We start from the raw sequence: 72,089 nt of genomic DNA on the forward strand, positions 1-72,089 counted from the left end.
TCCTTATCTGTGCTGAAGGTCTTTCTGCTCTCATATCAGATTTTGATAAACAAGGCAAACTCAGAGGGTGCAAAGTGGCAAAAACAGCTCCGGTGATTTCTCATATGTTTTTCGCAGATGACGTTTACTTGTACTGTCGGGCTACAATAGAAGAGGCTACTAATGTCATGGAAGTGTTGAGATTATTTCAGAGGGCCTCGGGTCAGCAGGTAAACTTACACAAGTCATCAGTATTTTTTAGTGCCAATACAGGGGAGGACAGTAGAAGCGCAATATGCTCCATTTTAAGTATGCAAGAAGCTAATGAAACAAGTATGTATCTGGGTTTACCAAATATCCTAGGCAGGAGAAAGAATGCCATTTTGGGATTCCTAAAAGAGAGGATGCGTGCAAAAATACAAGGTTGGGAGAGTAAGTTTTTGTCCAAAGCAGGTAAAGAGCTCCTTATCAAGTCAGTTGCCCAATCGTTACCATCTTATGCCATGAGTGTTTTTCTTATCCCTATGGGTATGTGTAAGGAGATGGAGCAACTAATGTGTAAATTCTGGTGGAAAACAAGTTCAAGGAATAACAGAGGCATCCATTGGCAAAATTGGGAAAAGCTATATGTTCATAAAACAAAAGGTGGAATGGGTTTTAGGAGCCTCCATGACTTCAATTTGGCTCTTCTAAGCAAGCAAGGGTGGAGGTTAGTTTGTAGACCCCAATCTTTGGTGGGCCGACTATTTAAATCTCGTTACTATGCCAATGGGACCTTCATGTCAGCTGAGCTCGGCAGGAATCCAAGTTTCATGTGGAGGAGCATATTTGAAGCGATTTCTCTGGTCAAAGAAGGAGCCCGAATGAAAGTGGGTAATGGGGCATTGATTCGATTGGGTATTGACCCCTGGTTGCCGTGTGAAACTCACTATACACCTAGAGGGGTTCACGAGTCAATGAAGAATACTCTGGTTCAATCTCTTTTGGTTCCCGACAAGATGGAATGGGACAAAGATTTGATTATGGATTTGTTCAATGAAGAAGATGCCCATATAATTTTGAGTATTCCCCTTAGCAACAGCCGAATGGAGGATTCATGGTATTGGTCCCTAGAAAAATCTGGGCACTTCACGGTCAAGAGCATCTATCGCATCTTGCAAGAGAGGAAGGAGGCTTCAGCAATGGCTTCTCAAGCAGATCTCTGGATGAAGCTGTGGAAAATTCGAGGTCCCCCCAAGGTAAAAGACCTTCTCTGGCATGCGGCATCAGGATGCCTCCCCACTAGGATGCAATTGCATCTGAAGCATGTCAATGTTGAGCCCAACTGCCCTTATTGCCCCTCTGAATCTGAAACAATTATACACTGCATTGTTAATTGCCCATTTGCACTATCTTGCTGGAGGAGATCGGGTCTGAACGTTGCATACCCATTTCATGGGTCATTTGCCAGCTGATTGGAGCAAAGCCTAAACCGTAATGATGATGAGAGTAGGCAGCATATTGCAATGTTGTGCTGGGGTATTTGGAAGGCTCGTAACGATCTTGTGTGGCAAAACAGAAAAGGGTCTTCGGCTTCTGTGCTTATGGTGACTAATTCCATGCTTAATCAATGGGTTCGGGCTCAAAATAAGGTAGAGGTGCCACTTGCTGCCTTCTTATCTAACGCAGATGGTGCAGACAATTGGCAGAAACCACATCATGGAGTTATTAAGGTAAACGTGGATGCAGCTATTTTCTCTGAGATGGGCATGTACAGTTTCGCTTGTATTGCCAGAAATGAATATGGGCATCCTATTGAGGCAATTACTAGTTGTAAACAGGGATCAAAGACCCCAGAATTGGCTGAGATAATGGGGGTTCGGGAGGCTTTAAGTTGGATTAAAAAGAAAAACTGGTCGAAAGCCACAATTGAAACAGATTGCCTCTTGGTGGTTCAAGCTCTCCGATGTAGTACTCCCATGATCTCTTACTTTGGAGATATTGTTCTAGAATGTAAATCCATGTGGCAAATGAGTAGTGATATTTCTATTTTGTTTGTTAAACGGTCCGCGAATAAGGTTGCTCATGCCTTAGCTAGAGCATCTTGTTCCCCCGCTGATCGTACGTTTAAGGATGGGGAGATCCCAACCTTTATCATGGATGTAATTTTGAATGATGTTATTTAATAAAGCTTATTTTTTCTTTCAAAAAAAAAATAAATAAAATACAATCTTTGGAGATGATTTCCTTATTTATGAACATTAAGTGATCAGATCACACTTCCAAAATTTGATTCGATTAAACCACACCATTCAGTATATAGAATAAATATTTAGTAATTATATTAATATAAATTCAAATAGTATAAAATTTTATTATTATAATAATATTTAATATAAGTCTTTATATTTAATAAATAATCCTAATTTATATAAAAAATATATATTATTCATATTTAAAAAGAAAACATGTTACTTTTTTTTAATATATATTGATATTAAATAATAATAAATATTATACATTATATATAAGTGTCGTGTCTGTATAAATAGTATGATTATGTAACTACATAAGAAATTAGAATAACATTTATCTTCTATAAATAATAAACAAGTTTATTCTTCAATCATTGAGGTGTGTTTTGAATAATATCATGAATGTTTTGTATATTGAATATAGTAATTTGTGATCTAAAAAATTATCATTTAAAAAAAACCATAAATAATATTTTGGTTTAATTTTTCTTTTAATATATTTATGTCACTTTTTATATATAATATTGTTTATTTTTTAAAATTTTATATTACAATCATAAATATATAATAAAAATAATTAATAAAACTTTAAAATAAAACTAACCAAACGTACAAATTATATATTACATGATAAAAAAATGTGTTTTTTTTAAATTATTTGAACAATAGAATATTAAAACAATGATATTTTTAATAATTTGTGTTACAAATTTAAAAATGAAGTTTTACTACATTCTATAAATGTCTCTTCTATATAAAAAGTGTGTAGATAAAAGAAATTATTAGTTTTGTCAATTTTTTTTCTTTGTTTAACGAAATATTCTATATATTTACTGAAATATACTTTTAAAAGTTATTAAAAATAGTTATTTACTAATTATATTAATATAAATTTAAATATTATAAAATATCATTATTATAATAATATTTAATATAATACTACATATTTAATAATTATATTAATATAAATTCAAATGTTATAAAATACTATTATGATATATAATCCTAATTTTTTACTAATTATATTAATATGAATTCAAATATTATAAATATAATAATATTTAATACAAGATATTTAATACTTATATTAATATAAATTTAAATATTATTATAACAATAATATTTAATACATAATCTTAATTTTTAGGGAAAATACTAGTTTGGCTCAAGTATTTTTTTCCAAATACGCGATCGACCCCTGTGTTTTGTTAAATGATAATTCGGATCCTATGTGTTTACAAAATTGATCAAAATAATGTCTTATGCCAAATTTTGGTAAAAAAAAAAATATTCAAATATAATCTTTCATTCTCAACTTCTCGACCACTTTCTTTACTTCTCCGAACTTATCGCATTACTAACGAACCGAGAATTAGTCTTATAATTGAAAATATTTTGACAAAAATTGGGTCTAGGGTACTATTTTGATCAATTTTGTAAAACACAAGGTCCGAATTATCATTTAACAAAACACAGAAGTCATTCACGTATTCAGAAAAAACACATAGCCAAAATAGTATTTTTCCTATTTTTTATTAAAAAATTATCATTTATATTTAAAAAGAAAACATATTATTTTTTTATTTGATCCAACTTAGATAAATATATATATATATATTCATTTTGAATAACAATAAATATATTATATATATAAGTATTTTGTGTAACTACATAAGAAATTATAATAACATTTATCTTCTATCAAGAATAAAGAAGCTTAGGGCCTGTTTGGCTCATTAACTCAAAAACAGTTTTCTGTTCTAAAAAATAGAAAATTGTTTTTGGAAAATGTTATACCCAGATTTCGAGCCATGGTAAATGTGACCTCGAAAGTTGGATTCGCAACAAATGGTCTCGTAAGGATTGGAGTATGCTCCAGGATTGTATATCGAGCCTGCAAAGTACGATATATGACCTCGAGTATGGTGACCTCGAAACGATCGCGATCTCGAAAGGTAGCTCCGAGAACACACTCATCTTCAGGGACGACTTTGGATCAGGGGTCTCGAGCTCGATGTGCGTACGATCTCGAAAGCCACGTGAACTCGGGAGATGTCATTAGCTCGGACGACGACGGGACACCTGGAGGATTAAAGCCTTAGAGATGCGCAATAACCATCTTGAATATCTATAAGTATTATAAATATGAGATGTAATCCTCATTTATTAATGTAAATCCCCTAGAATCGTGGGATATTATTTGATCAGTTATACGTTTCCTGGTCTTCAGGGACGTTTCCTTTTATATCTGATTATGGGCATTTAAAGCCATTTATTTAATTTACACAAAAAGAGTAACTACCCAAAATATGTGGGATAGTATTCTGCATCATTCTCTATAAATAGAGAGGCCATGCATCATTGTAAAGGACCGAAATTCTGATCCTTGAGAGAAAACTCTAAAGAATTCATGCTAAAGAATTTTCAGAGAAAATCTTAAGATTAATAACAGAGACTCGTAGACTAGGCAGATTTAACTGCTGAACCACGTAAAAATCGTGTGTTTGATTTGTTTTATTTCATTTGGCCATTGTCATTCATTGATTATGTGCTCTTCTTTTATTGTTTGACGAAAAACGGCGTCAACAGAAAACAAATGATGTGTTTGGCTTTGTTTTTTCAGAACAGTTTTTAAAAAACTGAGTTAAAAAAGACAGGAATTTAGAAAACACCTTATCTATGTTTTCAAAAGTTGTTCTCAGTTCTCTCTCGACGAAAATAGAAGAAGCAATAATGGAGCTCTGAGCTCCTTCTCCTCCATCTCTCCGCCTCTGAGGACATTCTCCAATTGTTCTCAGCTGACTGAAACTTCTCTCAACATTTTAATTGTGTGTTCTTCTTATCTTACACACTTTTGTGCCCTAATTTTTTTTTCTCTTCTAATTTAACATCTCCTCACATAGAAAGGTCTTTGATCCTCTCTTGCAGATCATAATGTTGCAGCTAGAGCTTCACTCTGCCATTCGCCTGGTTTTTTAAGGTATCTCCTTCTATATATTTATATATACATAAATATAGAGTTCTTCCTTGGCGTTTTGCCATTTAACAGCTGGGCATGAGTGTCTGATATGTATAGTCATGGATTTCATGTTTTTTGAGCTTGACCAAGTTTTGAATATTCACATATTAGCTGGTTTGTGATTAATTTATCAAATAATAACATATATCTTTGTGATTGTGGCTATATATAGCTAGCTACTCTATAAATATATATACATATATATATGTGGTCAAATCTTTTAACAATGTTGATTGATGAAAGACCCTTTGAGTGTGTTTATGGGTATTGTTGTATTTGGATGATTACATGTGGAAGTTTGTTATATAGAACGTGTATAGATTGTTTTGGTACTGCAACTCTTGCATATATATATCTGTTTCATATATATGGATCCGTACCCGACAATCCTGTTGGAGTTATATATATATTTGTTTCATATATATGGATTCGTTAAAATCTTTTGTCCTATTGTCTTTTATCAAATATGGTACTAAATACTATCTCTCTTTTGCAATTTTATTGCACCACTTGTTTCTAATGTGCAAAAACATTGTGCTCTACTCCATGTTCTTTCAAATTGTTGTTGTGACTATCCCTTGTGAAAGTATGAAGCAAAATTGAATTGAAAATCTCCTACTCTTCATGATTCAAGTAGGGAGATAGAATCGAGATTCTATAATAATTGAAAGTGATTTGAGGTTTATTTACGAATTCATGGTGTTTCTTTTTTCAACTTAACATTTTGTTTTAAAAATTCGAATGCTACTTGGCATTTTAGGCCGAATCTATGACAGGTTTGGAGTGATTGAACACACTTTCAATCAATGAAACTGTCCTTGTTAGCTCAGCTATCATAAATAAACCAAACAAATAAAAGATAGAACAGATTGTCAAAAATTTAATTGTGATCACTAACTGATCTGTTCTTACTGTATTTGTAACTTGTTAAGTAGTGTATACATTTCCATTTGTGGACCATGTAACATATACAACAACAAATATTAAATGCTCATAGTTTTGTTTGTTAATGTTTACATGATAGAAGCCAAAATTTAGATTTGTGATCAATTAGACTAATATAATCCTTGAATTCCTAGCATGGTATGTTATATTTAAAATGCTGTGAGGCTATAAAGTGCTTTAATAAGTGAGTACAGTACGGTTGTTGTGGCCTTGTTAATCTTCAGTGGTTTCCAGTACCTCCTAGTCATATTGGTCACTATTATAGACTTTACCTTATTGACATCAGAATCCCATGTTATATTATGCAAGGGTGAAAAATGATCTCATGAGCCGAGAAATCGACAAACCCATCTTTGAATCTGGTTCAACAAAAGGCACAGATTATATCAAGATCAAATCTTCTATATAAGAATGATGAAAACAAATAAAGGGTAGAGCTTTTTGACCTTGTTTCAAGGATTGAACACAGGGGAGCAAAGTAGTAGAGTTTTGCTCTTTTTTTATGTATTGAATGTTTAGATAGGGAAATTGTTCTTCTAAGGCATAAAGGTGCCTCAGAATAGGATTCTGATTAGAAGTTGGAGAAGAATAAAAGATTAAAAGACAATAAAGAATAATGAAGTAAGACTGTAAGAAGTGTGCTTATCACGATAAGATCCATAGCCAGCTGACTTCATTCAGAGTTTTCTATCTTCACAAAAAAAACAATCTGAAGGATAGTTTCATTAAACCTCTACAACTTCAAGTTCCTTATGTTACTAATCATTGTTTCGTTGTTGTGTTTCAAATTCACTTCCAGTTCTAGGTTCAGGATGCAACCCCCGAAAGTACTTGTCTGGCAAATGTGGAACATTGAGTAAAGTGGGTGTTCTTATTACAGGTAAAATTTGTAATTATTTCATTATTTTTCTCTAATTTTTCAATTGAATTGATTATTTTATCAATGTATTGCTTGACAATCTTATTTTAATTTATGTTATTCTTTTGGTATTGCTATGTGTTTGTCTCAACTTGAAGTTCATAAGTTCACCGTTACACTAAAATATAAACTACTTTGATCACATTTATTAATCCTATGTTACATAAAATTTTACTGTGATATATATTAGGGTATATATATGCAATGGATTTTCTTGGAATAGATTTTGGAAAGAGAAGACATAACAATGTTGATTTTCTAGGTTGACATGCTAGATTGCTCTTCTATATGGCATTAGGCATTGGGCAATGTGCAATGGCTAAAGTTGAAGTGTTTTGTTTGACTATTGCCTCATTAGAGACCTTTCCTTTATCATATGATTGTGTAGGCAATGACAGGGGCTGATCTCAAGGAGTGGGGTTATAAGCTAATAGGAAATAAATAGGATTTATTGATTATAATATTTGTGTTTAGTGTCTTATATTGGCTATGCTCTAAGATAATTTATGGTATGGAATATTGCTAGATTTGAAATATGGCCATTGAGATCACAGATGTTGATGATGCATGTTTATGGGGACCAACTGTAGAGAAGATTTTCATCGATATCATGGTTGATGAAGTGAATAAAGGAAATATGGCAAGTGGTCAATTTGGCTCAAAAACATGGGCGAAAATTCTTGAGGAGTTGCAAATTAAAAGTAAGCGGAAATACTTAATTAAACAAATTAAGCAAAAGTTCAATAGGTTGCGCACTAAGTATCGCGAGTTTGCTGAGTTGTTGAAACAAACTGGATTTGGATGGGATCGTGAAACCAATACTGTGGTTGCTTCTGAGGAAATATGGCAGAATTATCTAAGGGTAAGAACAAACCAAGTCTATTATTTATATAAAAAATTAGTCTTGAATCAAATTAAGTGATGAAACTAGTTTTCTTTTTTATTTTAGGCACACCTAAAGGCAACACAATATCGCAAGAAAGGATGTGATCATTTTGTATTGTTGGAACTAATTTTTAGTAAGTCAACTGCCACTGGTCAGCTCCATCGTTCTGTTGCTTCAGGTCCGCCCAACACTGATGATGAAAAGGAAATGGAGAATGAATTTGATCGCATAGACGCCCATGATATTGATGAGAATGATTCTACTAGTTGCTCTCGGCTTGTTGATGATGTTTTTAAACGTTCAACAAAAAATTCAACAACTACAAGTACAGAGCGAAGAGCTAAGAGACAAAGATCACAACAAATGAGTGATGCAATTGTTGCATGGACTGAGGTAGCTAAAGTAAGAGCAGAAGCCACTTTAGCTAAAGCTGAAAAATACAAGAGTACAACCGAAGGAGGAGGAAGCCAAAATCATGAGTTTTCTCTCACAAATTGTATGCAAATCCTCGAAGGAATGGAAGAAGTCAGTGATGATGCCTACATGAAAGCTGTTGAGAAATTTAAGGATCCAGATTGGAGAGAGATTTTTATTAATATGTCTACTATTAGAAAGAGAGCTTGGTTAGATAGGCTTTGACTATACTGTGATATGTTTGATTGTGTAGGCTTTGAGTTTTACTTTATGTGTGCTTGACATTATTATAGTATGTTATGTTAAGATAATCTAGTGGAGACTTTGTTATTGGTTTCAAATACGTATTGTTTTTTTCTAAGTTTATTATGCTTGTCAAATAATTTGCAGGATTCAGAGTAATCAAATGGATGATTCTAGTTCATCTTCTGCAGATAGTGATTTTGATGATTTTTCAGATTTTTTGATGCTAAACTTTTTAAGTGATTACAATGAAAAGTTTATCGAGAAAATCCCTCAAAGAACATCTTCTTTATGTGGAGAAGATTTTGTGAGAGAGTTATTAGGTGGTCATGAGAGAACATGCTATGAATTATTGCGAATGGATAAAAATGTATTCATCGAGCTATGTACTTGTTTAAAACAAAAGGAATACATTAAGGACACACGAGAGATTAAAGTTGAAGAAGCAGTTGCCATTTTCCTTATAATTGTTGGTCAAAATGTGGGAATGAGACTTATAGCTGACCGATTTCAACATTTGCTTGAAACTATTGATAGGCACTTCCATTTAACATTAAAGGCAATATGTAAATTAGGACAGGATATCATTCGACCAACTCAATCTCCGTTACCTTCTCATATTGTCAACTCCTCAAAATACTACCCATGGTTTCAGGTACTTAATATACATCCAATGTATTATAACTTTATATATAAATTATATTTTCACATATTTTTAGTTTACATTTTTCTTCGATAAATGTTTATAATGGTTTTGGATTTTTGTACTATCAAAATTGCATTGGTGCCATTGATGGAACACATGTGAGTGCATGTGTCCCTACAGATAAGCAAGTCAGTTACAGAGGCCGAAAAAATGTGGTAACACAAAATGTCTTGTGTGCTTGTAACTTTGAAATGTTCTTTACTTTTGTATCTGCTGGTTGGGAGGGCACCGCAAATGATTCCAGGGTGTTTATAGATGCAATTATGCAACCTAAATATAAGTTTCCATTGCCTAAAGAAGGTATTGAAAGCCTAGGATTGAATTATTATTTTATAATTTATGTGATGGTGCATATAGAAAACTAATTTTTCTTTTTGACATGTTTTATTATGTAGGTGAATACTATGTTTTGGATTCTGGGTTTCCATGCACAAAAGGTTTTCTCCCACCATATCGTGGTGAAAGATATCATTTGCAAGAATACAATAGTGGACGTAATCGACCACGTGGTATGAAAGAATTATTCAATTATAGGCATTCTTCTCTTAGGAATGTCATTGAACGATGCTTTGGTGTACTAAAAGCACGTTTTCCTATATTGAAGATGATGCCACCTTACAAATTGAGTAGACAACCTTTGATAGTTATTGCTTGCTGCACTCTTCATAATTTTATTCGTCAACGCACACAGTATGATCATATGTTTAGAGAATGGGAAGAGAAAGAACTTGAGGGTGAAGACAACTTAGAAGAAGCTAACACTAGTGTGTCAAGATGTGAAGTCAATTTATCTGATGAATCTGCTGCAGCAATGGCAAGATGTCAAGATCGTATTGCTCAAGCTATGTGGACAGCTTATAATAATATAAATTAGTCAACTATATTTTATTACTATAAAAAAATTTTAGTATTCAAATTGTGTTTATGGGGACATATCGTAGATTAATGGTGATTTTCTATATACTTTAGATTAAATATTTTATTTAAAATTTAAAATTTTTCATATTTTTTAAGCATTATAATATTTTATTGATATTTTACTTGTAAAAATTATTTAGATATTTTTTAGATTCTATATTTTTTCAAACAATATGATATATTGTTAATTTATATGAAAATTAGCAATATTATAACTAAGTTAGATTAAATATGTATGTGACATATTGCATTTTTATTAAAAAAAATCATAATAATAAGTATTAAAATAATTATTGTAAAACAAATATGTTTTCTAAAAACTGCTTGTTTTTTTATCATCCAAACATGTTTTTGGTTTTTTAGTTTTTGAAAACTGTTTTTAGAAAACAATAGTCAAACACCATTATATTTTGAAAACTACAAAAATTATTTTCTATTCTCATTTTTGAAAACACAATTTTGAAAACAGAAAACATAAAACAATGCCAAACACCCTCTTAGTCTCCAATTATTAATGTGTAATTTGAATAATATCATGAATGTTTTATACTTAAGTATGGTAGTTTGTCATCTAAAATATTACCATATTATATATATTTTAAAAAACAATAAATAATATTTTGGTTTAATTTTTCTTTTTAATATGTTTATGTCATTCTTTTATATATAATATATTTTATTTATTTAAAATTTATATAACAATCATACAAATTTAATAAAAATAATTAATAAATTTTATAAATAAAACTAAAGTAAACATGCATTACACAAATATTGCTTGTATAAATATACATTTAAAAAAATAATAATAAAAAAACTCTATTTTTTTTCCTTAAAATATAAAAATTTACTGTATTTTTCAATTAACTTTTAAAAAAAATTATATTTGAGATTATACTATATCTTTTAAGTTTAATTAGAAGTAAATATATGTATATATGTTTTTTTATTTATAAAATAAGTTATGTGGAAAAAGGGCATTTACGTAATTGCGAAGTAGATGGCATATTCCTCCCGGGGTTCAAGCAGCACTAGGGCTCTTCTGTGATTTACAGTAAATACCAAGGTTGTTCTGCAAACGAGGTCTCAAACTCTCAAGCTCTCTCTCTCTCTTTCTCTAGAATAGGGGTATTTGGCGTTTCAATTACTACTCATCGATAGCGACTGACCCAGACCCATTCTTCTCCAACAATTGCGATTCTCCAAGAGCTTTCGATGCCGTACGCCACCGCCTAACCCTCACGGGCGAGACGATTTTAGCTAAGTATATCGCTCTACTCCATGGCTCTCTCCCTTGGGAAGCTCACCATTCTGGTTGGTGCAGGTTCGTACAATCCATCAGTCCCCTGATTCTATTGTTCTTAATTTTTGACTTTTTTTTGTTGATTAATTCATCCAAAGGTATCATTGAACGCCTTAGTCTGGTTTGTCTCTTGTTCAATTGGTTAAGATTATGGTTGTTGTTGATCGAAGTTTAGGGTTTTAGATAAACCCTATTTCTCTCTTTCTCTATATGATTAATAATTGGTCATGGAATTGTTATGCATTGGTTCTGATTGTATTGTAGAGGTATGATTGGCCTTGGACTTTAATTTTGGGTTGGTTGAATTTTGTTTGGAAATTAGAGTTGCGTTATCAATTAGAGCTGCGCTTGCTTGCCCGAGCTCTTTCATTCGCAAAAGTTATGAAACAGTAACTTACAAATTTGTGGCTGAACTTCTATATGTTTATGTGCATTGTGCGTACCCAACTCAATTGAGGCATCGTTGAATTTTATTTTAATAATTATATTTACTAAGATGATTTGGGTTTCTGACCCTTTCAGGTATCATTGGGTCAGTTCTTGCAAAAGAGGGAGGAGTATCGGATTTAGTATCTGGTGCTTTCAAGGTACTTTTATTACTAGACTAGAAACTTAGCACTGTTGAAATTGCTTTCTTTTTCATGTATTTTTTGTTTTTAAAAAAAAAGTTTTCCATTATGTTTTGAACTTCTCTATTTTCAAGAAATTATTTTTCTGATCTTTTGTTTTGATATGATATAATAAGTGGTTAAATTGCTGAGCACAATTGAATCAACCCTGAGTTTTTTGAGTCCTGAATGTTTCTTTGTAATTATTTTTCTGCACGATTCAGGTCTATGAACTACCAGCATAATTTTGACTAACTTTCTTAATATATTCGAATTATTTTGTGTATGCTATGGAAACCTACTAAGTGATAGTGATTTGGTCTTGTACTACAGATTGCATGGAGGCAACTTAAACAAGATGATTCTAGCGCACCAGTAAAAAAGCCTCGCAATGACTTGTTGTTGGCTCAGGTTTTCAATTGAACTTGTTTCTAAATCTTTATTAGTGTCTTCTGCTAGCTTGTAGGGAATTAACCTGTGATGAGCTGTTTACTTATAGATTACTTGCATATTATCATTAAAACTTAAGCTTTGCAGGTCAACAGCTTAAGGCAGGAGCTGCAAATCTTGGCTTCCAACAGATCAGTCACAATTATAAATGCAAGTCGAACTGGTATTGATGATTTGTCTTTTTTTTCTTATCTTAATATTTATTTAAGCTATTTACTATTCTAATGGCTGATACAACTATTTAGTTCACACATTTTATTTTGAGTTAATTGGTTGCATGTGATTTCTTTTTTCTATACCTGAATTTACTAATATTTTAAATTTTGGCTTATATATTTTCAAATTTTCATATCTAGTCTGTAATCATTATTTTGTTTTGTTCCCTTAGAAAGAAAGTTTACCAACATTCATTAATTTTTTTTATTATGGCCTCTTTCTTTAATAACGCCAAGCCTTCTGCCCAGTAATGTTTTCATAATATTTTTATTTATTCGTATCTATAACAATTCTGAACTTCTCCTGCATTTACTAATTTTTTTCTCTTTGTATGATTTAGGTGGCAAAAAGTATGGTGTAATTATTATTGTATTTGTGGCAGGATGTGGCTATATTTGGTGGAAGGTAAGATTGTGATCTCTAAAAACTTTTTCTGCCGGCTGACAATATTCTACAAGAAACTTGATATGTGGGCAAATGCGGGTTGTCCATTGTTCTTGTCTAGTTAGTGTTGTTTAATATGTATCTTTAGGATCTTTATATGGTAGATGTCAGTTTGAACTCTCGTAATCTTTCAAATAGTAGCAATGTGTATGTTTTAATTTAAGAGAGCAACAGCTATTTTTTCATATACTAGCTTTCTCCCCTCTTGGTTTAATGGTATATATCTTTGAATTCAGTTGATAAAGTACTTTGTGTATTTCTTCTTATATTATTACAGGGGGGAGGGGGACTATCTGGTTTGATGGTTGCAACTCGGCGTAGCTTATCTGATGCTTGTTCATCTGTTGAGAAAAAGCTTGAGAATGTTTACTCGTCAGTTTCGGCAAGTTCTTTATTTCTAATATTTTTTTAAAAAAAATAAATAAAATGAGTTTCACTCTAATTGCATGTCTTGCCTTTTTAATTCTACGGTAAACATTCTTGATGGTTATTTTTTTTCTGTTTCCAGGCTACTAAGCGAAAGTTATCTTCCCAAATAGATGGTCTAGATCGTGGTTTGGAGGAGTGTCTAGAAACTACTGGTAGGACAAAAGAGGAGGTGAGCATGGTGATGGTGAAGATATTAGCAGCAATTTAGATTCCCATCCTCTCAACAACCCTCCCCCTGGCCCAAATTTCTTTTCCTGGGTTTTTCATGGATATTTATTTATGCTTTTAGGTTTCTGGATTACAAGGAAGAACAAATACAATTGGTGAGGATGTTAGATCTGTTCATAATGCGGTCCGAGCTATGGTAATCCATTTTATTCTGGATGTTCTAATTATTTTTTCTCTCCAGCTGACAGCTTAATTTATGAATGTGGATTTCAAAACTGATACCATTTTCCCCTTGGTGTTGTAGGAAACTAAAATCAATAGCATAGAATGGAAGCAGGTATGTTCAACGATATTCTTGATTTACAATTTAATTTAAAAAGGAAAAAAGACGGTACAATCTAAAAATTATTTCATTATGGTGTTGTAACCATGGGTTTTTGTTCATTTACATAGAATCTTACTAATGAAGGAGTTAGGAGGTTGTGTGATGTTGCCCAAAGTATTGAAAATGCCAGAACCACAGAAGTTCAGGTGGGCTTTTGACTTTATTTATTGGAATGTGCTGGACATGTTATTCTATATCGGTGCTATATGATTTTCTTTATTGGCAACTTCTAGTTTTATAAAAGTAAAATCAATCCTATTCGACTTTGAATTTTCACATTCGTGAATAAATCTGAAGCATTTATATATGCTTTTCAAGTCGTTTATTTCATTTTGTTCTGTATAAACTGAACTTTTGTAAATATTCTAGTCTTCATTATTAAGTTCTAGGCAACTCCTAATTATCTGCAGTCACTCTCATTCTTGGGTTTTTTTTCTAGGGGACACTCTTGGGTAATTATCACCCAATTCTTTAAGAGTTGAACAATGGTATATTAATGTGATTAATTTTTTAAACTAGTGGGGGTTTGCGTTGTCCTTGGATTGTACTTTTTGTTTGGTTTATTTCCATTCTCGTTTTTCAAGCTAAAATTCTTCCCTGGAATACACAGAAAATATCATCCAGCTCCTCAAGGCCAGCGCTTGAAGCACCACCAATTTCTCCGGCAAGGGTAATTTCAGTTCCCAGGCTCATAAACATTATATTCACAGTGCACTTTATTAATCTTAAATTTAGTTTCATGTTGGCCTTATAGCAATAAATTTGTCAGGTCTGACTGTGCTTTAAACACATTTTGCATTTCCCATTCGTAATAGATGTTTGTTTAGCTGGCCTTATGGCAAAACTTGTTAAACCTGAGAAGTGCTTCACTGATTTCATGAATGTATGCCATGTGCTTTACTTTTCTGACTTATTTTTGCTTGGCAGACTGAGTCTTTACCACCACTTTTGATGTCTCAACCGGAACCAATGTCTTCCCCTGATTCCAGTATTTCAGACAAGGTTTGTTAAACTTAAAGTTCATGAGCTCAGAATTTTAGGGAAGATTGCTCACATTAGATATTATATGATTGAACCTCCGGAGGTTGTAATTCCTTCATTGCAAATATTTTGTTCTGGAATTAACTACCGATTCCCTCCGTCTTTCAGGATGTTGATGGAATTTCAGAATCTGTGGAGTCATCAACCGACCGTGGGGTTGTCAATGGGATCGGTGCTGTAGAAGATGTGAATGTTGGAGCTTCTAGTGGTGGGCGGTTTAGGCTGAGAATGCCAGCCATTAGTGCCTCATTTTTAACAAGAACCCGTAGTGCAACAAGTGGTTTGCTACAACAAACGCGTTCAACAGCAATTTGAATACTCAGATGATGATATTTTGCATGTAGTCATACACAATAAAATCAATAAGAAACAAACATTATTAGACTCTTTAGGCCGGCTATTCTGAGACCCTCCGACCTCCAAATATAGGAAGTGCCCAAGCCAAATTAATGGACTGGACAGGATACTGAATTTTGTAGAGCAGCCTGTACTTATAATTTCTTATTTAGGTTTTTTTTCCCTTTAAAGGTGTAATTAAAATTAATTTTTTGTTTTTGCAGCCTCTGTATGAACTTTGGCTAATGAAAGGGGATGGGGAAAGGGAAAGGAAAACAACGGGGGGACACATTTATGATTTTATCATTGGGTCATATTGAATTGCTTTTTTCTTTTGTGCTTCACTTTTTTTTTATATATAAAACGGGTACATCGGATAATGGGTGTGACCAATTTGGTAACTTATATATTTTATTAACTCAAATTAATTTCAATATAGTTTCTCTTTTATCTCATTTGCTATGTATAAATTGGTTGGTCAATATATAGAAGAATAAGTAGGATTTTTTTTTCGCCGTTAGTGAGTCATGGTACTTCAGTCAACGGATGACATAAAAAATATTATTTTAAAGGACTAAAATAATAATTTAAAAATGATGAAATTGAGGGTGATTTACATAACTTATTACAAAATATTTTTTTATATAATTTTAATATCATATTTTTTATTTACAATAAATGATATCCTAATTTTAAAATATCATTTGGCAGTTACCTTTTATAATATTGAAAATTTCCATTAATCGGTAAATCAAAGATAATATAATTATGCATCTATTCTTCCATCAATTATGATATATTAGTTAATATATACTTATATTCTTCCATCAATTCGAGTTAATTTCCTTTTATAAGATATTCATTAATCAAGATACATTATATATTGAAAATTAAAGAGGAGGTTATGGTTCACACGTGAAATTTGAACTCTGCATCTTCTCAATTGCAAATCAAAGGGAAAAAAGATGAGAAAAAGCTATCCCCATTTGTGAAGATGAACACTTCGGTGATTATGAAGAGGACTTATGTGCATCATTCGATCAAACATGACTGACCAAGAGGCTAAAATTGAAGTGATTTCAATGGTGCCCTCCGAATTAGAAGAAAAGGTTGATGATGTTGATTTTCTAAAGCTCAAGGTTAGAGTTTTATGTCTTTTTTTTAGTTATATAAAGGTTTTTGTTATTTTTAGAGTTGGTATATTTTGGGTTGTTAATTTTGAAGGTCATCATCTTTGTTTTGATCTTTTTTTAAAAAAATATTTGGAGTTACATTTTTTATTTTTTTTAGTTATGCATAAATAATTTTGTTTACTTGGTATACTTTAAACTTTGAGAGTTACATTTTTATTTTTTAATTGGATTTTTTTTTATGTTAATATTGAGTTTCTATTCCAATATACTATTCTCTTTATTTTTATTGGGAAGGTATAATTATCAAACAGTTTTGTTTAAAAGCCTTTGTTGTTCTTAAATATTGTTTATTTTCTGTTTGATTAGTATTTTTTTAAATTATTGTTTTTGATGCATTTAAAAAATAAACATTTTTTTCGTTTTTATTTTTTCATTTAGTTATGTTTATTATTATTTGGTATTGGTTCAAATTTTAAGATATTTTTTAGAGTAAATTGTAGCTAAAATACCCATGTTTTTTAAAATGTTGCATTTTTATATCCAATCTTTTTTTTTGTGGTAAATACACTCAATGTCTTCAAAATATTGCACTTTTATGCCCAAATAATTTTTTAGCAGTAAATATACTTAATATTTTTAAAATGTTGCACTTTTATACCTAATTTTTTCATTTTTTTGAGAAATAATAATAAAGTGAAGGAAAAATATAGGTTTTAATTATTTTTAAAATTTAAATTATTTTCTCTTTCTTATTCTTTCTCAAAATAACTATTTTAAATTAAAATTTTAAAAAGTTTTATTAAAATTAATAAAAATGATTTAAAATAATTAAAAACTTATATTTTTCATCAATTTAAAATATAAGTTTTTTAAAAAAAAAAGTGAAGGAAAATATAAGTTTTAATTTTTTTGATTAATTGTAATATCTTAAATGATTTTTTTTTTTATTATTTTGAGAAAGAATAAGAAAGTGAAAATAATTTAAAATTTTAAAAACCTAAAGTTTTCATTCACTTTCTCATTATTTCTCAAAATAATAATAAAAAATAAGTATAAAAGTGCAACATTTTGAAAACATTTGGTATATTTACCGCAAAAAAAATTGAGTATAAAATTGCAACATTTTGAAGACATTGAGTATATTTACTGCAAAAAAAAAAAGATTGGGTATAAAAGTGCAATATTTTGAAAATATTAAGTATTTTCGCCGCAATTTACTCTATTTTTATTTATATATTTATTTTTGTCACTATACATAAACAATTTTGTTTACTTGATATATTGGTAGTTTTGTAAACAATTTTGTTTTTTTTTATTTGCATTGTGTTATTGAATTTTGAAATTATGTTTTTATTTCAAATATATTGTTATGTTTATTTTTAAAAAAAGGTATAATTAATAAACGTTTTTGTTTAATTCTTTATTGGAGTATACATTTTGGTTGGGTAATTTTAGTTTTTATGCATTATGGGTCCTAAATCAAAAATATGTTATGCTATGTACACATGACATTTTCATGCTACTATTTCCCTTATTTTCAAAAATGTCCCTCTCATTGTTTCTTTCATGTCTCTATCTAGATCTCCTTCCTACTAGGGGTGAGCACGGTGTGGTTTGGGCGGTTTGAAGACTTTTTAATACACCACGCCACAAGTGCGGTTTAGTAACTAGAACACACCATGCGGTGTGATTTGGTTGCACCAAACCGACTAAACCAAACCATTTTTTGCGGTGTGGTTTGGGCGGTTTTCCACGGTCTGTGTTAAAAAATATGTCATAACAAAATTTAAATTTTAAAAAAAATACTTAATCCTTAGTTCATAACAAATCCTTAATAAGTTCTAAACAACATCACAAGTTATCAATTAAGTTCAGTGAAACACAAAAAAAATATACAAGTCTCTCGTTTTTCAAAAAAAATATACAAGTCTCCCATATTGGGTAACTTTAAAAAATGGTATATATGTAAAGTTTATTTTTTTTAATATATTTGTAAGTATGCGGTGCGGTGCGGTGCAAACTAAAATTTTACACCGCCAAACCGCGCACCGCACCGCACCGCACGGTTTAGCTCAAATACAAACCATACCGAACAATTACACTTTTGACACCGCGGTTTGCGGTGTAGTATGGTGCGGTGCGGTCGGTCACCGCGGTTTGTCGGTTTAGATGCTCACCCCTACTTCCTACACTCTCATGGCCGACACACCTCCATCACCACCTACCTACCTCCATTTTTTCTTAGATTTCCCATCTCTTTCTCTCTTTTCCCCTCCATTTCTCCTTTATCTTTTTCGCTCCATTTCTTTTCTCTCTTAAATTATGGATGGAGACTAAAAAAATATACAATGATAGTTTTTGATGATTTAGAATTTAAACCAACTAAAAGCTAAATGAAAGACTTTAATCTGTGTATTTCGAACACATTTATTTCAGTTTTTTCGTGATTTCTTCAGATATGAAACGTTAAAATTTGCAGAAAACTCGATATGCCTCAATGCATCTCGATGTACCTCGATGCCCAGCTCGAGGGGCCCTTAAACATCACGATTTTCAAGAAAAAATGATCTGTCTAGATGAAATTCGATGCACCTCGATGTCATTAATTAAAAATGCACAACTTTTCACTTGGGTGTCCATTTGAGGTGATTTTTTTTTAATTTTGGAATTTTTATAGAGATCTACGCGTTTGAGATGTGTACATGCACATTTGGAAAGTTTAAAGGTTGGAAACACCCCAAAGTTCAAAATAATACCATAATATTTTTGAAGTTGGGCATGTTTACAACCTTAAACTTCCCAAATGTGTATGTACACATCTCAAACGTGTAGATCTCAAAAAAATACTCAAATTAAAAAAAAATCACATCATACGGACACCCGAGTAAAAAGTTATGAACTTTCAATGAATTGCATCGATTTTCATCAAGATGCATCGATGTGTATTGAGGTGCATCGAGGCCTAGCTCGATTGGGGTCTTAAAATCATGATTTTCATAAGAAAACTTGATGTACATCATGTAACTCGATGCACCTCGATTCCCAGCTCGATGGGCCTTTAAAAATCATGATTTTCATGGAAATCTCGATTTACCTCGATGCACATCGATGAAACTTGATGCACCTTGATTAAATTCGATGTCAATAATTGAAAATGCATAACTTTTCACTCGAGTGTCTGTTTCAGGTGATTTTTTTTTTTAATTTTAGTATTTTTTTCGAGATCTACGCGTTTGAGATATGTACATACACATTTGAGAAGTTTAAAAGTTGAAAATTTCCCAACTTCGAAAATATTAGGGTATTGTTTTAAACTTTTGGGTGTTATCAAACTTTAAACTTACCAAATGTGTATTTACACATCTTAAACGTGTAGATCTCTAAAAAATACCCAAATTAAAAAAATCACCTCAAACGGAAACCCGAGTGAAAAGTTATGCATTTTTAATTAATGACATCAAATTTTATCGAGGCATATCATTTTTTTCTTGAAAAGCATTATTTTTAAGGGCCCCTTGAGCTGGGCATCAATGTGCATCGAGTTTTTAGCAAATTTTAAAGTTTAAGATCTAAAAAAATCGCGAAAAAGCTGAAATAAATTGAAAAAAAAACCAAAAAATCATGCCCATAAATGTTCGAAATGCATATATTTTTTCTTAATTTAACTTTTAGTTTGTTTAAGTTCTAAATCATCAAAAGCTATCCTTAGATATTTTTTTTAGTCTCCATCCATAATTTAAGAGAGAAAATAAATGGAGCAAGAAAGATAGAGGAGAAATGATGGGGGAAAGAGAGAAAGAGATGAGAAATCTAAGAAAAATGGAGGTAGGTAGGTGGTGATGGAGGTGTGTCAGCCATGAGAGTAGAGGAATGAGATCTAGAGAGAGATGAAAGATACAATAGGAGGGGCATTTTTGGAAACAAGGGAAAATAGTAGCACGAAAATGTCATGACAGAGCATAGCATATTTTTGATATAGGACCCCCATAATGCATTAAAACTCAAATTTCTCTTTTGGTTTACAAAAAAAGTCCTAGAATACTCTATATTTGATGAGTGTCAAGTCAACCATGGAGTGCTACAAAATCCGATTATGCTCATATTATTGTCATAGAAATTTTTAAAAATGAGATGGGGGCTTTACTGAAATTGTTTGATTTATTTTTTTAATATTTGATAATAAATATGGTTGATATTGATTAACATAATCAATTGGTATCGTTTTATATATGGAAATTGACAAGATCAGTGGTATAATTGTGAGGGATAATTCTTATATTGGGTTATGTTTTGTATATTATAATGTAATTGTAATATTTTGTATTATTATAATAGTTTCTTTGTTTTAGTTGTATGTATATAAAAAAAACACCTAAAATTAACATGCCTCCATTTATGTTTGGAATAAGAAATTCAGAGAAACCCTACAACACCAACACTGATCTAACCATGATCTAAACAAAACTCAATATTATGCCCAAATTAAAAGAAAAAGCACATTTTATCAAATGGAAAAGCATATTATAGGTTCTTATTTATTGTGACGTCCCTAAGGTAGGGTACGTCTGCCACATACTCGTAATTCCAAGGTTTATGAGTATGTTAAGCACTTGACCAAATGAATTAAATAAAATGATACTAAGAAATACAGAAAAATTTAAAACTTTTATATAAACTTATTAATAAAAATTATTACACGTATGAATACTTTAAGTTTAACGTAGCAATGTGAATAACCCTAAACCACTATTGCATTGCTACTGAGTCTGTGCTCCACAAGCTGCTCAACATCTAAAGCCACACCTGGAAAAATGTTGGAAAATAACACAATGAGCTAACGCTCACTAAGTAAATCTCATACATACACATACACATGAATGTCGTGAGTTTGAAGTGCACATATACTCATATACTGACTCATAATACTTATACATTTAATTTATTGATCAAGCACTTTCTAACTTTACTTTTGTGTTTTTTTCTCATTTTACTTTCACATTGTTATGGGCACATTATCTTATGTGCACATTGTTCGATTTAGGCAATGCCTGCAGGACTTGTTACACATATAATATGAAATCCCATGGGTTCTCCTCCGGCTAGCCATCATCGTAGCTGGGCTCATCGTATTACTCATTTCATCGTTGCTATAGCTGCCATACTTATTACGCATATAAATGGAGGAGAAAGACGGGAACAAAGCAAACATATCTGAATGGTCAACTCTGACCTAGCCCACACTAGTGGCTAGCCACTATAAGCCATATAGACCTCCGTCTCACTACATCAAATACCCCTTTTCATAACATATAAATATAATACTATTGAAAAAGTATTATGATACATCAAATAATAAAATAATAGGTGGGAAAGAAAAAAAAATTGGCGGTACCAAAATTTTGGAGCCCGCGTATTCCTTCTAAACTATCTTCTACTTCTACTTTTTTATTTGCCTCTACTTTTTTATTTCCAAACCTCTAAACAATTTTCTATCGCCTAGCATCATTGACTGTGTTTCCAAGGTAAAAATTGTTCGACTCATACGATCATCGACAGTGTTTCCGACCGCCTACGGTGTCTCCGAAGTCAGCCCACTGCTCTGTCTACAACGATCGGCTCTTCGGCGTTTCCAGTTGTTTGGCTCCGTCTTCGCCGATCACGCACTCACACCTCTCGGCTTCTCCTCATCAGTCCCTGAATACTTTAAGGTTCAAGAACTGTGGTTTTGGTGCTTTAATTTCAGGGGAGCTCTCTATCAAAGTTAAAGGTGTATTGAGTATTCATATTCTTTTCTAGGTTTATGGTTTTATTATTGCTTTAAACTTTGGATTTTTGTTGTCTGTGACTCATTTGTTTTAGAGATGTTATTGTTTTAATAAGGTTTTGAGTGTCTGTTGTTATGCATATTGATAAATATTCTAGAGGCTGGTATGTGCACTATATCTTCCTTGTAGGTGAGACTGAACCTGTGAAGATGCTCGAAAGAACTGCTAATCTGGCAAACAATCAGATAATAAACTATTGGTGTGACCCTTCTGAAAAGTGGTTGGTTTTGATTGGAATTGCCCCTGGTGCTCCTGAGGTATGTTCTTATATATTGTAACATCATTTAGTAGATTGATACTCATATGCAGATATACTTTATGTATAGATTTTTCATAGGGGAATCCTCATTCAAGCCAATATATTTGATGGTCTTGGTATTTATATGTTACATTTGTAATGGTGTAATCCATGTAGTTGGAATAGAAGGGACTGCTTCTCCTGTAACTAGTTAGTGCCAAAGAGCCTTGTCCAAATGCTCCTTTCAAATTTTCCTGTAACATGCTTTAATACCTTATTGGTTGCTTGGCAGACTTTGAGCTTTAATTGTCCTATTTCTTATACTTGATTTATTTCTCTGCTCTGTTTGCATAGGCAAAATCTGGTCAAAGGGAATATGCAACTCTTTTCAGTGGAACAACAGAGAAGTCAAGCTCTAGAAGCTCATGCTGCTGCTTTTGCACAATTTAAAGTGTGTAAATTAACTTCTCTCTCTCTTTATCTCTCTTAATTCTCTTGTTTTTTATCGCACTTGGTATGCATAACATATATGCATATTTGTTGATTGATTGTCGAATTTATACAGGTTCTAGGGAATGAGAATCCTTCTACTCTCATTTCCTTTGCAACAAAGACTTTTGATGCTGGCCAAATTACATCAAAGTTGCATGTTATAGAGCTTGGTGCCCAACCAGGTTAGCTTAGTATTATTTAATTCACCCCCTTTATTAAAAAAGATAAATATGTTTGATAAGTCTAGAATCTTAATCAGAAATTTATTCCTTTCTTTCTGTCTTGATGAATAATTTTTCTCTATTTTAACATTGCAAACTTATTGGCAGGAAAACCTTCTTTTACAAAGAAACAAGCAGATCTTTTCTTTCCACCAGATTTTGCAGATGATTTCCCCGTTGCAATGCAGATAGTGAGATTCTTATATTTGTGGTCTGCCCCAGTATTCAGCACCATGAATATTAATTGTTTTAATGCTCAATATTCCAGATATCACACAAGTATAGTCTGATCTACGTAATCACCAAGCCCGGGCTGCTATTCGTTTACGACTTAGAGACGGCTACTGCAGTTTACAGAAATAGAATCAGTTCAGATCCAATTTTCCTAACATCAAAGGCTTCGTCACTAGGGGGATTTTACGCAATTAACAGGCGGGGCCAAGTGTTATTGGCTACTGTTAATGAACAAACAATTGTGCCTTTCGTTAGTGGGCAGGCATGTATCACAAATTGGTTTATCCTTATGGTTAGTAGATTATGATAAATATTTGGAATTTAAATTTTATATCTTGACTTTTTGCAGTTGAACAATTTGGAGCTTGCTGTCAATCTGGCAAAAAGAGGAAATCTTCCCGGTGCTGAGAATCTGGTGTGTTTTTGTTTCTATTAAATCTTTAACTTGACTGATGATTACTGAGTGGGCTGTACATAAAATATTTCACAATAAATCCAGTCTATTTATGAGAAATGAATCCATTCATGCACTATTTAAGTGAAAGATGTTAAACACAAACTAATCAAAATTAAGCCACATCACTTAGGGCTGGATCTTACTCAGTCTGTTGGTTATTTAGGTGTGTCGACAACTTGATTATGTGTACTGTTTTTTAAAGAGTACGAGAAACTAATCTGGCTTTTTACTTCATTTTGAGCAGCATTACCTTTTAAGTCTCTGTTTATCTCCTTTTGCTCCAGTATTTTACTGTGTAAGACTTAAACATTTGAGGCTAGTGATAAGCAGTCTGAGGTGTATTTAATGCTTCCATGATTTAGAGATAGATTGAAATCCTTTTTCTTCTCAAAGTTCTCTGCTTAATTTTGTTCACTATAATGTGTTAATCAAAATACCTATTTTTATGGATTTAGGAACTGGAAGTTGTCCAATCCAAATCAGTAGCGCGTGAACTTGATTACTACTAATCATCATCCTTGATTTTTTGTGTTTGATTTCAATGTTTCAGTCAATTTTGCTCGAATTGTTCCTGATGGGCTGCTTGTATTCTTTCCATCTTACTACCTTTTGGACCAATGCATTGGGTGCAAGAATAAAATGGTAAGCAATATAAATCAATTAGTGAAGGGTTCAACTCAGTTTAGTTTAGTCTAAACAATTATTGTTCCAATGTTGCAGAGTCATGCCAATTCAACAACATTATGGGAAAGAATCTGCAGGCATAAGAAACCTGTTGTAGAACCTAGACAATCTTCTTTGTTTTATGAGTCAATTGAGGTTACTTACATTAGTTCCAAGCACTACAATATGTCCATAGACATCACGTCCTCTACTTAAATGGTCTATCTGATGCTTTTCTTTACTCCTGTTTTGTTAGGATTACATGGCTAAGCTGAAGGACTCCTCAACTTCTGATGCAATATTTTTTATAGTGACAGATCTTTGGTTTATGTGTTAATGGATGGATTTACAAACAGATTGCTTATGCATGGTCATATCACTTAAATTTCCCAAAGTAATTTAATTCTCAACATTTATCTGCATATTGGCATCATGGTAATTATTTAGTACTGGTCCATCATTTATCTAATAGGGTCTATTAAGTGTGCACTTTGTTTTATTATTTATTGAGTTTAAATGGTTTCTAAGATGGTTATAGACATGCTCTAAAATGACAAGATTTTAGTTTACAGAATTTGCATATTGATTTACTAGATATTGGAATTATCATTGTTAGTGATATATCTTTAAGATGCGAGTTTGCGCACTATTTAATATTGCTTTAACATTATTTGATTACTGTCCTAAGTTACCATTTCTAATATAGGTACTAGAACTAACTACTTTTGATGCCAATAATCTAGTGGAACTATATCTTATGAATTAATCTATCATTTCACCAAAAATTGCATCTATTTGCTAATTTATACCTATGTCGCTGATGCCTCATTCTTGACTATATTTCATGAATTATTGAGAAGAAGCACTTAATTATAGAACAATGTCCTCTCTTTTTCCAATGCTCGTATCTTATGGCTTTTTGCTTTTGATGTATGGTAAACTTGCTTTCTTTATTATGCAGATATGCATACTTATAATTATAAGACCTACTTCATTTCTCACTCTCCAATTTTATTTCATACTTATATTATTTTATATAATATTTTAGTCTGCCTATATTGATGATGTCTTTTAGTTTTTTAATGTGACTACTTGAGTGAGCTCCACGGTGATTGCAACATATTTCTATCATTTATTTCTACTATGTAAATATACAGTAGCAAATAAAATGAGATGAGGGATGTTCCCAATACTTGGAACTACTTGTTTATCTTTATTTGTAAAAGGGAAGTACTTGTTTATAATTAGATACCATACCATATAGAATTTTGTCACTACAATAATATAATAAAAAATAAATATGAAGAGACAAAAAATAAGAAGGCTGAAAATATATTGTATCTTTAATTACACTTTTTTTTTTTGTTGTATTGTATCTGTTTTTGCTGTATTGTATCTTTGCCACTGAACTAACAAGAGACAAAAAAATATGAAGGTTGAAAATATAGAACTGGCTATCAAGTTTTTTGAAAGAAATGATTGTGAAAGACTTGTACCTGATCATGTTAGACTATATATTTTGACCACGATTCTTGGAAAAAGGCTTTAGTTATGTGTACAATGACTCTTTATGAAGTAACATGTTGAATGACTAATAATTTAAATTTATGCCTTTTGTGGTCGACAATTGAAATTTAATTGTCACATTGTAGATTTTGAAGGATGAGTCCCCAAGAGAGATGCACGATAATGCATTCACACAAAAGGAGGAGGTAAAATTATATATATATATTGTGATGATATCAATCTTTTATATATGCCTATGTTTCTTTATTTGTGACTCATTCCATGTTTGGCTCATTATATATATTTGTCTTCTAAAGTTGTTGAACTTTCTACCTTCAAGTATCTATGTATTGTCATTATTTGTCATGTCTAATTCCTTTTAGGATTTCAATAGCTTAATCAGTTTTGACAAGTCTTGGATCTTCGCTTGTAATCGATAAGGCATATGAGTTAGTATCTCATACTCCATGTCATCTCATGCCCACCAAATATCTATATATAATTATAAAGTACATATGTATATGTATAGATAGAATTCACTACTTTTTGTGTGATTAATTCAATGAATTGAATTGAAAGTTCATGCATATAGAGAATAACCCATTGATAATTATGTATGCAAGTTTAAATTTTTGTGTAAATATTTTGATATATCTATGTGGGAACTCCAAGTTATATGTTCCTTAAACTTTATGGTTCAAATAGTTGTAGTAATGTGTGTAATATAATAACTTGTTTATTATTCAAACTCAATTATTGTAAATTTGGTTATGCGTCATGATATTATTGACTATTTTAGATGAATGATATGATATTTCATGACCTCATTAGTTTTTCTTTTATGTTTTATTTACCAGATTCAACAAGTGAAGTGCAAAAAAAAATCTGATTTGGAAGGCTTTGGTGTGCTGACATTTGGAAGATCATGAATTCCTACCTTTACTTTTGAATATGCAACTGTTTAAGACTATATTGTTGACTATTGTGAGAATGTTTTGTTTATGTTAATTAGGCAGTGTTGAGTATCTTAAGACTTTTGGATTGCTTTTTAGATAATCTTGAATGTATTTTGACACAATTATTTGGTTATATGTGTTATGAACCATATAATTGGTACTAAAAATTATATTTGTACAATGTTAAGGGTGTCTTAAGTATATTAAATGAAGTGGGTTTGAATTAAAGCAATAAAAATAATTATAATGTACAGGTTTATATAATAATAATTTAAGCTTATCCAAATATTAGAATAATACAAAAAATGTGTTATTGTATCTTTTACAATAACACTGGTTTATAAGCATAAAATTATGTTATGCAAACTATTTTCTATAATGCAGAAAGTGTGTTATTATAAAGTGTATCATAACACTACTTTATAAGTACAAAAAAGTGTTATATAATCTATTTATAAATAGCATAATGAAATACTTATCTAACTATTAAAATAACACAACAAAAGTGTTATCGTAGGCTATGCCATAACACATGTCTATAACTATGGAAAAGTGTTATGCAAAGTGCTCCGACCTACTGTAACACTACTTTCCTTAACACATCAAAAAGTGTTATGGTATATATTTGATAATATTTTTTCGGTCTTATTGAAAGTATTTTTTCTTGTAGTGTTTTCTTTACTGAACTTACTTAATTGCTTCATCAAAACAGTGGCACATCCCATAACAAAAGACTCAATTTCCCAAAGTTTGGCTTCCTAAATTTTACTCTGATATTGGCCTTGTCACAGTGGAGGATTCAGTTATGATCAATAACAAGGTGGTCGTTAGTATAGGTCAAAGCATACTCACCCCTAAAGACCAAACAATTTTATCTCATAGGTCAGACCTACAAGCTATAAAAGATTCCTTAGTCTTTCCCATTCAGGCTGCAACATCGGTCTCAAACCTAGGCCAACGAGTTCTTGCAAGAGCACAAGAGGTTGACCACTTGAAAAGGTATATAGAAATGCATAAACAAGAGATGATAACCATTAGAAAGGTCAACAAGAGACTGACCGAGAGAACGAGAAGTTGGTTAAGGAGAATGAGTCTTTAACTAAACTTGTGGCTAACTACTCAACCGATATGAAGGAAAAATGTCGGACACTTCAAACTACTAGAAAGAACCTTATAGTTGAACAACGAAAGTTGATCATCGAGGTAGAACGTGTCCAGAACCTCAATCATTAATGTGACTCCCAAAATTTTAAATGTATTACGTACTTTATATATATATACTACTGTTTTCTAATTCCACTAAAGTTTCTTATTGTGTGTGCTCTCAGCGACAACTTAAAACTTTTTTCTCCAAAACACTAAACTGGCATATTAACCCTTTAACATACTAACTGAACTGATAGGTCACTTTCAAAGCTTGAGAATATCAAATAACAACCCAAACATTGACATCGATAAATCATCAATTATTTATCACATCAATAATAAAGGCATGCATTCAGATAAATAGCAAATTTCAGTTTCTATACCAAGTATGGGAATAATCATTTAATCCAAACTCATACTTATATCATGGAAACTCAAACACACAATGAGTTTCTAATACAATTATACAATATCATTAACATACATTAACTAAAATATTGATAGATTATACTAACCATTCATATGTGGCTTGTCTTGTGGCGGAAATGTAGAGACCTAGAATGTTTACTTAGCTAGCTAGATAGTTAGTAGTAGTTTGTAGTATTTTAGATTTCGTAGATTTTGGTTCAAACCGGGACTTAGTAGGACACTCAAGCAATAGTTATGGATTTTATAAGTTTAACCAATAGTTTAGAATATTAATTATAACATAAGGTTTGATTAATATTTTTGGTCATAGAAATATTTTAATTATAACCTAAGGTTTAGATAGAACCATTAAGAGCATGACACTTGTCATAATCATGTTTATTTATAGTTTAAATAAAAGAAAGTTCTAGGAACTCTAGAATCTTCCAGAACCATTAAGAACATGACACTTGTCACAATCTTGTTTATTTGAGGATTTAAGCATTTTAAATGGATAATTCAATAATAGAAGTTTCTAGAAATTCTAGACCCTTCAAGAACTTGCTAGAATCATGTATTACTCAGTCAAACCTGATCAATCAACTCTAATTATCCTAAATTCATGCAAAAACACATTTAAATTATCTACTTATGCCGACATATCGCAGCCTTAGAGGCGATATATCGCAGCACGGGAGATACGGAAAACACGTTGACTTCGCACGAACGAAACCACGAACACTCAGGATATAGGTTCAGGCAACATATCGCCTAGGGTGGGTGATATATCGGCCCTAGGAGTGATTTTTCGAACTCCGAGAAATCTAAGCTTAATTCATCCCTTAACCTCTTGACTTGCCTCTAAACGTTTTTGACCGAGTCTTAAGCATCTGTTGACCGAATATTCAAGTATTTTTCATTTAATATCCATTATTTTATTCAAGCCAAAAAGGAGATATTTTCATTCCTTGAACTCTATAAATAAGACCTAATACCCAGCCATTTCTCCCATTTTTTAAGCTGTGTTCAGAGCCTTCAAGCTGCTAGGATTTCTATAGAGTGATACACTTGGGTTTTGAGGATAAAAGCTTTATCATCTTAAGCTTTATAAACACTTGGGAAGTGAGATATAGTGCGTTTTCAATATCGAGTGTAGATCGGTTCTAGTACGTCCAAAGGTATTCCTATTCTTAAGTTCATTTCTATATGGTTCTTTAGTTTTCTTTACTCAAATCCTAACTTGTTGTTTTCGATTCTTGGTTAGGTATTTAAGTTCTTTGAACTTAAGGTTTCTTCTCGGTAAGTTTCTTCTTTGATGGTTTAGTTTCCTTTTCATCTCTTTTCTTTAGAAACTCACCATTCTTATTGTTGGTTTTAGGAGTGTTCTAATCCCGCTCTTGTTCTTAAATATCCCAGTTTTGGTAAGGAAAATAGGATAGATTTTATATGTTTATATGATATGTTATGTTATGTTATGTTTACATTATGTATAGTATGTTTATAGTCCTTGGGCACATGACTTGTCTAGCTAGCAAGCCCCAATAATTTATGGGCATTGACTTGCTTGGCTAGCAAGCCCTACAAATCTATGGGCATATGACTTGCTTAGTTAACAAGCCCCAAGAGGTATGATGGCCATTGTAGTCTTATATGATATATGTTTTATAGTATATGTTTACGATATGGTCTTATGTATATGATTTATGTTATATATTATTAGTAGATTTTCCTTGTTGGGCATTAGGCTCACTCATTTATTTTTTTTAGTGTGATGCAGGAAACTAGATACGGAGGCGCAAGGATTCTTGGTGGCTTGACTTGTGTATTGAGGATGAATGGAATGAATGAGCTGCGAGTCGATCGTGGATGACGTTTATTTTAGTTTTTGAATTATGTTTTCTTTTGTAATTCCACATTTAGTTTTTGAACAATTGATTTAAAGCTATGTTTTATGTTGTTGCGGATTTTATAACTACGCAAGTATACGTAATCGCAATTTGTAATAAATCTCGATAAGAACGAGTATCGTCCCACGAAGACTGATTTATCAATTACTAAATAATTAATTTTAGTTCCTATTTGGCTAATGAACACTGGATTTGTGAAATTTGAAAACAAGACAACATAAAAAAATAAAAATTGCATAAATCAAATAATAACAAAAACACAAGGATTAAATTCACTATGAAACAATTAGGAATCCTAATCTTCTCTACTATCCACTCTATTATTCTTTAATGCAATTACTATTGAAACTCTTCTCACTGAAATGATAAGCATGCAAAAGTGTTAACTATTCGAGTTAAGAAATACAAAACTCGACCTAATGTGAATTCCCTATATTTCTATGGTCAATTCAAACAATAGGAAGCAATGAATACAACCCTAAATCACATAAACCAATTTGATACTCTCGTTCTAAATTGAAATCTATGTCTATTCAATTTTAGCATATTTAAATCTCACTTTTCAGATTTTGATTCAAATTTATAAATCGTATGTAAAAGGTGCACAATCAATCACATACACAATAAACACAAAATGAATAGATTTCAGATGAAGAAGAAATAAATACATGCATTAAATCATAATAGAGTTTCAAGAGAGTCAATTAGAAAACCTAAACAGAATTTAGTTCATGTTCATCACTAAGAAATCCATAAACATGAAATTAACATAAACTAAAAATAAAAAGAGAAGAAAAGAACTCTAAATGATAGATCCAATCTTCATCCCAAAGCACTCCTAAGCTTCTTCTCCCAGTCTAGGTCTGCAAAAAGTGCCTCCTTTCCTCTCCTTAATCGTGATTTAAACCTAATTAGTGTTTTTTTAAACATGAAATGACCAAAACACCCTTCATTAAAAATCTGCGTTTTTCACATTTCTAGACATATCCTGCGGTCGCAGGAATGCTCTAGAAATGCCAAAACTTTTATGGAATTGCGACCGCAAGACAGCTGTCCTACGGTCGCAGAAAGTGCTCTGAAACACCGTTTTCCACCAATTTTTGTCATTTTTCTGGTTTTTTCACCATGTTTCCACACCTAAGTCACCTAAGCCCTTCGACACCTGAAAACACACAAAACACAAGCGTAAAATAGAACAAAACAAAACTAAACACCCAATACTCTACCTAAAAAGACATAGATAAACGAGTCTAAAACTCGTTTATCAAACTTCCCCAAACTTAACATTTGCTCACCCTCGAGCAAAGAAAACAAGACTCAAGATAAACTAAACAAATAAATACAAACACTAAACAAATGAATCAAGATAACCACAATTTTCAAGCCTCAAAATTAATGAATGACAAGCATATATAATTTTCAAAAAATAACTGACAAGTCATCTAGATTTTCAATCCAACTACTTCTTCAACTTACCCTAATCCATTGATCATTTTTGTCTACTCAATCATGAACAGTAAATAACACACATTTAAAATAATTTACACAAGCTGAATTCTCACCATCAATCCATCAAATCCCATTTTCCATATGCTTGCTAACTTATTATTCTCCACTAATATAAATCAATGCATGTTCAAGAATCAAAAGGTCTTTTAAAGCTTGTATTGAGAGGCTTAGGTAATGGTAGATAAGATAGTCATTTTGGCTCAAATATACCATAAGCATATAATCCAAACAAACCAAACCTGATATCCACATTGTAATCCAAACAACCCCAAATTTCCCTTTATTTTCCAAGATTGAGAAAAATTCACACTAGATATATCTTTTTTTTATTATTATTTAACTACACTTCCCCAAACTTATGTTTTTCAATGAGAGCAACATAAGAAGTATAGTTTATTTTCAATCTTAAATATATATTTTTTTCGAATTTTTCTCTCAATCTTTTCCTTTTATTTTGCTATTGTCACAACCAAATCACAAAATAACACCCATTACAAATCAATCCCCATTTATATTATATGCTCATTGTATAAATCAAGGGAATGGAAATAATAAAGTGTTCAATCAAGCTCAAAATAAGTGTTTAACAATAAAAAGTTATTCTTTTAGGCTCAAAAAGGGTAACTAGGGATAAATTAATCAAGGTTGGCTTGAAAGGTTCAAACGTTCCAAAAAAAAATTGCCTAAATCATTTTCCTAAACAAGCATTGTCTATGATTTCGCCTCAAATAGCAAGCAAGCAAGTTCTAGAATTTTTCATACATTCTTTCCACATTCAAAATTCAGCAAGTGTAAATACATTTAAATGCAAGAATTTACAAATCATGATCAAATATTCAGTTTTACAATGAATTAAAGTAATCCAAAGAAGTGGTCAAACCAAGCACACAGATTGTTTTTACATTCACTACACCAAATAATACTTTCTACAACACATTAATATAAGCTTATTTAAAAAGTATTATAATTGATAATATAAAAAAGCGGTAAAGTGAAAATGGGAAAAACAAAAGGCGGGCCTTAAAAAATTATAAGCACCGAATAATAATTTTTTTTAATTCAGATCTCTCTTTCTCTTTCTTTTCTTCTCCTTTTTCGTCATCGTTCTATCTCCTCTCTCTCGGATCTCTTTCTCCCACTAGACCTCTCGCCTTCACTCTTTCTCTCTCGCCTGTGTTTTTGTGGAGTTCGACCGCTACCTTCCCCTACACGCGCCGGCTAGGGATCTTTAGAGGCCGTTGAAGCTTCGACCCACGCGGGCCCAAGCTCTCACACGACACCAGAGGCGAACGACGACACCGGAGGCCAGCTCTTCTTCTCCTCTTCCCTGTGTGCGGCTAAGCCTTCTTCTTCCCTACATGAGACTGGCTAGCTCCATCCAGCCTTCTTCTTCCCTGCGTGAAGGTGAAGAAAGATTCAACCTTTTTCATTTTTTTTTTGTTTAATAATAATACTGTGACAACTTTGTTTTGACCCATTTTCTATGTTTTTGTTTTTTTAATTAATTAAATTCAAATAATAAAAAATTAGGTTCGAGATTGGTACATGGATTTGTTCTGTGATCTGAGATCGTTTCCGGAGACCCACTTTGGGTGTTCAACAGTTGAAGAAACAACTCTCTCCCACTCACACTCCCAGCCAAGATCTTCATGAGATTCATCAATTCCTCGATTGTTTTTACATGTCAAGAATTGGGATTCGAATGCTCATTGGTATCTTCCTCTTCTTGTTCTAAACATTTTGGCTCGTAGAGGGTGCGTGTTTAATAGCTGCACTTGTCCAAACTATGGGAATTAGATTTTCTATGCTCAACTTTCTCATTGGCAATAAGCTAGATGATAAAGTTGTTATATTTCCTATTTCATTTGTTTATACTCCCATTTTTAGGTAGATTTTTATAGTCGAATAGCTTAGTTAAGTATTAGAGGATGTCATTGGATATTAGGCGTCTCTCGTGGGTGTTAATTAAATATATTTTTCCATACCTTAAGTTTGGAATGAGTTGATGGAAAATGGTCCAGAACTCAACTTTGATCTGCTTGAGTGAATTTGTTAATGTTGTAGTTTTAGTGCCAACCACAGAGTGTGCGTTGATTTGTGCTGGTAATTGAAAATGTGGTTGTGATAGGCGTAGGAATTGATTACTATGATGTGATTATTTCTTTACAGTAATTCAAGTTTTTTGGTGAGTATGTCACTGGACGAGTCCCCATTTATTTGGAATTAGTATCACCTGTTTGATCAACAGTAATTTAGGTTTTATTGTGGAATATGTTCAAACAAGTTTGTCTAATGTCATTGATATAAATTTGAACGTTTAGGATTCCCTAGTGTATTATTGCAACACAACCTTGGCATTTAATGATTAGTTTAGTTGTGCATTGCTTACATTGATACCATTTTGGTAAATATGCAGGAAGGATGCTTTCTGTTCAATCTTGTGATATTTGTGATTGTAGAGTTATTTTGACTGGATTTGGGTAGTATTCTGTGCTTTGCTTCTGTTGTGTTATTAGTGTGATTGTTTCTTTTTTAAAGATCACAGGAATGTTTTTGTTCCTTCTGGTTTTTTCTTCACCCTGTTAAGGACATTTGTTTGTTTCCTTTTTGATTGCAGTTCCCATAGTATCTTTTATTTGATAATTTCTCTAGTCCAATAACCAATTTCATGAACCTTAATATTGTTGTCTTATTGGGTGTTCAGTGTATTATTATGCAGGATTCAGTATTAATTTGTTACTGGATGTTCCTTGCCAGTTTTATTTTCATGTTATCTTATCCTGTCTTCATTTGCAACTGAAAAGCTAGTTCGAAGATCTATATGATCAATTCTGAATTGAATTCTTTCAGTTTTGCTAAAAGCTAACTGGGTTTTTGTAGTTGATTATTATAATTCAAAATTATTTTTCATCGGCTATTGTTTTGGATGGCCACTAGTCCAGGTTCTTGAATTGCTTTTTTCTCTATAAAATGGCAACATAAATTCCTCTTTAACCCAAATCAATATCATTAATGCTCAATGCCTTAGGTATACAAATGTGTGTGTATATATATAAGAGAAATTTTAATTGAATTAAAATATATCAATCAGAATTTTGTTGCTGTAGATGAGAATGCTTGATTTTTTTTTTACTTTTGGTAATTGGAATGATGTGGTACATTTTAAGATAATATATCAATCAGAATTCCGTTACTGTAGATGAGAATGCTTGATTTTTTTTTTTTACTTTTGGTAATTGGAATGATGTGGTACATTTTAAGATGTGGCTTGCAAATGATGGAAATTATATAGAGCTTAGATGGCTTACAACTTGGAAACAAAGACAATATATTATTGACTTTCAATTGCCATTTGAGATTTTCGGGGTTGTGCAACAAAAGTGAGCACCATTTTGTTATGATTTCATTCAATTTCTTGATGCATATGTCCAAACTTAATCTAATATGTTGAAAAAATACTTTCTTTAAGTTCTTACTTGAAAACTTGATTATGAGATTGGATACATAGTTGAGTTGCTCATTTTAGTTTGAAACTTTATGAAGTTAAGAATAAGTTTTATACAACAATGCTTATGGTTTAAGACAATTAAAAAAAAAACTGCACTCTATATGTTTTGTGAAATGCCTTAGATACATAACATTTGGATGAAATAATCTTTATGCATAGGAGTTTGAAAGTTAATTGCCTAATTGTATATCTTTGCAAAAAGCTCCAATTGATCCTTTCACTTGTGAAAGTTGCAAGCCATCTACATCTCAAGGTGTTCCACTTGGAGGCATGGGGTCTGTGGTGTACAAGCTTGTTGCTACAAATTTTTCAACTTTGTTCTTTTTTATTTGATCAAACTGGTGTGCTTGTTTGTTTATGTCTCATACAGAAGTGGCAGCATATCTAGAGGTTTGAGAGGTGAATTCAGGCAATTTCAAATTGTTCCTGGTTTATGTGAAGGTTCTCTAGTCATGGCCAAGCAATTTGGCATTTTTGGTTAGTAAAATAAGGTCAGAGCTCGACGTATCTGAAGGGCTCAGTGAAGGTAGGCACGACGGTATGTATCTCTTCTCATTTTGCTTTTTTTTTTTTCTTTCTTTCTCTTCTCTGTTTTTGTGTTTGGCTCTAGGTTGAGGGAAAACATCATTTGGAAAGAGTAATATGTAGTGGAATGAATAATGAAGTATGATTTCACAAAGCACATTACTTGTCTTTTTTAAATTTTGAAGTCATGAACGGCTTCTAGTTTATTAGTATCTTGAAGAGACCTTGTTTAGTATACACTAAGTCAGTTCACATTATTTTGATATCACTTTTCTTTGTAGAGTTTACCACTATATCAAACAGTAGAATAGAGAGGAGCAATTCCAAGTTTCTTTCAAAAGATTTGTAAGCTTTCAAAAGTAAATGCATGGATCGAAGAAATCCTATGGCATTATCTGGGTCTACATCTTACTATACTCAGAGAGGAATAGTTGTCCCTGGTTCTGGAGGACAGCCTGAGCTTCATGGATCACCAGGCATTCATCAATTGTCGAATCCAAACGCGTCGTATCAGTCCAATATGGTACGTTTCTGATAGAAAATTTGAGTTTTGTTTTGTGCTTGATCATGACTTGCTGCGACATACAGAGCAAAACTGTGTTCAAATGTTGAGTTTCTTGGTCTTTTAAGAAGTCAACTATTCATTTACTTTATCTTGGTATGCTTTTATATTGTAATGTATTTCTGAATAGTTGAGTCGCTGGAAAAAAAATTGACGAATGAGAGAACAGAAATAGAACATAAAAGAAAATGGACATGTGAATAAACAAAACTATGCATTGTAGGATTCTGCTTCTAATGTTAATTTGTTATTTTAGATAATAAATCTGATAGGGTCTTGGAGGAAGGTAATGAGGGGAGGGTGTTGGAAAAAGTTACCAGCGTTCTCTGCATAGGATGATCTTTTGGTGGAGAGTTTTTGTAGGTAGATTTGATTGGGACTCCAGGAGTATATGGTTGTATATAAGCATGTTTTGAAAGATTCAAGGATGCTCTTCTTGTAAATTCTTTGTTAATTTGGTTGTTCATAGCAGCATCTAATAAAGCTTTCAAAATTAGACAGCAAAAAACGACTGCTGAAAATTTGGTACATCTTTAACTTATTTGTGTTTGTAAACGTGTACATTTATATGCTTTTTTCTCTTATACTCATCTATATATATATATAGCATATACTACTGGGCAATTTTGTTCTCAATATTTTTTTGTTTGTGATTTTGTTGCTCATTATAACCTCTAGTAATGAAATAGCCAGGGGCCAAGAGCTCTGTCAGCAGGGCTGTTGAAGACATTGACTGGGATTCTTTTACTGTCAAGGGGACATGCCAGGAAATTGAGAAACGTTATTTGTGGCTTACTTCTGCCCCTGATCCAGCTACTGTAATTATTGTTATCTCATTTTTTTGGTTGTATCTATTAACTGTTGATTTTTCATACATAATATGTAATTAGCTGTTGATCCTTTGTGCCCTTGCAGGTAAGACCGGAAGAAGTACTAGAAAAAGCTCTGCTTATGGTTCAAAATTCTCAAAAGAATTACCTCTACAAGTGTGATCAGTTGAAGTCCATTCATCAAGATTTAACTGTGCAAAGAATTCAAAATCAGCTAACAGTAAATGTTTGTTTTAAAACCTCTCTTTCTTTCTCTCATGTAAACATCTATTTATATTTGACTCCTACATGTTAACAATTAATATGTGATATCAAGGCAACAGGGAATGCATTAAATGCAACATTTAATCTAGATATTAATGCATATATGATTGGTATAAGTAATCATAATTTTGAGTATCAAAGCATAGAATATATTTTCTGTGTATTTTGTTTTAATATTTTAATTAACTTCAACATGACTTTAGAGGGTTCAATGAAACAGAGTAGTTATACAGGTACCGCCAAGTGAAGCTTTGGTTTTTTACATGTATATAACTTACCATTGTATTCATTATCCATAATTTGTTTCAGGTTTATGAAACTCATGCTCGGTTAGCATTGGAGGTTGGGGACCTACCAGAGTATAATCAGGTTCGTTTTTTTTCAGTATATCTCAAAGGGGTACTTTTCGTTGTTGAGATCAATACACATATTTACAGTCCTATTCATGATAAAATTTCTCTCAGACTAGGTTTTGTTACTCATCTTGGTGGATTCTGTAATTCTTGTGAAATAATTGACGTGCTATTGCACTGAAATTATACATCTCAATTAGCAAATAAGAAATTGGCTATAATCAAAAGCAGGACTTAGTGAATGCTATTTTCTCTTGTACACTTTACATAACAACTACACAACTTTAAGATTATACTTATTAGTCATTACATTGAAACAAATTGAAGAGAAAATTTCCAGGTGCCTTTTCCTGTGTAAGCAAGAATTTTCCTTGTGTATTATCTTATTCTGTTTCTATTAAAAATTACGTTCGATGTGTTTTTTTCTTGTCATTGATGACCCATCTCTTCAAGTTTAATTGTGTTGTAATTATGATATATATTGAATTGGTTGTAATTATGATATTATTTGGGATATTGTTTCATGGACCTCCTTTTGTACAAATGATATTTATTTAGTTATTTTAAATAAAGTAACCACATATCTTCACAAGTTACATTCTCTATCAACTCTTTTATGCAATTTCAGTGCCAATCTCAGCTGCAATCCCTTTATTCTGAAGGAATTGAGGGATGCCACATGGAGTTTGCTGCATACAACTTACTATGTGTTATCCTACTCTCTAGTAACAACAGAGATCTTGTATCATCTATGTCGAGGTCAGTTATGATTGGAGGAAATTTTGTACGCTATGTACCATTCTTGTACTGTGTTGAAACACTTGTATTGACCTTCAATCTATGTTGTGAAATTGAGTTCAGGTTATCAAGTGAAGCTAAAAGAGATAATGCAGTAAGGCATGCTCTTGCAGTTCGGGCAGCTGTCAATCTGGAAACTATGTTATGTTCTTCAGGCTCTTCAAAACAGCACCAAATTTGAACACTTGCCTGATGGGTGAGTTTTGATTAAGTCACTCTCCATTTTAATAAAAATAATCATTAAAAAATGATCGTATTCATATAACAGTATGTAAAATTTATGCAGATCTATATGTTGAAAAGATGTAGTTTAAGGCAGTGTGCTGCATATCTCGATCTTATCGGCCGACGTTACCTGTTTCTTATATCGCTCAGGTTCTGAGCATCTCTAGTGTTGCTTCTGACAATGATGAAAAAGATTTAGATGGATTGGAGGAATGTATTGAGTGGTTGAAGGCACATGGCGCATGTCTTATTACAGATAACAATGGAGAGATGCAGCTTGATGCCAAGGTATGTTTAACCACACGCTTTTATTCGGCAGGTGCACCATGTTTGTTATATATGTTTTTTTATTAATAGCTTAACAATCATCTTATGAATTTGATTTGCTAAATGGTCGAATTTATCAGCTTTTACACTTGTATATATCTTAAGATACACTAGCTGTAGTATAAAAACTAATTATATAAGTATTTATTTTGGTTAAATAGTACCGACCGGCAGCTAGTTTATTACAATGTTCAGGATTTAGGATTTTGTATATTGTCTTTAGCAAATTGGTCTAAACTTCTAGATAGGCACAGCTAAATACGTGGATATTTGATGTATTGTTGTTAACATTTCATTCTTATGATCTGATAGTTATTTTATGCGTTTATAAATGGGAATATAATTTGATCATGATTATTACCTGTATCTTAGTTGGACACTTTGATTATGATTTTGATCATGAAATCTATACATTTCCCTCATAACCACGTGATACTTTTAAGCTTAGTAGTAATTATGAATAGGATGATTTCTTTCACTTTCCATATAACTACTGTAATGCCGTGAATTTCCTAATAAGGGTTAGGACCTTGATTAGGAGGTTGGGAGGGCCATAATTGAATTATGATGCTATTTAATGATCATATGCATGTTTATGTGAATTATAGTATTATATGATGATGAATGCATGCATGCATATGGGTGTATTTTAATTATAAGGGCGTTTTGGTAATTTGGCCCGTTGAGGGCGTGATTGTGTATTTTCGTGCATGTGGGTGAGTTATGAATGGTACCACATTATATGTGGATTTGTTCGAGCCTTTCGGCATGAGACGATCATGAAATGCAAGTGTTCGGTCTGGTCATAACGGGGTTTAAGTTCGAGGCTCGGGGTGAGTTTCGGGGTGATTTTAATGATTAGAACATTACCGGGAATTAAAGGGTAATGGGATATGGATTATTGGTATGTGGGAATATTGAGGATAGCGGGAATTGGATGGTGTTAACTATGATTAATGAAATAGGTGAGAAAGGACAGTTTTGCCCTTGGTGGATATTAAGGCTTTATTTTAGACTTGAGGGCATTTAGGTCTTTTCCCACAAAAGGATTTATATCAGCCACTAAGGCGGTAGAAGAGTAACAAAAACAGAGTCCTATTTTCCCTTCTCTCCCAATAGGTTTTCTCCCTCATTTCTCTCTGAATTTTCAAGCTCCTTTTTGAGGAATCAAGCCAAGGAACCAAGCTGGGATAAGCTAGGGTTATGCTCCACCATTGAAGAGGGTGTGTTGCTGAGATTGAGGTGAGTTTTTAGCCATTAGAACTCTTGCTTTTGCTCTATTTTCTTAGTTAAGTTCCAGCTGGTTTTTAGGTTGGAAAGTGGGGAATTAATTGGAGTTTTGGCTAGGGTTCTTGGGGTTGTGGTGCCTAGGTTATGTGGAGGTGGTATTTAGGTTCATTTGGGACTTAATTTGATGTTTGGAAGCTTTTGGTTTGGGTTAGAAATGGTGGAATCGAAGGAAGAGTTTTATGGGCTGATGCTGGCTGAAGGTAGCACTACAGCGCCCAGTATAGGGCGCTACAGCGCTACCTGCAGAGGAGACTAGGGCAGTTTGGCTCTGTGAAGAGCGTTGGGGCGCTAGGAGGGTAGCGCTATAGCGCTACCCTGTTTCTTCAGAACCCCGTTTTGAGTGTTTTTAAGGGTTTTTGGCTCGGGGTTTCAATCCTTTTGGTCCGGGATCAAATCTACTCACCGTGTGGGTATGTTTCGAGGTCCCGAGAGTGGGGTTTAGGTCAAGACCCTATCTTGGTTGATTTTCATTAATCAGAGATTGTATTTGGTTATGACTAGGTGACCGCTAAAGGATTAAGGATCAATCATTCTCAAGGGTCGTTCTTGATCTAATTCTCTCTCGAACCGGAGGTAAGAAAACTACACCCTGTGTATATGTGACATGCATGGTTATTCTTGATGCATGTTGGATGTTTAAATGTAATGCACGAGAAACATGTGATTAGGGCATGCTTTGTATACTGAGTATGATATTATTCAGAGCTTGAGCCTCTGTGTTTTTGCATGATCCTAATTGTGCTAGTATTTGTTAAGTAAGCATGTTGAATGCCCTGTATTTGGATATTGGATATATGATATATGTTTGGTGGCATTGCTTACTTGTTTATGGCACTGACTAGTCAGGGACACTGACCTAAGAGTCAGAACGGCATGAGCGTCCTGAACGCAGGGCCGAATGAAGATTAGATCTAATCGATATCAGCATTGAATGACTCATATAGGGTATTAATGCTGGACCTACCCTAGGGTCGATGAAACTTATAAGCGCTTGGCTAGTCTAGGACTAGTTACTCAGAGCCAGGGCCTAAGGCCTAGGTGACTGTTTGTCACATGGCTAGGGAACGATGTTCCAGGGTTATGACTCTATGGTCATGAGGAAGGTTATGTTGGTGACTAGTCATCATGCACCTATCATATCTAAGCTAGTGAAAGGATCACTTATCTACTCGACAGGTTTATGATGGTGACTATTTCACCAGATACCTATCTTGTATAAGCTAGTGAAAGGATCACTTATCTATAAGCCCCGGTGGCCCTATCGTCACATGGCTATTGGGAACGGAACCCACTTCAGTGACTAGTACAACTGTCACTCTTCTATTTGGGGCTAAAAGCCCTGGATGACTATTATGGTCATTGGTTGATGTGTTATACTCAACATTACGTGGATTTGTTTGCCTGCTGGAATAGGGCTATATCTGCTAGGCGTGTGCCTTATGATTTGATGACATGTTATTACTGTTCATGAGCATATTAAGTTTTCTTGATGGGCTTTGGCTCAAGGATGCTATGTGGTGCAGGTAAAGGCAAAAGAAAGTTGGACCATCCTTGAGCTAGAGAGCTTAGGTGACGACGTGTACATATGCAGCTGCTCGACCGCCACGGCCGAGGGTTTAAAGAGGAACTAGGGTTAAACCCTGTTTTGCCACCTAGATCGGCCTGTTGTAAATATTTTCTTGTAGTAGACTCTGAACATTATATTTTTTGGATCCCAATGTATACAGTAAACGTTCTAATGAAACGTTACATCTTAACAAAAAAATTTAATCCCTAAACCGCTAATCATACTTAGTTACACAATTTTGGCCAAACGACTCGATTAGCGAGTTTAGCATTGTTACAAGGCACACCGTAACGGTCCCTGGAGTTTGGGGCGTTACAACTGCCATATTCATTGTCTCTCACTATGAATGATATGATATTTCATGACCTCATTAGTTTTTCTTTTATGTTTTATTTACCAGATTCAACAAGTGAAGTGCAAAAGAAAATCTGATTTGGAAGGCTTTGGTGTGCTGACATTTGGAAGATCATGAATTCCTACTTTTACTTTTGAATATGCAACTATTTAAGACTATTTTGTTGACTGTTGTGAGAATGTTTTGTTTATGTTAATTAGGCAGTGTTGAATATCTTAAGACTTTTAGATTATTTTTTAGATAATCTTGAATGTATTTTGACACAATTATTTGGTTATATGTATTATGAACCATATAATTGGTACTCAAAAATATAATTGTGCAATGTTAAGGGTGTCTTAAGTATATTAAATGAAGTGGGTTTGAATTAAAGCAATAAAAATAATTATAATGTACATGTTTATATAATAATAATTCAAGCTTATTCAAATATTATAATAACACAAAAAATGTGTTATTGTATGTTTTACAATAACACTGGTTTATAAGCATAAAATTATGTTTTGCAAACTATTTTCTATAATGCAGAAAGTGTGTTATTATAAAGTGTATCATAACACTACTTTATAAGTACCAAAAAAGTGTTATATAATCTATTTATAAATAGCATAATGAAATACTTATCTAACTATTAAAATAACACAACAAAAGTGTTATCGTAGGCTATACCATAACACATATCTATAACTATGGAAAAGTGTTATGCAAAGTGCTCCGACCTACTATAACACTGCTTTCCTTAACACATCAAAAAGTGTTATGGTATATATTTGATAATACTTTTTCAGTCTTATTGAAAGTATTTTTTCTTGTAGTGAATCAAATATATTTTTCTCGAATTATATTACAAGTCATTCACGTATTCTCATCGGCTAATCATTGTTATCTTGATTCAACAGACTCTCTAGATACCCTAACACACAAAACCAAACACAATTTAACAAAACACCAAACTAAACAGAAACTTGACTCAACTAACCTGATATAAATAACTAAAATAAAACCACCTTTCCCAAACTTAACAAAAACATTGTCCTCAATGTTTAAATAAAAGCTAAGGAAAGGAAACTTACCTGACTCGACTCACGATGAAGGACCTGCCTCGTCATCCCCCTCAGGTGGAGGATACCCAAAGTTGGGTGGTTGTGGATATGGTGGAAATCCACTAGTGTCAATACCAAAATGAGTGGTGAAGGCTTGGTTGTAGGCATATTGGTTCTGCGCTTTTTTTTCGATTTTTTTTTCGATTTTTTTTTCATCATTTTCTATTTTTTCATGTATTTCACGATTCCAGAATCAACAATATTTACAAGAAAATTAAAAATAAACAAAAACTAACTAAAAAAATAAAAATTGTCTCAACTAAAATAGCATAAAAACTTAATGAACTTGGGATGCCTCCCAATGGCGCTTTATTTAACGTCTCCAGCTGGACGCTCACTTTCTTCATTAAACTTCAACTCGGGTCAAGTCCACCCCGCTCATCCTTTAGAGCCATAGTGTCATAAGCAAAAACTCATCTTTTGACGTTGCTAATTGTTGGAGCCTTCCACCGCTCGTGTAACCTTCGAGCCTTTCCACTATAGAATTGTTTCAAACAATTACAAACTGCTCGACTACCAATTTTAGCATTGGTTTTTCTCTTGGTGGTTTCCAAATTACTACCACCACTACATAGCACATCCACTCTACAGCAAGTTGGAATATCAGTTGCTGCAAAAACATTAAATGTTACCTCTTCATTTTGCACTCGCAGCTTCAACTCCCCCTTTTGTACATCAATTAGTGCTCTCCCTGTGGCTAAGAATGGTCTTCCCAAAATAATGGGAAATGGTTGCATCTTCCTCCATATCTAGAACAATGAAATCCGCTGGAAAAATAAACTTGTCTACCTTGACTAGCACATCTTCAATAACTCCCCTTGGGTGCTTGATTGATCGATCCGCGAGCTGAAGAGTAAAAATAGTAGTAGGCTTTGCCTCACCAAGACCAAGCTTCCAAAAAACAGATAGAGGCATGAGATTGATACTTGTTCCAAGATTACAAAGAGCATGTTTGCATTCAAATTTCCCTATAGTACAAGGGATAGTAAAACTCCTCGGATCTTGAAGCTTTTGTGCAAGCTTCCTTTGGAGAATTGCACTGTACTCCTCAGTAAGTGCCACTGTCTCAAAGTCTTCCAACCTTCATTTCTTTGATAAAATCTCTTTCATGAATTTCACATAACTCGGCATTTGCTCCAAAGCCTCAACAAATGGGATGTTAATGTGAAGCTTTTTAAACACCTCAAGAAACTTTGAGAATTGTTTGTCAAGAGAATTCTTCTGGAGTCATTGTGGATACGGGATTTTGACATTAGAATCAACAACTACTGGTTGAATCTTCTCTTTGGTTGCAAGGCCTTCAGTAACCTTTTCCTCCACATGGGGCTCAACTTTCTCACAACTCTCCTCTTCTTCTGCCTTTTTTTTAGTCCCTTTTAGAGAAGGACCCTCAATTTCTTTCCCGCTCCTCAAAGTGATAGCTTGACACTGCTCCTTAGGATTTACCACAATATTGCTAGGCAAATTCCCTTGAGGCCTAGTATTCAACATATTGGCTAGCTGCCCCATTTGCATTTCCAAATTTCTGATGGAGGATCTAGTCTCAGTCATAAACTGAGTTTGAGTGTTGGTGAGAGTCAATAGGGCAGCCTGCAATTCACTAGGCTGTTCTGTAGTAGCTGGTGGCCTAGGTTGTTGAGAGGTTGACGCTTGTGGTGGAGCTTGAGTCATAGGCCGTTGATACTGTGGTTGAAACGGTTGTTGTTGGTCCTGATTATTTCTCCAAGAAAAGTTAGGATGGTTTCTCCACCCCGGATTATGCGAGTTAGAGTAGGGGTTGTTGTAGGGCCCCTGAAAATTACCCACTTCCTGGACTTGAGCTTGATCTAATGGGACATTGTTAGGATCTAAAACAACTTGGCACTGGTCAAAAGGATGAGGCCCCCCACACAATTCACACATTACTTGGGCTTGCACAACCTGGGCAGACATGGTATTTTGTTGCAACTGCTTAGTTAAAGACACAACTTGAGCAGTTAAGGCTATGATTGCATCTAGTTCATGAACCCCTGTAACCTTTTTATTACTGCATGATCGTTCACTTGGCCATTGGTAATTATTAGTGGCCATTTCTTCTAAGAGTTCATTAGCTTTATTAGCACTTTTGGTCATAAACGCTTCTCCTGCTGCTGCATCAATGATTGTGCGAGTGGTACCGCACAAACCATTGTAAAAGTTGTGGACCAACATCCACTTCTCAATACCGTGGTGAGGACATTTTTTGATCAAGTCCTTGAACCTCTCCCAAGCATCATACAAAGATTCTCCCTCAATTTGAGAGAAGTTATTGATCTCCCCTCTCAGTTTAGCAGCCTTGGCAGGTGGAAAGAACTTCGCTAAGATCTTTTGAGCTAGAGCATCCCAAGTGGTTATAGTATTGGCCTCAAGTGAATTCAACCAACTTTTCGCTCGCTCCCTTAGTGAGAATGGGAACAAACGAAATCTAATGGCATCATCACTCACCCTATTCATCTTGAAAGTGGCACACAACTCCATGAAATTGGCTATGTGCATATTGGGGTCTTCAGTGGGGAGGCCACCAAATTGAACTGCAGTTTGGACCATCGGCAAGATAGCAGGCTTGATCTCAAAATTGTTTGCCTCTATTGCTGGTGGACGGATGCATGAGTGTACCCCTGTGACAATAGGGAGTACATAGTCCCGTAGAGGTCTTTGACCAGCAGGATTATGATTTTGTGGTGCTCCCCCGCTCATGTTTTCCACACTGTTGTTATTAATATCTGCTGTAACAACAATGGAACTTTCAACCCTCTTGTTTCTTCTGTTTCGCTTGCACTCTTTCTCGATCTCAAGATTAATTGGAACTGGACTGTCAACTCCCCTTCTACTGCGCATATAAGGAAAGTACCTGAGATAGAGAACAACCACAGCCAAACAAATTATAAATTATTTAAAAGACAGCCAAATTAGAAATAAAATTAACTATTTTAATATTGATAATTTTTCAGTCCCTGGCAACGGCGCCAAAAACTTGTTGCGGATTTTATAACTATGCAAGTATACGTAATCGCAATTTGTAATAAATCTCGATAAGAACGTGTATCGTCCCACGAAGACTGATTTATCAATTACCAAATAATTAATTTCTAGTTTCTATTTGGCTAATGAACACTGGATTTGTGAAATTTGAAAACAAGAAAACATAAATAAATAAAAATTGCATAAATCAAATAATAACAAAAACACAAGGATTAAATTCACTATGAAACAATTAGGAATCCTAATCTTCTCTACTATTAACTCTATTATTCTTTAATGCAATTACTATTGAAACTCTTCTCACTGAAATGATAGGCATGCAAAAGTGTTAACTATTCGAGTTAAGAAATACAAAACTCGACCTAATGTGAATTCCCTATATTTCTATGGTCAATTCAAACAATAGGAAGTAATGAATACAGCCCTAAATCACATAAACCAATTTGATACTCTCGTTCTAAATTGAAATCTATGTCTATTCAATTTTAGCATATTTAAATCTCACTTTTCAGATTTTGATTCAAATTTATAAATCGTATGTAAAAGGTACGCAGTCAATCACATACACAATAAACACAAATTGAATAGATTTCAGATGAAGAAGAAATAAATACATGCATTAAATCATAATAGAGTTTCAAGAGAGTCAATTGAAAACCTAAACAGAATTTAGTTCATGTTCATCACTAAGAAATCCATAAACATGAAATTAACATAAACTAAAAATAAAAAGAGAAGAAAAGAACTCTAAATGATATATCCAATCTTCATCCCAAAGCACTCCTAAGCCTCTTCTCCTAGTCTAGGTCTGCAAAAAGTGCCTCATTTCCTCTCCTTAATCGTGATTTAAACCTAATTAGCATTTTTTTAAACATGAAAAGACCAAAACACCCTTCATTAAAAATCTGCGTTTTTCACATTTCTAGACATATCCTGCGGTCGCAGGAATGCTCTAGAAATGCCAAAACTTTTCTGGAATTGCGGCCGCAAGACAGCTTTCCTGCGGTTGCAGAAAGTGCTCCGAAACACCGTTTTCCACCAATTTTTGTCATTTTTCCGGTTTTTTCACCATGTTTCCACACCTAAGTCACCTAAGCCTTTCGACGCCTGAAAACACACAAAACACAAGCGTAAAATAGAACAAAACAAAACTAAACACCTAATACTCTACCTAAAAAGACATAGATAAACGAGTCTAAAACTCGTTTATCATATGTTTTAGTAAACAATGGGTACCCATACCACATTTTATAATTTATTATTGTAATTTGCACAATATTTTGGAGTTAAGTTATGATTATTTCTTATGTATGTTTTCTTCAAAGTAGTGACTATGTCTATTAGTTTTAATGGTCCAAGGTCTTAGAAATAGTTGGGTCATTACAGTAGGTATCAGAGCAACGGTCCATTTGCATGAAGTTCTCCTTGATACACACGATCAAGCTCCAAATCTAACCGCCAATGTATGTGTTTACGTTTTAGTTATTATGTTTATGTGTTTAGCTAATGTTTTAGCCTTATGTTTTCAGTTAAGAATGGATGGAGCCTTGACCTATGAAGATATTCGAGTCATTAAGGCCTTTAAAAGAATTAAAGAACGAAGAAATACAGTAGGAGTGCTAGAAAGAATCACTCAGAGATTACTGTTATTCCACAATGAGATAGGTCACCTCCAAACAACTAAACAAATCATGATGAGAGCGACGGAGCAATATGTTTTAGTGATTAGACTTTTTAAAGATTTTCCTATTGTAATTGTAACGTTATGTTAAATATGGGAGACTATAGATGATGAAGATGAATTACCAATAGCTATGAGATATTCTTTTCTCATACTTAGGTTTACCTCTAAGATGGAATTCTAATTTACAAAAGAATAAAAAAATAGAATCTTTACGAATCTTCCTAGAGGAAATTTTGAGGCTCACGAAAATGATGATTATGAGGAGATAGATGATGATATGTTAGATGAAGGATCAGATGTAGAAGATCCCGATTTTTAGAATAGATTAGTTTCTTTATTTATTTTATTTGCTTTTATGATTGTATTTAATGAAAACCTTTTTTCCAAATAAATATTATTGTTATTTTGATGACATGTATGAGTTTAATTTTTTTTACAATCATAATAAATAATGACCAAGTTCGATGATGGTGGATACAAATCAATGAATCAAGTTCTATATTGAGAGTTAGGGGGCCATAATAGTGTGAACGATTTTACTAATCCCAACCCTCCCTCAATATGGTTAACTTTGGAACAACGACGAGTTTTGAGCCTGAGAATTAAGTCATATAAGATGACTAGAAACACACTTAGAAAATAATAAAGATGGCTTATTTTTCTAAGTATAGCAACACACCCTAATTATAAAGAAGGCTTACATAATTTTTCATAAGAAGTCATAATTAATAGGTCCGAGTTATGTTTGCTTAGATTAAGTTTTTGCCTTAGAGTCGATTAGGGTAAGTTCTAACATGTTTTTCTTGACTGTTAGAACTCCGCTGAAGATGTCGCTCAGAAGGTCTGTACGCACCAATGCCAATGCCTCCAACGCTGCTCCTGAGAGCAATGAAGCCCCTCCAGTTCGCAGAAGGGGAGTGTGTGCTACTGCTAACCAAAATGCACCGCCGCTGCCGGTTGACAACACCACAGAAATTGCCAGGCTACGACAGCAAGTTGAGGAATTATTCCAGCAACAACGACTTCAGGCTCAGACTCAGACTCAGCCTCCGCCTCAGCCGCAACCGCAGCCTCAGCAAATGGCTCCAGCACCCCATCAAGTAGGTTCTTATGGGGGATGGCCAATGGCAAACTATGCGCCATACCCAGCTTAGCACATGGAGCCAATATATGAGCAATTTCGTAAGCAACACACTCAGAACTTTGAAGGGACAACAGACCCCTTCGAGGCAGAAAATGGCTCAGAAATGTAGAGCCGATCCTAGCGCACATGAATCTCGGCAACGCGGACCGCATATCCTGTGTTTCGTCTCTGCTCAAGAAGGATGCTAGAATATGGTGGGACTTAGTTCAGCAGACTCACGATGTCACCACCATGACTTGGACCAAATTTGTGGAGCTGTTCCACAAAAAGTACTATAACTCAACTATCATCGCTACAAAAGTCGAGGAGCTCGCTGGTCTGAAGCAAGGGAACTTATCAGTAGCAGAGTATGCTTGGCAATTTGACTAACTAGCCAAATTTGCACCAGAGATGGTTCCAACTGACTTTCTGAGGGTTACCAAGTTCGTCAGAGGACTTAGACCAAAGATTGAGTTAGGGGTTAACCTAGTAAACCCAGGAAATTCTACTCATGTCGATATTCTAGAAACGACTATAGAAGTAGAAAGGCTTCAGGCGAATGTTAGTAAAGAGGAGGCCAGTAAGCCTGAGCCTAAACAGAAAAGTCAACCTCAGAATGGTCGAAACAACAACCATCAGTCCAGCAACAATAATGGTCAGAAGAGATGGCATCCTGACAATAAGCAGTCCGATAACGATAAAAGGACACAGACAAACAATGAAGGTAATAGGTCGGGTTATGTAGAATACCTGCAATGCGCTAAGTGCCAAAAGAAAAATCCTGGTGAATGCCGTGCGAATACCAAGGGATGCTACAATTGTGGTTAGGAAGGACACCGGAAGAGAGAATGTCCCCAGCTCAAGACAGAGGAGAAAATGGACAACAAGATGGTTCCTGCCAGGGTCTTTGCCTTAACCCAAAGAGAAGTTGACGCTAGCAATAAAGTGGTCACTGGTTAGATTCCTATCCTCAATAATGTATGTTTTGTATTATTTGATTTGGGAGCCATTCACTCGTATATCTCATTAGGAATGATAGAAAAATTAGACAAACCTCGTGAAAGATTTAGAACTAGGTTTGTAACAAAATTTCCTTCGGGTGAAATAGTCCTATCATCACGAATAGTATGAGGCGTACCGATCGAAATTAAGGACATAGAACTAGAAGGAGACCTGATAGAATTGGAAATCAAAGACTTCGACGTGATACTAGGAATGGACTGGCTAGTAAGGCATGGCGCAACCATCAACTACAGACGAAAGCAAGTAATGTTCGAGACTTCTGACGGCTAGAGACTATGCTTTATGGGAAAGGTTTCAGGGCTACACACACCGCTTATTTCATCTCTCAAAGCTCAGAGGATGATAAAAAAAGGATGTCACACATTTTTAGCCAGCTCCATGGATGTGGTAAAGGAAACATCACTAAAGGTTGGAGATGTCCACATTGTAAAGGAATTTCCAGAAGTATTTCCTGACGACTTACCAGGATTGCCACCGACTTGGGAAATTGACTTCATAATCGAACTAGTACCGGGCACCAAGCCTATCTCCAAGGCACCATACCAGATGGCACCTACCAAACTCAATGAGTTAAAGATGCAGCTACAAGAACTCTTAGACTTGGGATTCATTCGACCGAGCCATTCGCCATGGGGAGCACTGGTTCTATTTGTGAAGAAGAATGACGGAAGTATGCAAATGTGCATAGATTACCACGAGCTGAATAAAGTGACGATTAAGAATAAGTACCCGCTACCCCAGATTGACGACTTGTTTGATCAACTTCGAGGAGCAACCGTGTTTTCAAAGATCGATCTACGGTCCGGGTATCATCAACTCAAGGTACGGGAAGAGGATATTCCTAAGACAGCTTTTAGAACTCGTTATGGGCATTACGAGTTTCTAGTTATGTCTTTTGGTCTTACCAACGCTCCAGCCGCATTCATGGATTTAATGAATAGGGTCTTCAAGGATTACTTGGACAAATTCGTCGTAGTGTTCATCGACGATATTTTGGTGTACTCAAAGGACGAAGATGAGCACGAGGAACATTTAAGATTGATCTTGTTGCGACTAAAAGAGCATCAGCTTTACGCCAAGTTCAAGAAGTGCGAATTTTGGCTTTCACAAGTAGCATTCCTAGGCCACATAGTATCCAAGGAAGGAGTTGCTATAGACCCAACTAAAGTAAAGGCTGTGAAGGATTGGCCAAGACCAAAGAATGCGTCCGAGGTAAGAAGTTTTCTGGGACTAGCAGGCTATTATCGGAGGTTTGTAGAGGGTTTTTCTAAGATAGCCATTGCGCTTACCAACCTAACCCGGAAACAGCAGAGATTCAACTGGACTAATAAATGTGAAGAGAGCTTCCATTTGCTTAAGGATAAGATGTGCTCAGCACCAGTACTTTGTGTACCGTCACCCAACAATAAGTTTATAGTCTACTGCGATGCGTCAAAGCAAGGGTTGGGTTGTGTATTGATGCAGAATGACAAGGTGATAGCCTACGCCTCAAGGCAGCTGAAGGAATACGAGCAACGCTATCCAACACACGATATGGAGTTGGTAGCGGTGGTTTTTGCGTTGAAAATCTGGCGCCATTATCTGTATGGAGAATGATGTGAGATTTATACGAACCACAAATGCTTAAAGTATTTCTTCACGCAAAAGGAGCTCAACATGAGACGACACAGGTGGTTAGAATTAGTGAAGGATTATGACTGCGAAATCCTATACCACCCAGGAAAGGCAAACGTAGTTGCTGATGCGCTAAGTAGGAAGAGCTATGGAAGTCTAGCGGCATTAGCTAGATTAGAAAAGCCGCTACAGTAGGAGCTGATCAGTGTCGGAATAGAAGTAGTCATCGGTAAGCTGGCTAACTTGTCTATCCAGTCAAATCTGTTAAAAGAAATACGGATTGGGCAAGGGCGTGATGACACATTAGTAGTACATATGAATGCAATTAAAGAAGGCAAGGCCACAAATTTCTCAATATCAGGACAAGGGTTATTGAGATATAAGGATCGGGTATGCGTGCTGAATAATCAAGGGATTAAGATGAAGATTTTAAAAGAAGCACACAATACCCCATACTCAGTTCACCCAGGGTCGACCAAGATGGCTCACGACATTATGGCAATGTATTGGTGGCCAAGAATGAAGAAAGATATAGCGAAATATGTATCTAAATGTTTAGTATGCCAGCAAGTGAAAGCAGAACATCAGAGGCCTGCAGGCTTATTGCAACCACTTAGCATTCCAAAATGGAAATGGGATGATATAGCCATGGATTTCGTGACGGGTTTGACATGAACGAATAAACAGCACGACTCGGCTTGGGTAGTAATAGATAGATTAACCAAGTCAGCTCATTTCCTGCCTGTTAAGACTTCTTATACAGTAGATCAATACGCATACATTTATGTTCAAGAAATAGTAAGACTGCATGGAATTCCTAAGACAATAGTATCTGATAAGGGATCGGTGTTTACATCGAGATTTTGGGGAAGCTTGCAGCAAGCCATGGGTACCAAGTTAAGTCTTATTACGGCATTTCATCCTCAGACAGACAGTCAGTCCGAGCGTACCATATAGATTTTGGAAGATATGATGCGCGCTTGTGTACTTGATTTTGGAGGATCATGGAATAAGTATTTGTCGCTGATAGAATTTTCCTACAATGATAGCTACCAGTGAACAATCGGGATGGCACCCTACGAGCTACTTTATGGAAGGAGGTGACGATCACCGTTACATTAGGACGAGGTAGGAGAAAGGCAACTACTTGGACCTGAAGTTGTTAGAGAAGCTCAAGATGCAGTAGCGCTAATTAGAAAGTGTATGCTCGTTGCTCAGAGCCGTCAGAAAAGTTATGCGGATGCCAAGCGACGTGATGTGGAATTCAAAGTCGGAGATCAAGTCTTCTTAAAGATATCCCCTATGAAAGGTGTGAAGCGGTTTAGGAAGAAAGGCAAGCTTAGTCCCAGGTTTATAGGTCCTTTTGAAATATTTGACAAAATGGGAACAGTTGCATATAGATTAGCCCTGCCGCCAGCTCTAGTAGATAGCCATAATGTGTTTCACATCTCGATGTTGCATAGATATGTGTCAGACCCATCTCACGTCCTCAAGAATGATACGATATCACTCTAGAAAGACTTGAGTTACGAGGAACGACCGGTTAGCATCCTAGATAGTGGGATGAAGGAATTACGGTCTAAGAGTATTCTGATAGTCAAAGTCCTATGGAGTAATAGTTCTGAACAGGAGGCAACGTGGGAGTTGGAGGAGGACATGCAAGCTTGGTATCCAGAATTTTTTGGTAAGTAAATTTCGGGGACGAAATTCTTTGTAGTAGGGGAGAATTGTAGAGTCCCAGAATGTTTACTTAGCTAGCTAGATAGTTAGTAGTAGTTTGTAGTATTTTAGATTTCGTGGATTTTGGTTCAAACTGAGACTTAGTAGGACACTCGTAGCAATAGTTATGGATTTTATAAGTTCAGCCTATAGTTTAGAATATTAATTATAACATAAGGTTTGATTAATAGTTTTTGTCATAGAAATATTTTAATTATAACCTAAGGTTTAGATAGAATCATTACGAGCATGACACTTGTCATAATCATGTTTATTTATAGTTTAAATAAAAGAAAGTTCTAAAAACTTTAGAATCTTCTAGAACCATTAAGAACATGACACTTGTCACAATCTTGTTTATTTGAGGATTTAAGCATTTTAAATGGATAATTCAATAATAGAAGCTTTAGACCCTTCAAGAACTTGCTGGAATCACGTATTACTCAGCCAAACCTGATCAATAAACTCTAATTATCCTAAATTTGTGCAAAAACGCGTTTAAATTATCTACTTATGCCGACATATCGCAGCGTTAGAGGCAGTATATCGCAGCACGGGAGATACGGAAAACACGTTGACTTCGCACGAACGAAACCACGAACACTCGGGATATAGGGTCAGGCGATATATCGGCCCTAGGAGTGGTTTTTCGAACTCCGAGAAATCTGAGCTTAATTCATCCCTTAACCTCTTGACTTGCCTCTGAACGTTTTTGACCGAGTCTTAAGCATCTGTTGACCGAATATTCAAGTATTTTTCATTTAATATCCATTATTTTATTCAAGCCAAAAAGGAGATATTTTCATTCCTTGAACTCTATAAATAGGACCTAGTACCCAACCATTTCTCTCATTCTTTAAGTTGTGTTCAGAGCCTTCAAGCTGCTAGGATTTCTATAGAGTGATACACTTGGGTTTTGGGGATAAAAGCTTTATCATCTTAAGCTTTATAAACACTTGGGAAGTGAGATATAGTGCATTTTCAATATCGAGTGTAGATCGGTTCTAGTACGTCCAAAGGTATTCCTATTCTTAAGTTCAATTCTATATGGTTCTTTAGTTTTCTTTACTCAAATCCTAACTTGTTGTTTTCAATTCTTGGTTAGGTATTTAAGTTCTTTGAACTTAAGGTTTCTTCTCGGTAAGTTTCTTCTTTGATGGTTTAGTTTCCTTTTCATCTCCTTTCTTTAGAAACTCACCATTCTTATTGTTGGTTTTAGGAGTGTTCTAATCTCGCTCTTGTTCTCAAATATCCCGGTTTTGGTAAGGAAAATATGATAGATTTTATATGTTTATATGATATGTTATGCTTATGTTATGTTATGTTATGTTGCGTTTACATTATGTATAGTATGTTTATATTCCTTGGGCACATGACTTGTCTAGCTAGCAAGCCCCAATAATTTATGGGCATATGACTTGCTTGGCTAGCAAGCCCCACAAATCTATGGGCATATGACTTGCTTAGTTAACAAGCGCCAAGAGGTATGATGACCATTGTAGTCTTATATGATATATGTTTTATAGTATATGTTTATGATATAGTCTTATGTATATGATTTATGTTATATATTGTTAGTAGATTTTCTTGCTGGGCATTAGGCTCACTCATTTTTTTTTTAGTGTGATGCAAGAAACTAGTTACGGAGGCGAAAGGATTCTTGGTGGCTTGACTTATGTATTGAGGATGAATGGAATGAATGGGCTGCGAGTCGATCGAGGATGACATTTATTTTAGTTTTTGAATTATGTTTTCTTTTGTAATTTCGCATTTTGTTTTTGAACAATTGATTTAAAGCTATGTTTTATGTTTTAGTAAACAATGGGTACCCATACCACATTTTATAATTTATTATTGTAATTTGCACAATATTTTGGAGTTTTAATAAAGTTATGATTATTTCTTATGTATGTTTTCTTCAAAGTAGTAACTATGTCTATTAGTTTTAATGGTCCAAGGTCTTAGAAATAGTTGGGTCATTACAGGAACTTAGTAGCATTTCGGATCCCAAAATTAATAACATAACGAGTATACGACATCTACAAACTCAAGGCTCTGATACCATCTGTGAAGTCCCTAAGGTAGGGTATGTCTGCCACAGACTCCTAATTCCAAGGTTTACGAGTATGTTAAGCACTTGACCAAATGAATTAAATAAAATGATACTAAGAAATACAAAAAAATTTAAAACTTTTATATAAACTTATTAATAGAAATTATTACACGTATGAATACTTCAAGTTTAATGTAGCAATATGAAAATCCCTAAATCACTATTGCATTGCTACTGAGTCTGTGCTCCACAAGTTGCTCAACATCTAAAGCCACACCTGGAAAATGTTGGAAAATAACATAATGAGTTAACGCTCAGTAAGTAAATCTTATGCACATACACGTGAATGTCGTGAGTTTGAAGTGCACATATACTCATATGCTGACTTATAATACTTATGCATTTCATTTATTGATCAAGCACTTTCAAACTTTCTTTTGTGTTTTTTTCTCTTTTTACTTTCACATTGTTATGGGCCCATTATCTTATGTGCACGTTGTTCGATTTAGCCAATGTTTGTAGGGCTTGTTACATATATAATATGAAATCTCATGGGTTCTCCTCTGGCTAGCCATCATCGCAACTGGGCTCATCGTATTACTCATTTCATCGTTGCCATAGCTGCCATACTTATTACGCATATAAATGGAGGAGAAAGACAGGAACATGGCAAACATATCTAAATGGTCAACTCTGACCTAGCCCACACTAGTGGACAGCTACTATAAGCCTTATAGACCTCCGTCTTCTTTACTGAATTTACTTAATTGCTTCATCGAAACAGTGGCACCCATTTTAAACATCTTATTATCACTTTGTTGAAGCCTTGTTGTCATTAAAATGTTCAACTTCACATAAGACTTTTCAAGGCATTTCACCACCTTTCTCTTATTCTTATGCATGATATTATATCACATAATAATGTATCACATAACTGTACATGCCATGCATACATGCTGATGTTGAAATGCCAATGTTCATGTTCATGATTCATGTTTGATGGTATTGAATCAGGACATTGTATCACATCTCATATAACTCAAAACATCTTTAGTCATAATACATGAAGCTTTGGGTTGGTGGCGTTGTTATACCTTAATGTAGAGCTATGGCTCGAGTCTAAGGTTTCCAGCTTAGAAACTTAAAGGCTTCATATATCATAACATGTAACAAAATCATGAGCACAGAAGGTAATCCACATATTCATCAACATGAGAACGCATACTTGCACATAACTCAAATCAAACTTAACCAATTAAGATAACTTTCACATATCATGAAATTCATCTATTATATGCCATACAATCCATTATGATATGCATACCACACATAACTCGTATAACCATTCATCACATACTCATCATATGCATCAGCATCTCATACTTAACTCATCACACATACACAATCAATGTAGTCATGCATCTCACACTTAAGCACAAAAGGTTAAATTTACTTACCTTAGGTCCTTAGCTTATTTTAAAACTGCTCACCAAGAGTCAATCAATCTAATCCATACAGATCCTATTCAAGGTACCTCATTTATTAAATTCTATCAAAATCGTAAATATACACTATTGATGGTGCATATTAACAATACCGGAAACCACATAAATGATAATAATAATTATTATCATCATAATGCTAATACTCTTCCTGCATCATAGTCCTCTTTACAAAACACTGCTTTAAACCTTGCTCATAATATAATGTATTTTTATGATACATTAATAATAATAATAATAATAATTTTCGTCTATAAATAAACTTATTTCAATATTAAAAGACTTTTAAATATATTAATAATATCAATAACAAAATACATGAATAACAATATGTGTGCGAATGTATATATTCAAATAATCATTTTATAAAAGAAATCATATTTTTAACATAAAATTGTAATAATCGATATAATGATAATAATATAAATATAATATATTAATCAGGCATAAAATCGATCACATTGATAAAATAAATATAATTTCTACAAAATTCAATGTTCTTAAAAATATCAATAACTGTATGAAAATATTTTTTTATATTATCTTAATATTCAAATATTAACCAAAATATTAATACACCATAATAACTGTTAAATAATGGTTTAACCACAATCACACTTTACAAATAAAAATTATATTCTTGATTTACTAAACAAAATAATAAAAATTAACTATTCATAATAATTTCCATATTAATAGAAACTCAATTAAATATGTATTTTTATAATTTATTTAATGTCTAATATTTTCTAGAAAATTAGACAGCACAACGACTATAAAATGGACAATCCCAAAATCAAAACATGTATAAGAAATACATATAATCTCAGACAGCTAGTATAATTATAGAAAAATATTCAGTATATCAATAATATATAAATATATACTATAGGTACACATAATAACAATTACTCTAATCAATCACAATATATAGGTCAAAGAAATTGAACCACAATGATCGGGGTTTCAAAACGAGTTAAATGATGATTTCTGAAGCTCAAAAGAACTCTGGAACCTCGAAACTAAGTTTTGACGGTCGGTCTACAGTGGCACGTGGTGGGCCCGCCACCCAACTATAGTAGATGTGGGAACAATTTATTGGGTTTTGAAGCCCACAACATGAGGAATACGATGGTGGTGACAGATCAGCTAACAGATGCTAGAGGTGGTCGGATTGCAACTTTGAAGTCGCGCGGTAGCCAAACTTAAATCGACCAGTTGGGGTCCTTAACCGGCGAGTGAGTTCTAGATTCCCGCGTGGTCGATAGTTCAGAGGATTCTACGCATTTTGGTCAGGCACGTGTCTATATGTGCGCGGCCGGAAAGTGGTCGTTCGTCGTCGGCAACAGTAACACACAAAGAGGAAAAAGAGAGAGAAAGAAAGAGGGAGAGAAGGAGAGAGAAAGAAGATAAATTTTTTGAGGAGATAGCTAGAGGCTACGGGAAAATAAGGCTTAAGCCTTTTTTTTAAATTACATTTGGACCCAAAATATTAAAATTCTTTTCAAATAAGCCATTTGCAAAACTTTCTTAATTTTATAAAAATCCTCAATTAAAATTATATGGCTTTTGGGTCCAATACTTGACTACTCAAGTTTCTCTCTCTCTTTAATCTCATTAATAACATAAAATCATCTTTTAAACACTATTTTTCCATTACTATTTCTTAAATTTGTAAACTTGTACATTTTTATATTGAAACTTGATTTATAATAAAATGTATTATGAAAATGTTGGGTGTTACATTTATTTTCATGTAATTCACATCTTATCAAACAAGCATGCAAATTCCTAGAACATACTCCTATGAAATTGACATAAACACAGAGTAAAGTTATTAGAAACTTACATTGCACAACGGAACTGGGAACAACTCCTTCCTTCAGGTTTTCTAATCTTTAAATCCTGGTAGTAGCAGAGTATAATCAAGAACCTGAACTGAATCAACAATACAGTCTTCCTCACTAAGCCTTTGATCAACATAGAACTAATGTAGGCTTGTTCTCAACACATGAGATAGAAATCTAGAAGAGAATAAGAGATAGCGGCTATAAGAGTGTAATTCTAGGGTTTTCTATGACCGAGCACTTACCAAAACTTGTCTTCTATCATCTGAAAGCCCTCGCTATAACACTATATTTATAGACACATTCATGGGCTTATTTTCTTAATTAAATTAATTAAAAAATAAAATGTGAATAAAACCCTATCATGGCTAGCCCACACCATGGGAACTGGGCTCATGATGTGTGCCTTAAATTTAAGACCCAATTGACTCAAATTCTATACTCTTTTATTTATACATTTTATAATTAAATAATTAAATCGTCATTCAAATTAACTATTTATAATTTGAAATTTGATTTAATATTATTTATTAATATTAACACCAATTTTTTATTATTAATAAATATGCCCAATATTTTACAATAACTGTCCTCTTTTCTCTAATTCATAATTCATGTAAATATCACAATATTGACCTAGTCAATTCGATATTCTAAATTGATAATTAAATCAATTAATTGAGACATTCTAGATGATTTATTAAAAGGTGATGTGAAAACTATGGATCCATGAAATCAAGCTCCAATAAGTTATCGTAAATTTATTTATGAATAATTTCACTACCTTATTAATTTATTGTGACTCCACCATAGACACGGTATTGCACTCTTGAATTTATAGAACGCTTTACATCAAATATAAATACATTATCCATTGTTACAACCATTACCGTCATTCAAGCCTCTATAGATGATCTACTAACGAGTGTTAATTACCGTTTTACCCATCATTTGTATTTTATCTTTAAATACCATTAAGTTCCTTGTAAATAGTATTTCGTAAACTTAATTACAGAAATGAGATCTCTATCATTTAGCGTTTGAACTAAGCTATAAGGAAATCATCATTTCACTTCTTACATAGAAGCTATAGATTTCATATCTATGATAAATACTCCCACACAATTATACTACCAAGTCCCCAATATGTAAGTATGGGCTAGTTTGTAGGGTAAGCTGGTAACGAACAAATCTAAGAACTTGAATAACATAATCAGTGGAATATTAATCACTCTGAGATTGAATTGACCTATGGTCAACTTTATGATATGAGTAGATTAGATAATAATGATACTTTAATTGTCTATCAATAATCAATATCGGTCCAGTCAGATATAACAAAATACATTTGATCTTATCTACTTGGTCAATGTTCTGGATTGAACATCACACCAGATTATGTAAGTAGATCATATTGTAGATTAACAAGTGAGTATAAATCTTATGCGCTAACTTCATCTTAGAATAAATGCTTTAGAACATATAACCATAATTATAATCCATTGTGACCAAGTAACTATAACTGCGATTATCCATATGTTCAGGATTAAAATAGATGTTTATACTAAATAAATAAGAAAAATTGGTGAAAATGACCTCTTGTTTTTAAGTGATTTTGTACTCTGACCTACTTTTGATAATTTTTTGCAAAATGGCATCTGTCTAAAATTTGACCAGTTGTCTAAATTTTTGGATCAGCTGTCTAAAATTTTCGACCGACTGTATGAATTTTTCGACCACTTGTCTAAATTTTCGACTAGCTGTCTAAATTATGAGAGACCATTTTGCAAATAATTATTAAAACTAGGCTAGAGTGCAAAATGACTTTAAAAAATAGGTCATTTTTCCAAATGACCCAATAAATAATCATGTAAATAAACAAGTGAGCAATGTGATTGACAAGTCAAAATTGATTTCATTTCATTATCAATAAAGAATATAAATCAATTTTGACTTGATTTATCATGTAAATAAACAAGTGAGCAAATCACATTACTCTTCCACCCCAATAGTAAACACCATTCCAGAAGTTGACTTCTTATCATCGACATCAATCTGAAAATCTAAACTGGTGAAGCCTAACGAGCTCAAGACTTTACCCGAGTAGACTAGGCATATAATCCCTGGCTTGTCGAAGATACGTCAGGATGTGCTTGACTGCTATCCAATGTTCCCTTCCTAGGTTTGACTAAACCTGTTCACAACTCCCACTGCATGGCAGATGTTCGGTCTAGTACACAACATAGCATACATCAGACTTCCAACTGCGAATGCATAAGGAATTCTTGTCATTTCATCTTCCTCTTCAAGAGTCTGGGGAGACTGCTTATTTGAAAGATAAACTCCATGTCGGGACGACAAACGTCCTTTCTTGGAGCGGTATCCTACTCATGATTTGGAATTAGTAGTGATGGTATTCACGCTAAAGGTATGGCACCATTATTTGTCCGGAGAGAAGTGCGAGATATACACCGATCATAAGAGTTTAAAGTATTTCTTCACCCAGAAGGACCTAAATATGAGACAGAAACGTTGGCTAGAACTGGTGAAGGATTATGACTGTGTCATTGCTTACCACCCAGGAAAAGCCAATGTAGTGGCAGATGCTTTGAGCCAGAGGGGCCCAAGACAGTTGTTTAGCTCGAAGCAGATATCGAAGGAATTAGCATAGGAAATGACCAGAGCGAGGATATAATTGGTTGTGGGTTAGTTGGTGTAACACCCTACTATCCACGGACCATTACGTTGTGCATTTTAAACAGTGATAAACTCGCTAACCGAACCATTTGGCCATAATCGTGTAACTAAGTATGATTAACAGTTTACGGTTAAAATTTTTGTTCAAAGATACAACGTTTCACGAAAACGTTTACTGTATACATTGAGATTCCAAAATATAATTTAAAGGTTAACTACAACAAAAGATTTACAACTAGCCAACCTAAGCGATAAAATAGGGTTTAACCTTAGTTCCTCTTTAAACCCTCGGCCGTGGTGGTCGAGCAGCCGCATATGTACACATCGTCACCTAAGCTCTCCAACTCAAGGATGGTTCAACTTTCTTTTGCCTTTACCTGCACCACATAGCACCCGTGAGCCGAGGCTCAGCAAGAAAACTCAATATGCTCATGAACAGGTAATAACATGTCACTGAATCACGATAGGCATGCCTAGCAGTAATAACCCTACTCATGCATGCAAGCATGTACAAATAAATGTTTGTAGAGTCCTGCACTCTGAGTAAATGACTAATAAGTCTCTCGCTCTGAGGTAGATGACTAATAAGTCTCTCTGAGGTAGACGACTAATAAGTCTCTCTCTGAATAGATGACTAATAAGTCATACTCTATATAGATAACTAATAAGTCTATCCTTATGTAGATGACTGATAAGTCTATCTTTGTATAGATGACTAATAAGTTTATCTCTGAGTAGATGACTGATAAGTCTATCTCCGTATAGATCACTGATAAGTCCATCTCTATATAGAGACTGATAAGTCTATCTCTGTGTAGATGACTGATAAATCTATCTCTGTATAGAAGACTGATAAGTCTATCTCTGTGTAGACGACTGATAAATCTATCTCTGTATAGATGACTGATAAGTCTATCTCTGTATAGATGACTAATAAGTCTATCTCTATGCATATGACTGATAACTCCATATCTGTTTAGATGATTGATAAGTCTATCTCTGAGGTCCCACGCTCTCTTATCCATGTGACATATCAGTCACCTGAGCTTATAGCCCTGGCTCTATGTAACTAGGCTTTAGAGTAGACAAGCGCTTTTGTTTTCATCGAACTTAGGGTCGGTCGAGCATTTCATGCTTATGTTGATAATGCTTATGTCGATTAGATCTAATCTTTTCGGCTTGTGTTAAACACGCGTATATTGTTATTGACTTATAATCCAATACCATACTACCAATGCCCAGTACCACTGCCGAATTTGACTAATAAGTCACAGCTTCACAATCAATACTGACACCATTGTCGTTGCTGACTAATAAGTCAGTACCATACACAGATAAGCAAAGCTGCTATGCATTTACTATGCAATCAATGTCCATATATATAGCACTCAACATGCCTCATCAACAATTACCAGCATAATCATAATCATGCACATTCAAACATCCTGGTACAAGGCATTCAACATGCTTAATCGATAATCACAAGCATAATCATAATCATGCACATTCAAACATCCTGATATAAGGCATTTAGCATGCTTAATCAATAATCACAAGCATAATCATAATCATGCACAATTATAGAGACTCAAGCTCTGATCAATTCCATATTCAACATTCATGCCATGCCATAACCATATGTATCATATGCATCTCATGCATCACATACTGGGTGTAGATTTCTTACCTTTGGTCCAAGCACATGTTACCAATAGATGAGCCACAAGCACGATCCTATTTCCAAGCCCATAGCGATAACCTAGTCACAACCATAAATGGTGTTTCAATGAGTTCAAGTTCCAAAACCCAATCCCAGGACCAATCCCGCGCTCTCGGGACCTCCAATCCCACCAAACAGAGTGGTGCAATCATCCTCCGAGCCCTCGGGCCAAAACCCCAAAAAGTACCAAAAAACCAAGTTCTGAAGACTGTATAGCGCTACCTATTGGGCGCTACAGTGCGATAGGGAGAACTTCATCCCCCAAACAGAGCACCCAGTGCTGTAGCGCTACCAACCTAGTGCTATAGCACCTAAACCAGAATTATGGGTTCTCAACTCGTGTTCTTCGAGCTTCAAAGCTCCAAATCCAACTCCAACGAGTCCCTAGCCCCTCAAATCAACATTTTAATCCCCCAAATAGTTCACCCAATAGCTTAGCAACAATAAAACGACAACAAATACCCAAAATCCCCATAGGAACTCATAATCAAAGTCTTGAGTTTGTAAAACTCAAGAACACCAAGAACATAGAATAAACTCAGGAATTCAAAGCTTAAATTACCTCTGATTACGTTGTTTCTCGCTAAATCCTTTGGCTAATAAGCTTCTAACCTTCCCTAGAATCGCTATGCCTCGATCCTCGCTTTAATCCAACTCCTAAAACTCAAGTTTCCTTCGAAAATGCTAACAGTGTAAAAAATGGAACAGGAGAGAGAACGTTCTGAACGTTCTTTTTATGTTTCTGACAGGTTACTTCAAGCTTCACAGAGTAGAAAAAAAAAGCTACGCTAATCCTAAGCGTAGGGACGTGGAGTTCTAGGTCGGGGACCACGTATTTCTGCGAGTTTCGCCGTTGCGGGGGGTAAGGAGGTTTAGGAAAAAGGGCAAGTTGAGCCCAAGATTCGTAGGACCTTTTGAGATCCTGGAGAGGATCAGGCAGATAGCTTACAGATTGGCTCTGCCATCGTCATTATCAGGGGTTCACCACGTATTCCACATCTCAATGCTTTGGAAGTACGTCTCATATACGACCCATGTATTGGGATGTGAGTATCTGGAGCTACAGACCGATTTGTCGTATGAGGAGCGACCAGTTCAGATCCTAGACAGGAATGATAAGGTTTTGAGTAACAAGATGATTCCTCTAGTTAAAGTCTTATGGAGGAATAACAAGGTTGAGGAAGCGACTTAGGAGCTAGAGTCGGCTATGCGGGGTCAGTATCCTGAGTTATTCAGGTAAATTTCGAGGAAGAAATTTTCAGTAGGAGGGGATAGTTGTAACGTCCCAAAAATGCTAATAGGGTTTAGTGCCTTGATTAGCGTGTCGGGATGCATAATTGGATATATGTGTGATTAATTGATTAAATGCGTGACTACGTGGCATGCATGATTTATATGATAATATGAATATATATATTTATGTTTACCGAGTTTTAAAAAAAACTAGAAATATATTAAGAAATAAGAGCTGGAAAGAAAGGATAAAAGACGAACAAACATAGTTTTTACGTGGTTGGGGCATTAACGAGCCTTAGTCCATGAGTCTATTGTATTAGATTTTAGGGAGCTTTTGACAATGGAGTTTTCTGCAAGTTTTAGCAGAGTAATTGCTTACAAGAGAAAATCTAAGATCCCTGCTACAGTGCACAACTTGCTCTATTTATAGGCAGTCAAGTGCACTGTGCTTGGGCTGGACTAATCCGGACCCAATAGGGATGTAATCACGGTTTACTCACTAGTGGAGTCATAATACAAAGAACTTTATATAATAAAATGTAGTAATCTGGGCCCATTGGGATAGCTTAGACATGGCCAAGCCTTACAGCTGCCTGTTGTACGTTAGTTCGGACTGGTCCGCGTGGGCTTCTAAGGAGATCCTGGGGACATGATCTGTCAGAGTAGTGGCAGTACTGTTTCCTAGGAACAATGTACGCTCCGTGCGTACCCTATTCTGCAGGTTAGTTGAGGATACCAACTTCTGGATATATTTGGGGACATGTCAGCATCAGGGAAGATCAGGGTTGCCCTATCCAGACGTACAGTCCGGGTTCGTTTAATAATGTCTCGGTTTACTTACTAGGGTCTTGGTTCGTTCATCGAGACTTGGGTTCATTCGCTAAGACGGACATTGTGACACTGAATATCTCCCTGGACTCCCAATAAGGTCTATCTCCCTCAACTAGTTAGTCTGTCACCTTATTGCCAACCTGGAGGACACAGGTAGGTTGGGACCGGGAAGATGAGTCGAACCTGCATCTTAGTCCTGGTTCCTTCATTATGCTAGCACCCATCAAAGGTTGTTGGGTTCGAGGATGATTGGGCTATCAAGATGGGCCTGGACCTCTTTAGGAGGCCCCCCGGACCCACTAGGTCATGCCACGTGTTACGGGTGGAAAACAGGGATAACAATTTATATGCATGTGTTATGTGTATTAAACATGCATGTGGGCCCGTTCTTGTTTATAAGGGCATATTTGTAATTTTGACCCATTGAGGGCATAAATGTGATTATATGTGTTAAATGGTTGGAGCCACATTATTATGTGGATATATTTGCAGTATTTGGCTGGAGACGATCCTAGTGAATGGATTAACGGAATAATCACAACGAGGTTTAATACCCAGCTCGGGGTGATCCTAGGGGTATTCTAGGAACTTAGTGAATATTTGGGGATTTAGCGTGTAACGGGTAAGTATGTGGTAATTAGTTGGGCAAGTTGGGATCAACTAGGAATTTGTAGGACGACTCGAGGAATTAGCGGGAAACGGGGCAAATGACTCTTTTGCCCTTAAGGGAAACAAAAGGGCTGAGTTATCCTTAGGGGTATTTTGGTCTTTGGGTTAAAGGATATACTCATATGAGACTCTAGGAAATAACCAGAACATCAGAAACTTTCTCAAACTCTCTCTCTCTCTCTCTTGCTCTCACGTTCTCCCTCTCCGTCTTTTGTGCCTTGGAAGTTTTGAAATTGTTGAAGGAAAAGCCTGGGAATTGAGCTGGGAAAATCTAGGGCAATTGAGCTAGGAGCAGTAAAGGAATTGTTGAGGATTAAAGCTATTAACTGAGGTAAGATTTCAGATTCTAATCTGTTGAATTTATAGCTGGGTTTTGAGCATGTTTAAGGATACTTGAGGGAGTGTTTGAATTTGGGATTTAAGGAAGATTGAACTAATGTTTTAGGCTATTGATGTTGTTTGTAAGGTAATACCAAGATTTTTGGACCTAATATTGGGTTGGGTATATGTTTAAAGTTGAATTATGAGGCTTTGAGTTAGGGAAAAATGCAGAAGAGGCTGGGGTTTTAGGGTTCGCGGGGGCGCACCGCGACCCGCGTGACATAAAAGGCCCTAAGGGGCTTGTTGTTTCATGGGCGCGTCACGGCCCGCCTACCTCAGGGTTTAGGGTTGGCGCCTCTGACTTGAGGGCGCGCTGCAACCCTTACGGCTAGGTCGTGACTCGCCTAGGCAACCTTAGCCAAATTTGGTTTTTAGGCTCGGGGACTTTAACCTAGGCGCTCGGGACGAATTCTACTACCTGGTTTAGTAGGATTCGAGGTCCAAGAGGCTAGTATTTAATTACAAAGCATTTGATTAGATTAGAATTTAATAGTTATCCATTGTCGCTTGTGACTAGGGTTATCGTTAAGGCTCGAGATTGAGGATTGTGCTCGGGATCGCTTCACATCCTCTGCTCAGGACTCAAGGTTAGAAAACTGCACCTGAGTTGTGAATTGGGCTGAGATCCCGTGTAAATGAATATGTGTGAGATCATAAATGTGTTGTGATTGGAAATATCTGGATAGGCAGGTTAGTACGTGCCGCTTTTGATTGCGTGCTTCACAACTTATATGTATGTTATGTTTGATGTGAAAGTTCAACTTAAGGGAGCCGAAGTTGATGTTATGCGTACTGAATGCAGCTCGACATAAGCAAGTCGGGGTCAGCTAAATAACTAGAGGGCTCGGCCTAAGGGCGCCGACACCTAATTAATTGTATTAAGATTGATTTATATGTTTGTATTAAACTATTATTGTTGCCTAGTTTAGCACTTGTATTCTGCTGTTAAATGAACGGTTTGATCTAAAAGTTTACTATACACACTTTGTTGTTATCTATGCTTGTTGAATTTGGTTTTCTTGCCGAGCTTTGGCTCATGGGTGCTACGTGGTACAAGTAAAGATAAGGAAAAGTTGGACCAGCCATGAGTTTGAGAGCTTTGGGGGCGAGGTGTACATTGGCAGCTGCTCGACCACCACGTCCGAGGGATTTACAGGGACTAGGGCCACAATTTGTATTTTGCCATTTAGGCTGGTTGCAGGTATATTAACTTTTGAGGGTTGTAACCACCTTGTAAACATTATTTTTGGGATCCTGTGTATCAAACTCTTATTTTAATGAAAGTCAACCATTTTGCGATCAAAATCTTTTAACCCTAACCTGTTAGTTGACTTTAGATTCACGTTTATGTTCAAACGACTTGATTAGCAAGTCTTGCACTATTTTAAACACACAGTGTAGTTGTCTTGGTTATCCAAGGCGTTACAACTTGGTTATCCAAAGTTAAGCGTGCTTGACCTAGAGTAGTCTCATGATGGGTGACCTCCTGGGAAGTTTTCCCAGGAAGCGTGCGAGTGAGGACAAAGTATGTTGGAAAGACTCGTGTTGTTTTGTAGGGCCAGTCGTCATTCCAGGAAGCAGCCTTAATGACATAGGACATTACAGAAGCGACCTCGACAAGCCTTGATAGAATTCGACAAAACTCGATGCAATTCATAGAAAGTGCATAACTTTTCACTCGGGTGTCCATTTTGGGTGATTTTTTTTTTACATGGGTATTTTTTTTGATATCTACACGTCTATGATGTGTACACACACGTTTGGGATGTTTAAAGATTAAAAACATACCAAACTTTGAAAATATAGGGGCATTGTTTTTAACTTTGGGGTGTTTTCAATCTTTGAACTTTCCAAGAGTGTGTGTACACATCATAGATGTGTAGATCTAAAAAAATACCCAAATTAAAAAAAAAATTACCCAAAACGGACATCCTAGTGAGAAATTATGCACTTTTTATGAATTGCATCGAGTTCTATCAAGGCCTGTCGAGGCAGATGACTTTTTTAATGAAAAACATGATTTTTAAGGGCCCATCGAGCTGAGCATCGAGGTATATCGATATATATATATATATATCAAGTTTTCTACAAATTTTTACATTTTAGATCTAAAAAATTGTAAACAAATTGCAAAAAAAAAAAAAACAAAATCAAACACATACTTGTTAGAAGTGCATATATTAGTGTTTTAACTAAACTTTTTACTTAGTTTAAGCTTTGAATCATTAAAGACAAATGATATTAGGAAAAAAAAAAAACAAAGAGCAAAAAGATGGCAAGCGAGCTTCCATGATGTTCGTGGGTCGATGTGTGGTCTTTAATTCTGAAAGAAATAGAGATGGGTGTTGTGTGATTGTGCTATGAAAGTGTCTGAGATTGAGAAAAAGAGAGAGAGAAAATAGAGTTTCGTGAGGTGAGAAGAAAGTTAGAAAATCTGTTAGAAGTATTTTCGGTAATTCGGCAAAATTTAGCATCAATTTTACATGATGCCAAAATTGGGAGTGCTTTATATTTAAGTCCCTCATTATGCATAATATCTCAAATTTCCTTATAATAATTATAAATCCGTGTATTCTTATGTGTTAGTATATATATTTTTTTGTTTTAAGTTAGTAATGAATATAAAATTCAATATCTGGTACTAAAAGTCTAAAACTTGATGAGTGAAAAATAATACGAAAAAGATAAGGTATTATTGTAATTAATTTATAAAACTTGTATTAGGATGAAATTTTCCCTGTACCAGAGATCCGAAGTTTCGATGGTGAATTTGGGCTAAGTCCCACTTATTCGGCCCAAAACCAACTAAAATGATCTCCCGCCCTTTTCACTTGCTTTGCGCGGGAACAATAAGAACAGAATGAGAAGGGCGAAAATCAGATCAGTATTGTTTTCATTTCTCAGTTCACACTTTTTCACCGCTTTCAGAAGAAGAAGAAAATTATGCAGACCGTTCGATCTCAACGGAAACCCTCGGTGAACGATGTCGTTTCTACTCTCCCTCTTTACCGTTCGGCTCCCGCACTTGAAGTCAGGCTCGAAGATTTCGAGCTTTTCGCCATGGATCGCCTTCGAGGTAAATCTCGCTTCTCCCCTTCACTTATTCATATTCGTGAAAGAGTCTGTGAGAAATGAAATTCCATCTTAATTGGAATCTATTAAGAAAAAAAATAGAATAGTTAGTCTCTGATTTGAATTTCAGTTCAAAACTTATACACTTTGAAATTTGCTTGTTTCAGTGCTTAAAGGAATTTCTGATGGATTGTCTAGAGGAAAGAGACCCGAAGAAATGGTGAAATTGGTAAAAGAAAAGAAAAGAAAAAAACGTAATTTTTGGTGTAGTTATCTTCTGGTTGTTTCATTTTGGGCTTTTTTACAGGAAGACGAACTGTGGAGGGCAAATATGAGGCATCCACAGCCATCTGAAAATATGAACAAGGATATTATATCCCACTTTGTTCTCCGTCTTGTGTATTGCAGAACGTGAGTTTTTTTGGTTTGGTTCTGCAATTTGTTTCTGGAACTTATGTTGCTCTGAAAAATTTATCTGATTCTTTTACTTCTTTATTAAGGGAGGACTTGAGAAAATGGTTTCTTTCTATGGAGACTACTCTATTTCGTTATCGTTTTGGCAAGAAAAATGCTGAAGTTCAGGTAGGATCTGGTTATCATGTGCAGTACTTTATTTTGTACTCTTGTCATATACCGATGACTTAAATATTGTGCTACTCAATTTTGCAGAGGGCTCTCATGGCAGAATTTGCCCTTTCATACAAGGCAGTTAGCAATTCAGAATTTGAGGTAGCTATAACTACATTACAGTCTTCACAGTTATATCACTTGTAATTATAAATTTGTATGAAGTTCAAGCAATTTAGTCATTCTTCTACAAGAAATTATACATTTCTTTGTTTTTAAGTTTCAGATACTTACTTTAGTTGCACTGGTTCTTCTCTACAGAGTGTAAAAGATAAGTTGGTCCAAGTTGCACGTTCCATTGGTCAGAAGGATTTACCAACTGGTAGGTGCAGATGATTCATTGAATTTTACTAGGCCATCCTCTAGATAAATTGTTAATTTCTTTCCCGTTCCTATTTATGATCTACCGCTTAAGTTAAACAATTTAGTCACTGAAATGTAATTCACTTCGTGCCTGTAAGTTGAGTCAGTGTAGAAAAATTTATTCTTTGAGCCAGTAGTTGAGCCACCTAAAGATTTTGCTTAGGTAGAAGGGTGAGTTGAGTCTAGAGGTTCCCCTCTCGCAAGAAAAGTACCAAGCTGTTCATCCAATTTTTTGCCTAAAGCTAACACTCCTCTTCTTCACCTATGTATACTATCAATAGAATGCAACAAAAGCCCATCTGACTAACTGAAACAAAACCAATCAAAACTGCTTAACTATTCCTTATGTCCAGGTGTCATATCAGTTTCCCTTAGAATTTACATTTACGATTGTTGATTTCAATAATGTTTTCATCAAAAAGTTTCACTGTAGCAACACTTATTCAATTTTTTTTTTCGTTATAACTTATACCTAATTAAACTTCCCATTTTCTTCCCTGTCTTTTGCAGCTGATACGATATTCTATAAGGTATATTTATCCTTTTGGTTCAACTTTCATCTCATGACACAATTAATGCAATTAGATGATTCTACACTTTGTCTGTGTTGCTTATTGGAGAAGCAAGATTCTAAAAAATTGCCATTATAAACAAAAGCTGAAACCAATTCTTTCCTATTCATCGGTAGGTTTGTCTCTAGATTCTGTATGGCTAGAAGATAGCTTGTTCTAGTTATTAGTTTGTTAATTTATGATTCAGGCTTTTAATACTTGTTGGTATCATTCTTAATGTTTAAATGGTTATACTGGAAAGGAACTTCTCCTCCTTAAAGTTCAGTTTAATCTATTTTCTCATGTTGGTTGTTCTTATTACTGTTTTCACC

General features: G+C 34.4%; 5 protein-coding genes, 1 long non-coding RNA gene and 1 other non-coding gene across 12 annotated transcripts in view; 6 read left to right on the top strand and 1 right to left on the bottom strand.

The window, feature by feature from the left end:
- The first annotated feature begins 6,485 nt into the window (after positions 1–6,485).
- LOC133821038 (uncharacterized) lies at positions 6,486–7,840 on the top strand. 2 transcript variants are annotated; one of them, XR_009887273.1, is made up of 2 exons: positions 6,486–7,057; positions 7,623–7,840. It is a non-coding gene; the product is annotated as an uncharacterized LOC133821038 (long non-coding RNA). The 2 variants fall into 2 exon arrangements; XR_009887274.1 differs by having other exon boundaries at positions 6,486–7,038.
- A 3,469-nt stretch (positions 7,841–11,309) lies between these two features.
- LOC133822453 (uncharacterized) lies at positions 11,310–15,946 on the top strand. The gene is made up of 13 exons (XM_062254792.1): positions 11,310–11,587; positions 12,089–12,153; positions 12,508–12,585; positions 12,712–12,787; positions 13,181–13,245; positions 13,562–13,666; positions 13,793–13,882; positions 14,003–14,077; positions 14,186–14,218; positions 14,335–14,412; positions 14,877–14,936; positions 15,194–15,268; positions 15,416–15,946. Exons 1-13 carry the CDS (start codon positions 11,545–11,547, stop codon positions 15,620–15,622), a joined length of 1,050 nt encoding a protein of 349 aa, XP_062110776.1. The 5' UTR covers positions 11,310–11,544; the 3' UTR covers positions 15,623–15,946.
- Positions 15,947–16,689: 743 nt separating this feature from the next.
- On the top strand, positions 16,690–23,842 carry LOC133823857 (clathrin heavy chain 2-like). The gene is made up of 7 exons (XM_062256706.1): positions 16,690–16,782; positions 22,573–22,579; positions 22,731–22,858; positions 22,928–22,995; positions 23,194–23,290; positions 23,405–23,513; positions 23,661–23,842. The coding sequence occupies exons 1-7, from the start codon at positions 16,690–16,692 to the stop codon at positions 23,840–23,842; spliced, it is 684 nt and encodes a 227-aa protein (XP_062112690.1).
- A 12,896-nt stretch (positions 23,843–36,738) lies between these two features.
- On the top strand, positions 36,739–40,004 carry LOC133823858 (SAC3 family protein A-like). The gene is made up of 11 exons (XM_062256707.1): positions 36,739–36,894; positions 37,002–37,029; positions 37,190–37,219; positions 37,406–37,458; positions 37,623–37,751; positions 37,849–37,989; positions 38,337–38,396; positions 39,009–39,139; positions 39,242–39,302; positions 39,488–39,691; positions 39,975–40,004. Exons 1-11 carry the CDS (start codon positions 36,739–36,741, stop codon positions 40,002–40,004), a joined length of 1,023 nt encoding a protein of 340 aa, XP_062112691.1.
- Positions 40,005–44,720: 4,716 nt separating this feature from the next.
- On the bottom strand, positions 44,721–48,097 carry LOC133823859 (uncharacterized). The gene is made up of 3 exons (XM_062256708.1): positions 47,964–48,097; positions 45,286–46,914; positions 44,721–45,126 (listed from the first exon to the last, which is right to left on the bottom strand). The coding sequence occupies exons 1-3, from the start codon at positions 48,095–48,097 to the stop codon at positions 44,721–44,723; spliced, it is 2,169 nt and encodes a 722-aa protein (XP_062112692.1).
- Positions 46,246–46,352, top strand: LOC133827704 (small nucleolar RNA R71). The gene has a single exon (XR_009890355.1). It is a non-coding gene; the product is annotated as a small nucleolar RNA R71 (small nucleolar RNA).
- A 21,786-nt stretch (positions 48,098–69,883) lies between the features above and the next one.
- LOC133822454 (probable DNA primase large subunit) overlaps positions 69,884–72,089 on the top strand; it is a 6,179-nt gene continuing 3,973 nt past the window's right edge. For all 5 annotated transcript variants that reach the window (XR_009887881.1, XR_009887882.1, XM_062254795.1 and 2 more), the window contains exons 1-7: positions 69,884–70,220; positions 70,384–70,445; positions 70,524–70,627; positions 70,717–70,798; positions 70,886–70,945; positions 71,105–71,165; positions 71,717–71,736. Coding sequence is in view for 3 of the 5 variants with exons in the window: in XM_062254795.1 (XP_062110779.1) it covers positions 70,088–70,220; positions 70,384–70,445; positions 70,524–70,627; positions 70,717–70,798; positions 70,886–70,945; positions 71,105–71,165; positions 71,717–71,736 (522 nt within the window). In the remaining 2 variants the exon portion in view is untranslated. The remainder of the gene's footprint in view (positions 70,221–70,383; positions 70,446–70,523; positions 70,628–70,716; positions 70,799–70,885; positions 70,946–71,104; positions 71,166–71,716; positions 71,737–72,089) is intronic.

This window comes from Humulus lupulus, chromosome 3 (assembly GCF_963169125.1).
Source record: "Humulus lupulus chromosome 3, drHumLupu1.1, whole genome shotgun sequence".
Classification (NCBI taxonomy): Eukaryota; Viridiplantae; Streptophyta; class Magnoliopsida; order Rosales; family Cannabaceae; genus Humulus; species Humulus lupulus.

Coding starts and splice junctions, on each gene's coding strand:
- LOC133822453 (XM_062254792.1), top strand. CDS start 11,545: ATGGCTCTCTCCCTTGGGAAGCTCACCATTCTGGTTGGTGCAG. Junction 12,154..12,507: donor TAGTATCTGGTGCTTTCAAG/GTACTTTTATTA, acceptor CTTGTACTACAG/ATTGCATGGAGGCAACTTAA. Junction 12,586..12,711: donor ATGACTTGTTGTTGGCTCAG/GTTTTCAATTGA, acceptor TAAGCTTTGCAG/GTCAACAGCTTAAGGCAGGA.
- LOC133823857 (XM_062256706.1), top strand. CDS start 16,690: ATGACTGACCAAGAGGCTAAAATTGAAGTGATTTCAATGGTGCCCTCC. Junction 22,859..22,927: donor TTGCCCCTGGTGCTCCTGAG/GTATGTTCTTAT, acceptor CTTTATGTATAG/ATTTTTCATAGGGGAATCCT. Junction 23,514..23,660: donor AGAGCTTGGTGCCCAACCAG/GTTAGCTTAGTA, acceptor ACTTATTGGCAG/GAAAACCTTCTTTTACAAAG.
- LOC133823858 (XM_062256707.1), top strand. CDS start 36,739: ATGGATCGAAGAAATCCTATGGCATTATCTGGGTCTACATCTTACTAT. Junction 37,459..37,622: donor AAACGACTGCTGAAAATTTG/GTACATCTTTAA, acceptor GTAATGAAATAG/CCAGGGGCCAAGAGCTCTGT. Junction 37,990..38,336: donor AAAATCAGCTAACAGTAAAT/GTTTGTTTTAAA, acceptor AATTTGTTTCAG/GTTTATGAAACTCATGCTCG.
- LOC133823859 (XM_062256708.1), bottom strand. CDS start 48,097: ATGACAAAAATTGGTGGAAAACGGTGTTTCGGAGCACTTTCTGCAACC. Junction 46,915..47,963: donor CGCAGGATATGTCTAGAAAT/GTGAAAAACGCA, acceptor TCTCTATCTCAG/GTACTTTCCTTATATGCGCA. Junction 45,127..45,285: donor GATTCTAATGTCAAAATCCC/GTATCCACAATG, acceptor AAAGAAATGAAG/GTTGGAAGACTTTGAGACAG.